General features: G+C 31.6%; 1 long non-coding RNA gene across 1 annotated transcript; it reads left to right on the top strand.

Moving 5' to 3' along the window:
* Positions 1–30,250: 30,250 nt before the first annotated feature.
* On the top strand, positions 30,251–47,570 carry LOC111633720. Its single transcript, XR_002758098.1, has 3 exons — positions 30,251–31,083; positions 45,702–46,008; positions 47,527–47,570. It is a non-coding gene; the product is annotated as an uncharacterized LOC111633720 (long non-coding RNA).
* The last annotated feature ends 24,519 nt before the right edge of the window (positions 47,571–72,089 follow it).

Raw genomic sequence — 72,089 nt, 5'->3', positions numbered from 1 at the left:
TGTCCATCTGTTCAAGAATGCCATTAAGCAGTTATTCCCATTTCCACCACACTTTCCTACCTGGTATGGAACCATTAAAAAACATTTCTTGGTAGGCAGGAAAATTGTTACCAAGTTACCAAGCCAGTTCAGTTTCCAACTTGAACCTGATTTTATGGTCTCATAAAGGAATGCTTAAGAGAACAATCAGTATGGTGAGTAAACAAACAACTTATAGTAATGGAAAAATACATTTTCTACTGCTGTACAGTACATAGTATTCGGTGGCTACGTCCATCCCTATCCACTAGAATTAAGTTGCTCAGCATTTGCACCACCATCTTATACTGTTAATAAGTTGGATTTGGGAGGGATAAGTAAAAGTACCTTTTTCAAATGAGTTTAATTGTTTACAATAAAGAAGTTTTGCCGAAAGTTTAAAGAAGAAGCTGCTTTTATGATAGTATAAATATTGATATAAGGATTTTTAAATAAAATTTTTCACAGATAAATGGCAGAAGTAGATGATATTTGCAAACTATTCGGAGAACGATTTCGAATCTTGAAAATTTCACTTTGTCATTTGTTAGACCAGGGGTCGGCAGTTTGTCAAGTGAGAAGAGCCAAATTGCCATGGAAACAGTATAACAAAAGTACCAGAGAGCCGCATATATAACGTGCACCAGAGAGATGCGCGTTACAGGCATTCCGTGACAATAATAAATTCCTATTACAAATATACTGAATTATTTATATTGTTATTGGCTATTGGCCAAATAAATAATAATAATTTATACTGTTAATTTAAATGTGCAAAATACGACACACGACAGGGGCGCCTCTAGTGGCCGATTTTGGCATAACGTTACACGGACGGACACGCGTTCAATGGGTAATGTATATATAGATATGCTTCAAATGCTGCCATTCGCATGCGACTGATATTGATCAACGCGAGTGTGGTCATGTGCGGACGGGTTAAAGCGTGATAGAGAGTATGCCATACGAGTCGAAGTTTGTTCGGCGGCTCTATCTCATAAATTCATAAGTTATAAGGCTGCGGTGAAATGAGGTGAGGTGAAATTGGAGTTTATGTTCGAAGAGCCGCAAACGTCTATGCAAAGAGCCGCATGCAGTTCGCGAGCCGCTAATTCCGACTCCTGTGTTAGACCAAGAAGTGACACATGCTGTTTGTGATAGCAACGATATATATGATAGCTATATTCTTAGATTCAAATTGGCATTTGTAAAACAAAACAAAGATAGAAAATACTGGTACGAATTAATGTCCGGTGATTCCCCGCATTCACTAGTGTATAGCAATTTTTATTTAAAATTTAGTTTTCTTGGTACTTTTCCCTTATAGCGCTTGTAACAACGAAAAAGGATGTATAGTCTTATGTAGACCGATTTTACCTCGAATAGATAAGTTCCACACGGTGTCAAGTGAATAATTATTTAGTTTATTCAACACTTGAATACAGCACACACGCACATAACAACGAACTAGATAATACCGGCCAGGAACTAAAGTGAACTAAAGAACTAAAAAAGTGAGCAGTTTTGAACTATTTCACTCCGGTCACTCGAGAGATCGATTTTTCGAACTAGTTCGTTCACGAATTATCCAAGCCCACTTGCTTGGTAGCTGCTTCCTACAACGTGTGACTAAATATCCAGATGGCACAACGTGCTGTCAGATGACCAATTAGCACAATTGGTCATCTGAATGACGTCAACTTGTNTTGGCCAAATGAATAATAATAATTTATACTGTTAATTTAAATGTGCAAAATACGACACACGACAGGGGCGCCTCTAGTGGCCGATTTTGGCATAACGTTACACGGACGGACACGCGTTCAATGGGTAATGTATATATAGATATGCTTCAAATGCTGCCATTCGCATGCGACTGATATTGATCAACGCGAGTGTGGTCATGTGCGGACGGGTTAAAGCGTGATAGAGAGTATGCCATACGAGTCGAAGTTTGTTCGGCGGCTCTATCTCATAAATTCATAAGTTATAAGGCTGCGGTGAAATGAGGTGAGGTGAAATTGGAGTTTATGTTCGAAGAGCCGCAAACGTCTATGCAAAGAGCCGCATGCAGTTCGCGAGCCGCTAATTCCGACTCCTGTGTTAGACCAAGAAGTGACACATGCTGTTTGTGATAGCAACGATATATATGATAGCTATATTCTTAGATTCAAATTGGCATTTGTAAAACAAAACAAAGATAGAAAATACTGGTACGAATTAATGTCCGGTGATTCCCCGCATTCACTAGTGTATAGCAATTTTTATTTAAAATTTAGTTTTCTTGGTACTTTTCCCTTATAGCGCTTGTAACAACGAAAAAGGATGTATAGTCTTATGTAGACCGATTTTACCTCGAATAGATAAGTTCCACACGGTGTCAAGTGAATAATTATTTAGTTTATTCAACACTTGAATACAGCACACACGCACATAACAACGAACTAGATAATACCGGCCAGGAACTAAAGTGAACTAAAGAACTAAAAAAGTGAGCAGTTTTGAACTATTTCACTCCGGTCACTCGAGAGATCGATTTTTCGAACTAGTTCGTTCACGAATTATCCAAGCCCACTTGCTTGGTAGCTGCTTCCTACAACGTGTGACTAAATATCCAGATGGCACAACGTGCTGTCAGATGACCAATTAGCACAATTGGTCATCTGAATGACGTCAACTTGTTGTCAGAACGAATCGTGACGAAATATATTATTTTTTTTAGTTGTCTTAATATGGAGTGAGTATAAAGTGAAAATGCAGTATAAAGTTTAGCTTGCATGTTTTTTTTAAATTTATAGGAATACTGTAATTTTAAAATGGTTTACAGTAGACCCCCTATAACACTGTTGATAATTCTGTGTTATATGAATTCCGTGTTATATGAATTCCATGTTGTACGAGTCACTTAGATTTTACAAATACAGTCGACTCCCTATAACGCGGGTTCATTTAATGCGAATTCGTATATCGCGGCGAAAACATTGCGACCGTATTCGTATAAAGACGCTAAAAGAGACTCGAAAAATGCGGTGAAACGTTATCGCCGACTCGTGTCGCGACAGGATTGGTCGAATCTGGACCAATAGTGGACGAGCAGCCGAACTACTTACACGCTACGGAGAGTTTAGGTGGGTATGTTGAGTTTACTATCGTCTGTACAGTATATAAATTAGGTACTGTAAGTCTAATACAGTACTGTAATTTTATACATTTTTTGTGAAAAAAAAAACATTTCTTATTCAACTGCCATAAAAATTACAGTGGTACCTCAGTATACGTCTGCTTTAGAGTACGTCCTGTTTGGACGAAATAAATTTTGCTCGGTTTACGACTTAATTATACGCGCCATTTACGAACAAGTAGCACTATCGGTGTACTACACTAGACTAGACGTTCGCGGTGCAACGGTTTATAACTTGGTTAAATTTCTTCTGGTTTTAATTTGTATGTAAAATTTTATTATTTTTATGAGTCATGAATCGCAAAAAGACAAATGAAAAGCGACATAAAACTAAAAAAATAACTAGAATCACAACGGAACTGAAAAAAGAGATTGTTGTGAAATATGAAGGTGGCACGCGTGTTCGAGATTTTAACTGTTGCATACCGTATTCCGAGAACGACGATATCGACAATCGTGAAAAATAAAGACATTATTAAATCTGCTAACGTTGCGAAAGGGGTTAAATCAATTTCTAAACAGAGATCGAAGACGTTAGATCGTGTCGAGAAATTACTTTTGCTTTAGATAACTGAAAAACGTGTGCTGCCGACATCGTATCAGAAGCAATTATTTGCGAGAAAGCTAAAAAGATACATGCTGATCGCGTGAAAAATCAAGCAGAAACTAGCCAGGAAAGCGAGGTGTTTAAAGTCATCCATTTTTTACGTGAGAACGGATTAATCATTTTTACATTATTATTACTTCTTATGGGAAAGGTTGGTTCGGTATACGTCCAATTCGGTACAAGTCCAAACATCAGGAACGGATTAAGGTCGTATACCGCGACGAAAACAAGCTTAAGCAATGGCGTGGTCGAACGGTGCACAGTCGGTAAGTAATCCTACAATTTTTATTTGTAGCATAGTTTATACGGATTATTCCCAAAAAATTATACGTGTTTTGGAAATGTTGAGTCAAATTAGTCTAGAATCGATTAATTTTATGGAAGAAAACCTTTCAAACAGCCGTAGTCCGTAAACTGCACACGTGCCGGGCTTTGATTGGCTCACGTATTTAAGGATTCCTACAACGCGAAATTCATATAAAGTGGAACGTATCTATCGCGTTATAGGGGGGTCGACTGTACGTATGCCGGGCTGTGAACGGCTCACGTATTTGTAAAATCTAGTGACTCGTACAACATGGAATTCATATAACAGGAATTATCAACAGTGTTATAGGGGTCTACTATACTTTTACTTAATAAATTACTAAGATTATTTATTTTTTTGAACGAATTTCAACTTCATACTTGATTTTTATGCACCTCTAAACCAAATCATACACAATAGATAATTTTAATAGTGCGATTAATGTTTTAAATTTACGTTCACAGATAATAAATAACAGAAAATTTATATTTTGTTACAGATATTATTCGTAAAAAGTTCAAGAAAGGATGAAATTTATAATTAAGACAAGTCAGAATATTTTTTGAATTTGTCATATGCATTTAATATACAGTAGTTAGATGAAACAATAAAATTAACTAAGTTTTGTATACCTCTGAAAGAGAAATTTTCACAAATCTTGCTTAACAAATTATAAAGTTTAAATGTAAAAGTTATTGAACAATTTTCAATAATGAATATTCTCCATAGATTACTCTTATCAGAATTTTTTTTAATGCTTTAGTTAGAATTGACAGTTATTTCTGTCAATAGACATTTTGTGCTCTTGAATGTCAGTTCAAAATCTGTGTTAAGAAACAAACTTTTCAAATTTACAGAAATTTCATATATTCACTTCCATCATGGATATATCTATAAATATGTTTAATCAAATTTGTATGACCATTTTTCAAATTAAAAGTATAGAATTCTTGTATAAATTACTTAACAATCAATAATACTGTAAGTATTTAAATTCCTTTGAATATAATAGTTAAATATGTTTTAAATAGGAATTTCCATACATTTCATCATGGAAATTGTTTATCAATATGTGTCAGGAAAAATTTTTTACTGTAATGTTTTCATAATAAGCTATTTTTTTAACGCTTTTTATTTTTTATTAAAATAATATTACCAGACTAATGAATAACTATTTCTAGATGCCTTATATGTGCTGTATACCTGGTTGCATAGGAAAATATATATCCAGTGTCTATATTTAAGTTTTCATAGTACAGTATTTGATTTGAAAAACAAGCCAATGGATTAGAGAATTTGTAGAAAAAACTAACTTATTATTTAAAATGTTTTAACAATTATGCATTAAAAAGTATGAATTGTGTTTAGGTGAAAATATATATTAAATTGTTAACTAATCTGCATTTCCACTTAGCATATTCCAGGGGTGGGCAAGCAAGAGTTCAGTGGGAGCCGAAATGTAGGTTTTGCAAAATGCATGGGAACCGCAGTTCTGTACTTTTTTTATTCTGTACTGCAGTTCTCTACCGCGATGTTATTATATAATATAAATATATTTATAATATAAAACAAATATTGAATTTTTTTAATAAACTTATTTTCACAAAATTGTGGAAATAAAACTGTAAAAATAATAATAATAAGCAGAAATTAACACTTTCAGCAAGAGCCAAATGTATCTCAAAAAGAGCCGCACATGCGCATGTCTGGCATATTCTGTTGTAACTTTNGCGTTGAATTTTCGTCGATGTTAAGCCTGACGAAGACTATTGTATCGTTAAAAATTAGTTTTTTATTTTGTACAAATAAAATAAATATATTGAAAAATATAAAAACAATAAAAAATTATACTTCAGAAGTTAATTTAGTATCAAAAACGTAAAATATTTGAGTAGCCCAAGACATAACCAAAGATTGCAGCCTCACAGCACTGGCAAAAATTTAAATTTGCCGACTTGAATTCTTTCGGATAATTGACTTTCGGATAATCGACGCTCTACTGTATTTTATTATTATCGTAAATGTACAAAAATGCTTTGTTGAAATGAAAAACAGATATTGAAATGAAAAAGTCACTTCTTGATGTTTAAAAATGTCTCAACATTAAAATTTTTGATATCACATAATTTAGTTTAATGTTAAAATTATTGCAAACTTTTAATGTTAATACACAATAATAATAATAATAATAGAGGAAGAGGAAGGGCTGTCTGCTTTTACAAACTTAGCCCACTACGAAGAGAAAGGAGTGAAGAAAGGAGGAAGGGTTCTGAAGGGAGAAGTATAAAGGAAAAGGGGAAAAGTAACGCTGAAAAAGTTATTAGGACCTCAGAGCGCTGTATTGGAAATTATTAATAACCAAAATTACAAAAGTTGACAAGACCGTTATACAGTAGTAACAATTACGAGAAATGGTCCGGTTACAGTAAAATGCAAAACCCATTACATATGGGTAGGTATAAACTAACCTTGAACACTGCAATGTTACAATGACATTAAAAACTGGTTACAATTTTAACACGCAGAGAGAATGTAAATATCATCTTACTATGATATAATAATACAGATTACATGGTATGTGAGAACCAGATACATATAAATGGGAATTTTTTTTTTCTAGAATCTAAAACTAAGCTAATACTAGACAACTAAACTATGTACAGAAGAATTCTACACGGCCGATCAATCAATCGCTGGTAACATCACTTTTCCGATTTTTCACTGTCTTCCTGTTCATCTTGTCTGTTCTTGTTTTCATTCTCAATAACTTTTTCTTTCCTGTAGAAGTCTGGCAGAAGAGCCCTGGTGCTTTCAATAAACCTTTCAAAACACTTCCACAGATTTTTCTTATCAAAAATGTTTTGTTAGTGTCGGTGGCCAATTATGACCTTCTTGAAGGCATTCCCTATAGAATGGAATGCGTTGATCCTCATATCGTTCACAGTGGAATATAAAATGAATGGCATCTCCTATACTATTATTGTCACACTGGCATTTATTAGTGTTTCTCTTCTTAAAGCGGTAGAGGTAGGCCTTAAAATTGCCGTGCCCCGTTAAACATTGGGTGGTTTCGGATCTAGGTTTGTAGTAATTAGCCTTGATGCGATTAGTAATAGAGGGANTTTCTCTTCTTAAAGCGGTAGAGGTAGGCCATAAAATTGCCGTGCCCCGTTAAACATTGGGTGGTTTCGGATCTAGGTTTGTAGTAATTAGCCTTGATGCGATTAGTAATAGAGGGAATAAACTGGTGGCAAAGTCTCCCCGTTGTAGAATTATTCCAAATTTCCTGCCATTGAAGTAGTGCCCATTCGTTTAATGAATTTTTCAGTGTTGATTTTGGTAACCTGGTATATGTATCCTGCGTCTTGAGAGTACCAGCCATTTTGGCCAAAGAATCGGCCAGTTCGTTTCTTTTATGACCTTTATGAGCTGGTATCCAACTGAATTGAATATTGCGGTGAGATATTGTGCTACTTTAATAACTTCTTTGCCTAGTAGCGTGATGTTTTCAGTTTTTGCCAAGACATGAAGAACCACCTTACTGTCAATAAGGAATTTTATGTTAAATACAAAGGTAACATAATAAATGTCAATACACACAAGAGCTAGTTGAAATTATAAATAAGCAGTGGCGTAGCGTAGTGGGGGCGGCAAAATTTCACAATAAATAATAATAATATCTTGTAAAAATTTGAACCATTTCATTTCATATTTTTGTCGCGCCTGCGATTCGGACCGATTGAAATGAGCACGGAATTTTTCGTTACTTATTCTGTGACAAAACTGAATTTTAGTCTTTTAAATTGAGATATCTAAATAAGGGGGCGGCGAAATTTTCCTCTGCTCCGGGCGGCTGACACCCACGCTACGCCACTGTAAATAAGTGCCTTTTATCAAGTTTTAGATGAAATGTCTATAACTATGATGTAATGTCTGCCCGCTCTCACAACAACAACAACAACAACCAATACAAAGTTTAGGCTAATCGATCAACATTTCCGATTTTAGTAGGTTGACGTCATTCAGCTGACCAATCAGCGCGTTGTGCCATCTGAATATTTAGTCGCACGTTTCCTGCAAGCGTGTGTAGAAGCATCATCTGGTGGTCTTTGCACGTAAACGCGGTTACTTCGGATACGCACATTTGCTTGAACCAGTTTGTTCGTTCCGCTTGGAAGCGCGTTCATGCTTGCGGTTGCTGGACGCTGCTATGTAGGACGTACCCTAAGGATTGATTCCACTTGCAAGGTTTCAGTAGTAACAACGAGCAATAGCCGGAGAGCAGCTAGAAAGGTATCTTGTAAAATTATGTCCACCGTAACAGCTGCCATCGTGAAATTTTGACGTTTCGAATATTTTTCGCTGCAAGTAAGACTTTACCGCTTTTGATAGCTAATGAAGTTATAATAAGTATCTGATCTCAACACAATGATAAAGATATATAATCTTATGCTAGAAAGTGCGACAGTGCTACTAATGACTGATGTATTAGCGTTTCTAATTGGTTCCGTTGCATAGCCATAAACGCTACCTCTTTTAAAGTTCTACATGTTTCCGCTGAGCATTCGCTTGCCACTTCCACTAAAATATTTCAAGTGGAACCAAGATTTAAATCGCCTCGGCCACCCGGCCGAGTCGATCGGTATCGAGGTTCTAAAAATCCGGAACTGATTTTCTGAGATAGTTCCGAATTTTTCTCGCATTGCCATCTAGCGACAAGAGGACTTCATTCCGAAGAATGTTCCTACAATGAAGTATCTTTCTTTTTTCCCACATTTTAAATGCATTTCTGTCACTGGCAGAGTAAAAATACACATTTGTTGCATGTTTTGGAACTGAAGTGTCCCAGTATCTTTCGAGTACTCATTTTGCCCCGGATTTTATCTCCTTGGCGATCCTACACCAAGATAAATTCAAACCATCGGCACGTCGTTTATCGATGAGAGAGCCTTCTACTTTGTACTCGATCATAAACTTACAACAGAAAAACGAGTGTGACAAAAATTTCGATCTTGAAAACTTGTTTAAATAATTAAATAATAACGTTTTCTTTTCCTCCGAAAACATTGTAAATGAACACCATCTATCCCCCCATCGTATAGTCTTTGTAGCGACTTCCGCGAAGCCCATTTTCACGATAGCGATTGAATATTTTTTAATCGATGCAATTAATGAAAGTTTATTTTATCTACTAACGAATATTTAAATACTAAATTTAAGAATAATTTAAAAATTATTTAATATAGAGGGTACCCGTAAATGTTTTTCTTATTTTGATATGTGATTTATGAAACACATACCCAGTCATGGAACATTTCAAAAACTTATGTGTACAGTACGCTCATAAAGTATTATATAATTAGTCTTGTTACAGAGATGGCGAATCTTTTTAAGCCAGCGTGCCATATAGTAAGCATACTTAGTTTTAAAAATGTTTATGCGTGCCAAAGGTTTAGACTTCGAATAACGATATTTTAAAAAAGTAAACGAATATGTTTTAATTAGAATAAATGTAAAAAAAGTAATTGAAAAAAGGATGATCAGGTGATAAGCCGAAAGTATGATTAATGGAAAGGCAGATGATTAATGGAAATCACATGATACATTATGTGTCAGATAATTTCTCCTAAGGTGCCACAGCTTCGCATCTAACTAGAACAGGGGTGGCCCTGTTCTAGTTAGATGTGAAAGCACGAGTAGCTCGAACGATATCTTACCTGAATGATATCGTGCTTCGAATGATATTNAAAGTCCTGCTACCGAGAATGCCCTTTCCGATTCAATTGATGTGGGTGGAATCGTGTTTAATGCATTTAAGCGAATACAGGTGTTATGTGTTTTTCACGTGTAGCCTGGAAGATTTCTAGTTCGTTTTCGAGATTGTAGTACCTATTTTGCTCTCTAGTATTCTTGATCTGTCTACCTCGGATGCTTTAATAGAAACACTAAGCTTATAGCCTGATAATTCAGCAGTTCGTTTGGCTTTAACAATCAGGTTTATTAATAAATACAAATGTATTCCGACAGTTTATGAGTTAATTATACTTTCTGTTTGCAAAATTTCCTCAATCTTAACACAAAATAAGAAAAAAGTGGCATTTTAAGAAATTTGCAGGATTATACTTTTAAAGAAAATTATAATTAAATATAGCTTTGTAAAGAAACGTACATAAAAATAATATAAAATATTCTTTACTTTTTAAATCTTAAAACAATGCACTTAGTCAAATAGCTCCCTACGAGTAGCTTATGGATGGAATCGAAGACGGTTGCAGAGCGTGCATACACGCGGACTGCCAAATCCCCAGGGTGTCGATACCGGTCAATGTCAAATACCTCTTTTGTCGCATCACTAGTATATCTCAAAGGACGCGACAGTGTTCTTGTAAATCTTAAACGTTTCTCACCATAGCTGTAAAAATCTAAATATGTTAAACTTAATAGATTGTCCGTCGTTTGTTTTCTAACTAATTCGTTTTAGGACCAGGTGTCCTCAGAAATTTCCAAACTTTACAACTTTTCGATCACTCTCGTTGAACTGGAAAAATTTCTGTCTTTATTACATCTAATACTGTATTTCGAAGAAATCGGTCCCCTGTACTCTGCTAGAGGTTGGTTCGGTTAGGCTTTTGTTTAAGTAAAATTTCGGCTCTTTCATCAGGGTTTTGTTTATGTCCCCAATTCCCTAATCGCTTAATTATTTAACTACTTCTTAAGTAGAAATAAGTCGAAACCGGTTACTTTGTACTCGAATATTTGTAGTCTCGGGAAAAAAGTGGAAAGACAAATTTTTATGACAAACGGATACATAAATCGTAAATTTAAGGAAAATAAATTCTAGAGCTTTTTCTGTATCTCGTGCATCAAAGTAACAGTTAATTTTTTAACATTATACAAGAACTGTACACGATTTTTTCTACATCCCCTTAAAGATGGGACATACGAAATCGTAATATCACTGGTTTAACATTGAAATCCGTGAGTAATATAAAATCGGAGAACGGAAAAAAATATCAAATTTTTTTTTACGGATTTTCTAAAACTCCTGTCAACTATACAGAAAACTATCATAAAAACATACAGGTAAATTCTTATCGGTTAGGTTAAGTTATAAATCTACTCGTGATTCACGTAATCGGGCGAGGGCGGCCAAATATCTAGCAGGCGGTCCTGGATAGAATTGGATGCGTCATACGTGTAGCAGGCACCCAAGGTCGTAGTCTTCCACCGGCTAAACCGGATGAGGTTGGTGCTCTGTAAAGCGCATGCGCGAATCTGGCTTTTTGGATGCTGACAATACAGCGTTTCCACTCCGCTACTCCGCCACTAATATTCGAATATACAATAGCAATCTTATCTTTTTTTCACGTGTAGTATAGAAATTTTTAATAAGATACATAATGCGGTTATAATAAAATATTGCGCGATTATTTTCATATAATTAAAATTAATATGTATTTATTTTTTAGAAAATACAAGGGAAGCAACGCATCCACCGCTTCCAATGACGGCACGCTACTGGTTCGATGAGAGATCTGGCGTGGCTGGCCAGGGAAGGATGTGAATTCTGTTTAGGTTGGCGAGAGTTCGCCGTGCGACGTGCAGTCACTAGCGTAGCGAGAGGGGAGCAAGGGATCTATCATGCCCCGGGCGCCACTCGCAGAGGGGCGCCAAATGGTCTCCATGGCAAACAAAATTTCTTTCTGGAGGGGAGGGGTGCCAATAAAGTGTCGTGCCCTGGACGCCACTTATGTTCGCTACGCCACTGCGTGCTGTCAGACATTAGAGAGGTTGAGGCGCACGTTTTAAACGTGTAAACGTGTACGTGTGACGTTCGGCGCCGCNTCAATAAATAGATCAGTATCGAAATGATCGTTCTCCATTTCAGCACATATATCTCAAAGCGCTCGGCTAACGCCCGCAAAACGCGCGATCGCATGTACGGTAACATGGCAGCACATATATCTCAAAGCGCCCGTAAAGCGCTCGCAAAACGCGCGTTTTAACAAAAATCTATAAGCGCTCGCAAAACGCGCTTAACGCGCGCTTGGCTTTTGAGTGTGTACGGCTACATAGAACTCTTGGTTCTTTTAAACGCGCGTTGAAAAACGCCTAGTGTGTACAGGGCCTAAAAGTTTGACGATGGTGTTTGGAATGTCGAGCGTGATTCCACCGACTATCCAAACACCATTGTCAAACTTTTAGGCTTACGGGAAAGCGGCGCCGAACGTCACACGTACACGTTTACACGTTTAAAACGTGCGCCTCAACCTCTCTATTGTCTTGCTGAGACACTGTATAGGATGTGACTTGCACCAGTGGCCGAAACACAGGCCCCAGGACCAGAGCCGGCCCTACCATAGGGCGAACGGAGCAGCCGCTCCAGGCGCTAAGTCCTACGGGGCGCCTCAGTGGTAAAGAAAATTAAAAGGTTTAAATTAGGGACAACTAGGGAAGCGCCATAATAGGATCTCGCTCCATCCTAAAACTTGCCTCGGGCCTGCACTGCCCAGGACTGTTCGCCGATCGAACACGATGCTTCCCCAAACCATGACACCCGGTGTAGAGGGTGCCGGTGTGACCCTCGGTGAAAAGTGCTGGCACGTAGCTTTCCCCGGGAGACCGTACACCCATCCACGGCTGTCATTTCTCCACAGATAGAAGCGATATTCATCCGTAAATAGTAGACTATGCAATTCAGTAGTCTAGTTGCAATGATGACGACACCACTGCAGGCGTGTAGCTCGCGTCGAGAAGTTAATGGCACCCCCATTTGCTGGTTGCCGTGCGTGCAGCTGACTTCGTGCAACCTATTGTGAATAGTTTGGGTGGACACAGATGCACTCGCAACAATACGGCTTCAAATGTCACGTGCCGTACCGAACGAGTCGGTGAATCTGCCAATGTGCTCTATCGTGTGCTGATGCTATCTACTCTCTCTTCGGTGTATTTCACAGATTTCCTGCATCCATCATGTCACACATCGCTGGATGGTATTCAAGTCATGACCAACACGCAAACCAACTGCGTGTATCGACAAACCAAAGTCGCGCAACTCAAGGATACAGTCTGATTCCCCAGCCATTAACTGCTGGTAATCAGCTCACTGTCATATCCGATGCATTTTCTACACTTCTTCGAAAATTCAGCTGCCGCAAACCGTCGCTGATATTTGCGACCCAAGCCGGTTTCTGGTCTTTTTATCCCGAAACTGGGTCTGCATGATCCGATGCGTACGCAAACTTATTAATCATTTGCATATCTTTGTCACCTCTACCGGACTTGCAATTTGCGTGTGGCTACGCGCATTTCTTCGTGCTGTTGCGGTTTCACTTTTGAGGAGTGCATATTTATAGAAAGCGACGCTATGCGGTGGTACACTATGGCCCATTGTTTTCTCATTTCGTTTTGTGAAAGATTGTCCATTAGTTGTATATTTTTGTTTTTGTTCTTTTACTTTTTCCGTCTTTTTGTGAGCACTAAAAGGGCCATCAAGTTCATTGTGGATTCGGCAAAGCCCACAATAGACGGCTGGGTAGTGTGGAATGCGGATCGATATACCTAAGGTTGCCAACTTTCAAATTCCGAACATAATAGCAATAAAGACCAACTTGAAAAAGTGTTGACCAAAAGAAAAACTACTAACAAGCTTGAAAATAATTTTTCACTCCGTTAATGATTACGATGATGAGACGATAAACATGGCTGTTAAGGCATCAACCTACCGATCCTCAGATCCAGTAGAATCGAGGTGGGTAACCCCAGGAATTTTTCATGGGCCTCTGTTTTGGACATATCGGATCCCGTTCCTCTCCATTCTATTGCTCCCCATTGAGGAACTGACTGAACTCAAGATGGGTATGATTAAAACAAGTCTTCATAATGCGTATATTATGACTACGTTAAGATACGAGATATGAATGAAATGTCGAAGGCAGTGGCGTAGCGTATCAGCCGCCCGAGGCGGAGGAAAATTTCGCCTCCCTTATTTAGGTATCTCAATTTAAAACACTAAAATTCAGTTTCGTCACAAAATAAGTAATGAAAAATTCCATGCTAGTGTTGCAACCTTATTAAAATCGCTGACCTGGACAGCAGGTGAGGTTTGTTTGAACAGAAGTTCCTGACGCATGCGTATGTCATTTTGCAATGCGAAAAATAATGTGCTGTGCATGCTGGTTCTAAATCAGTTACAGTTAGCGACTAGGGAGACTTGGATAGGAGTAACGCGAGTGACCTAGCTCTATTGGATATTGGAGGTGTATATATATACGAATAAATCGTACAAGCAACAAAAAAAAAAGGTCAATAGGTTGCTTCCCGGATTATCCAGATGGAAGGTAACACTGTGAAGTTTCGTTTGAGGGCAATATATTATTGCAGACAGGAAACATATAAAACGAGTAAAAATACAAAATTTTTTTATTCATCAAACACAGGTTCTTTAAAATGATTCCAACTTACAGACTATTGGGTTCGTATACATACAATAATCGTCTACACAAACAAGCCTCTATTGTGGCAACCGACACACGACTTATAGCTAAACTTAACCTACTTACAAACTAAGGAAGGAGAAATAAAATATAGATAGGGATAGTAGTAGAATAAAGGAGAAAATACCCGGGAGTTTTCTGCCACGTGGTCTCGGATGATTCACCGTCTTGAAATTCTTAATGACTGCAGACCTTATTTTCTTTCCTCTTATGAACGTCTACGTTTTCTGAAGTTGTCTTGTGGTCTTCCCGCTTGCCGTTACTTGAACATGGGGGAACTCGATTTCTTTAGCAATTGCCCTACGTTCCTCTATAATTCAGCCGTCTTACAAGGTTCCGATACCTCTGATCTCTCACTATGCGATCAGGGTATGATCCTCCTTCGGTTTTCTATCGCAAGGTTTCTTACTTCTTGCTCGACCCCTCGGTCAGGACCACGCTCGTTTTCGTCCTCTCTCGACGAAATCGCAGCCGCTTCTCTCTTCTTTCACCTCGCCTCCTCTCCAGGGGGTTATTGCTCCTTTTTGTCTTCTTGACATTGTTTCACAGAATCGGTGATGTCACCCGAGGGAATAGGGATTAAGTGAGAAAGTTCCAGAACTGTTAAGACAAAAGAACAGAGGAGATACTAAGCCTAACTAAAATTAACAAAAATATATATAAAACTATGGCCGACGGCCACAACACTATTCCTTGCTCATTTCAATCGGTCCGAGTCGTAGGTGGACGAAAATATAAAATAAAATGGTTCAAATTCTTACAAGATATTATTATTCTTATTTATTGTGAAATTTTGCCGCTCCCTAAAAAGTGCCGCCCGGGGCGGGCCGCCCCTGCCGCCCCCACTACGCTACGCTACTGGTCGAAGGTTCATATCATAAAACTTAAAGAACGGCACAGCTATAGTTTCTTTGACGTCATTGTTTACTAGCGTTTGTAACGAAGAAGTTGTTTCGAATGCACAGAAGTACAAAGTAAACTGGTAAGTTGGCTATTCCATTAAATCGATAGTACTCTCACTATTTTAAGATAACGCCATCCAATTACAAGAGGTTTGTAAGTTTCTTATGGTAAATTCAATATGCATATCGCGTTTTTCATGAACTATAGAGGGCGCTGCATTTTTACAAAATGGCTACTTTATCTGGGTCGCATGTAACTAGTAATGTAAATTAATTATATATTACTGTCCAATATAATGATATATGCTGCCTGTAGCTGTTTATCGAGAAATTTTATAGAAGGAGAACAATTATTGTTAGCGGGACACGTCATTATGTGGTATCGAAACAAATGAGTGAGATCTTTCTATACATATTTGTGCCCTTTGTGTTAAAAAACATCAAGTTTGACATTGTCCCATCAGGGCCGTATTTACAAGTAAAAAGCCTCGACTTTCGAGGGACCTCAAACATTTGTACAAAAAAGAAAATTGAAGTCAGATTTTGTAATAAGCATTTTTTTTACAAACCAACAAAATATACTTCACTGTTTATTTTGTGTAGTATTTCATTATTTTTTTTCTAAGAATTAACATAAGATCTTTTAAAAAAAAAATTGATCAAACCAATTTAAAAAAAAGATTTTTAATGGAATGGGTATTGTGGCCGTCGGCCATAGTTTTATATATATTTTTGTTAATTTTAGTCAGGCTTAGTATCTCCTCTGTTCTTTTGTCTTAACTGTTCTAGAACTTTCTCCCTTAATCCCTATTCCCTCGGGTGACATCACCGATTCTGTGAAACAATGTCAAGAAGACAAAAGGAGCAATAACCCCCTGGAGAGGAGGCGAGGTGAAAGAAAGGAGAAGCGGCTGCGATTTCGTCGAGAGAGGACGAAAACGAACGTCGTCCTGACCGAGGGGTCGAGCAAGAAGTAAGAAACCTTGCGATAGAAAACCGAAGGAGGATCATACCCTGATCGCATAGTGAGAGATCAGAGGTATCGGAACCTTGTAGACGGCTGAATTATAGAGGAACGTAGGGCAGTTGCTAAAGAAATCGAGTTTCCCATGTTCAAGTAACGGCAAGCGGGAAGACCACAAGACAACTTCAGAAAACGTAGACGTTCATAAGAGGAAAGAAAATAAGGCCTGCAGTCATTAAGAATTTCAAGACGGTGAATCATCCGAGACCACGTGGCAGAAAACTCCCGGGTATTTTCTCCTTTATTCTACTACTATTCCTATCTATATTTTATTTCTCCTTCCTTAGTTTGTAAGTAGGTTAAGTTTAGCTATAAGTCGTGTGTCGGTTGCCACAATAGAGGCTTGTTTGTGTACACGATTATTGTATGTATACGAACCCAATAGTCTGTAAGTTGGAATAATTTTAAAGAACCTGTGTTTGATGAATAAAAAAAATTTTGTATTTTTACTCGTTTTATATGTTTCCTGTCTGCAATAATATATTGCCCTCAAACCAAACTTCACAGTATAAAAATTTACTTAAACTTAGTTATAAAACAGAAGACTAGTAAAACCTCACGTCTTTTTCTTTCAATATCCGTATTAAATCAGAGTCATAGTCTGATTTAATTCTTTTTTTTTATGATTGACTTCTAAAATTGTGAAGAGTTGGTAAGAGGCCTTACAGAGTTCAGCTTAGGGCTTCGAAATGCTTAAATCCGACCTTGTGTCCTACACAAAATTACTGGCATTTTAAACTTTAACAAAATGTTTTAAAATTGGCAGCATAACTTGTTCGTGAAAGCTGGACAATCGGGAAACGGCCAATTCTTAACAGTCTAATCCACTCTTTCAGAATTCAGAGCTCATAAATATAACCGATCAATTTCCGAATAATCATCTGTTTTTCCCGTTTTTCGTGTGGGAATAGACGAAAACTTATATCAGGCTCTCGTAAGGCTGTGTACACACTAGGCGTTTTTCAACGCGCGTTAAACGCGCGTTTTAAAGATCCAAGAGTTCTATGTAGGCGTACACACTCAAACGCCAAGCGCACGTTTATAGATTTTTGTTAAAACGCGCGTTTTGCGAGCGCGTTACGGGCGCTTTGAGGTATATGTGCTGCCATGTTACCGTACATGCGATCGCGCGTTTTGCGCGCATCAGCAGAGCGCTTTGAGATATATGTGCTGAAATGGAGAACGATCATTTCGATACTGATCTATTTATTGATGAAATCTAAAAGAGACCAACCATTGTCAAAGGATTTTATAGATATTTTAAAAGAATTAAAAAACTTGAATTTATTTTGTCTTAGTTTTGGATACAACGTCGCAAACATTTCATGCGTCAGTCTATCTCGTAATATTGGGTGCACCCAAAATTCTCTTTGCCTCTGCCGTCGTCTTTTATAGCGACGATAGAGGAGCCACACACAAGCAATCACTTCCACATCCATTTCCAAACCGAGCCAGTGCGCACGCTCCGCTAAACGCTCGTCAAACGCCGAGCTAACGCGCGTTAGCTCGGCGTTCGACGAGCGTTAGTTCGGCGTTTAGCACTGGCTCAGTTTGGAAATGGACGAGAAAGTAATTGATTGTGTGTGCTCCTCCATCGTCGCTATAAGGCAGCACATATATCTCAAAGCGCCCGTAAAGTGCCCGCAAAACGCGCTTTTTAACAAAAATCTATAAACGCGCGTTAAACGCGCGCTTGGCGTTTGAGTGTGTACGCCTACATAGAACTCTTGGTTCTTTAAAACGCGCGTTGAAAAACGTCTAGTGTGTACAGGCTCTAAGCGTTGCTTTTTCTATCGCTTTTCATCTTAAGGCCCTGTACACAGTAGGCGTTTTTCAACGCGCGCTTTTAAACGCGCGTTTTAAAGAACCAAGAGTTCTATGTAGCCGTACACACTCAAACGCCAAGCGCGCGTTAAACGCGCGTTTATAGATTTTTGTTAAAACGCGCGTTTTGCGGGCACTTTACGGGCGCTTTGAGATATATGTGCTGCCTTATAGCGACGATGGAGGAGCACACACAATCAATTACTTTCTCGTCCATTTCCAAACTGAGCCAGTGCTAAACGCCGAACTAACGCTCGTCGAACGCCGAGCTAACGCGCGTTAGCTCGGCGTTAAACGCGCGTTGAAAAACGCCTAGTGTGTACAGGGCCTTACTGCTGATAATACACAAGAATGAATCAAACGACCCAGATAGAATAGTTTTGTTTTTAAACACCAGAGGGCGAGCATCCGGTGAAAATGCGAATAGTCACGCCACAAAAATTTACGAATATAGAGGTAGAAATAGTAATGGATTACAGAAATAAAATCCAAGTTTAAATATTTGAATTGGGAGTAAATATCCAAATACAAAATCATTTAAATTTACTTTGTAACAATTAAAATCATTATCATTCACTATAGCCTATATGTAAGTACCGTACTGTACTGTACACTACATGTGGCTATGCTCATTCCTTTCTGGTGTTGAGATTTCACTTTTGAGAATTGTAGTTATTGCATGTTATTTTAAACACGCGCAAATTATAAGATCATAGTAGTTCGGATGTTCAACTTTCGCGAAAATTCAAGTTTGAGATCGATATATCGAATCGAGCGCAAACTCGAATTATAACGAAATTCGAATGTCTTATTCGAAAATTCTTATTACCATAAGTATTGAAAGCCGACCGCCCACTTATTCTCACGTAACGACTGCAGTTTTTCGAATTTTTTCATCGTCCATAAATTCCGCAACTCTATTTTTGTCGTTTTTAAGTATCATCTCATCGCCTGTGTAATCTCAGTAACACTGTCTCATATACCAACCTACAAAATTACGTAACGCATATTATAAATCAAACCTCTTAATTGTATTAAGCAATAAGACATAACAGGGAGTACCGAACTTTACATTATTTTATAAATTACATGTATAACATACAAAGCAGTGACATAAATAGTACGATTTGCAGCGAACAGAATAACTAATCAATTGTGAAGTAAACGTAATACTAACAAAATGGATAATAGTAAATTGGTAATAATGTTTTCATGTTGCATGTTTTTATTAAAAAGAAAAGAAAGAAAAGAGAGAGAGAGAGAGAGAGAGAGAAACGGAGCATTGTTTATTTCAGTCAAAACCTTTTTTCGGTATAGATAACGTATGAAATCTTCGTTGCTGTAGTCTTGGATTTTCTCTCCATCTTTACATCAACAGGTCTACCGTTCTGGTTAGTGGGAATATTTTTCGCTAGCGAAAGAGCTCAAGACGTTGGACTATCAATGCGATTTGCTAAACAAAAAACACTCTTCTCTTATGTCTTCACTAATATCGTAAAATTCGTTTTGCTTTTCGCGTTTCTCTATCGAATCAGTGTGAATTAACATTAAACCTCTTTGCTTAAGCACACCATCTGTTGGAAATTGCATGCACAACCAAAAAGGTTTCAATCAGTCCTATATGGCAATATGGATCTGAAGGGGTGCAAATTACTGTAGATGTAGTCAGTTGGCGCAAAGTCGGGTGTAACGTGGATGAGGCAGAATCTCCCATCCCAGATTAGCCAGTTTCTTTAACGTCATCTTTGCTGCATTTACTGGCGCGTTGTCGTGTCTGTATCGGACTTTGTCACTTTTACGACAAACTTCTTTAATATTGGTGTTCAAACGATCCAGCTGTACAGAGTAGAGTTCTATCGGTTACGGTAGAACTCTACTGTGAACAGCTGGATCGCTGGAACGTTTGTCGTAAAAGTGACTTAACTAACATCACTGTTGAGTGATGTTAGTTAGAAGCGTCTCCATCGTGATGACGCGAAACAAACGCAGATCAAAGCCTTCTGCACTATCGGTTCTTTTAACTTTTGCAACAGCTGGTTGATCTTCGTTCATCCACGAACGCTTTAACAAACGCTTTGCAGATGACATGGTAATCCTTGGTTGCGTTGTGGTCAGTCACTTTTGAAGCGATAAATCAATAGAACGCGAATGTGTTCTTTCGAAAGTTTTATATTTTCAGACTTGGCGAATGTGTCTATTTCTGATGAAATATGTGATGAAACGCCCTTTGGTTACTGTACTTATATATATAACGTTACAGAACAAGTTTTTAAATCGTTTCTAGAAAAAAAAAATCGAAATGTCTAAATTTTATCTTTACAACCCGAAACTATCATTTTAGGCTGCGTTAAACGGTCAGCAACAACTATTCGGCAAGTCGGAGTTTCCTTAGTGTTGCGACTAGCCGCCGAAGAAATGTCTCTTGGGATTGTTTCCATAGCAACAAGTGCAATCGAAACCGCAAACGTCGTCACTTTCGATGGTATCATGGAATAGAGTTCTATATCTTTGCTGCGGCGTTTGCCGATCACTTCCACCAATTGTCTATTTACATCTCACCAGTCGAAAGAGGATTGGTCAAATCTTCGATGCAGTGTCACAGTTTAACAATTTCCATGCGCCGTACCACGATACACCGCTAGCGACTCGACCCATTTTTTTTAATTAATTTTTTTAAATTTTATTAATACTTCATACAACGCGAGCAATCTACACTAAAATATCGCGTTAAATTAGGTGGTAAATATCTAGAAATGCATTGCGTAAAATAGGTTTATTTTCGAATGAAATTAGCTGTGATTTAATTGGGAAATAATAAATTAAGGAGGCGAAGGATGAAGTTTGAGAGCAAAAATAGTAACGCCAGATGTCGGTAGTTGTCCGAAGAAAGGGTTTTTCTGTCACTCGGCGCCGATGCGTTTTACAAACTAAAATCTGAAAAATTGGTTTAACGCTAAAAATCGCGTCACCGCGCGTTCGTCCGTTCTTTATAGGAAAACAAAAGCGATAGCTTCGGAGGTAGTGGGCGGGCGAAATATTTGGCAGGGTCAATTTCTGGTCCTTCGGTCAATTTTCTCCGGAAATCGGAGATGAGAAAGGTGGAAGGAAAATTCCTTCCTTTAGCAAGTGGCGTGTGACTAGCGGCCATTCTCGCGTCTTCTCGGTCCGTCTCGGGATCGTTCGTCGTAACAATGCGCGCGTGTTGTCCTTTGACGTCATTCGACGTAGGTCACGTGCCCCGGTGCGACTTTTGCTCCCTCTGACGGGTCAGTTTGAAAAGTCGGGGTTTTTTTTACGATGATGATGATGATAATGATGATCTTCGCTTCGAATCGGATATGTTAAAATGGATGTTGTTTACGTGACTATTTCTACCCGGGATGAACCGATATGTTGCGAAGGGATTAATCCTCGGATTCCTATTATAAACGTGTGTTTTTAAAGAGAAAAGATTATTCTACCAGTTTGGATATTTTAAAGGAATTTCATTTAATCGGATGATTGTCCTCATCTCGATTCCGCCATCTTGACTTATATCCATAGAAAATCGGATGTTTTAAATATAAAACATCGAAATACAGGAAGCGATTGGGGTTTAGATACGTCTGTATAGGGTAAGGATTAACTTATTATAAAGATGCCTATTTTCGGGAATCGAAATGGCCTCGGTGGCCACACAATAATTCCAATTAATTATTGCTATTAACGAAATATTCTTCCCTTCAACGATTTTGAAACGAATTAATCGAAACGTCTACGCTTTTATAAATATGAATGACTTTTTTGATTTTTTTAATTTTTCACGCTATTAGCATTAGTTTAAATGTCACCACCGACCAAATCTCCAATCGTTTTATTATTCTCTTTAAGAACTCTTAACCATTGCTATATAACACATGGCAGGATTTAGATAATTTCTTAAATATATCCAGGTGTGGCTAATCCAATATGGCTTCTAAAGACATGAATGCAATCAAGTATGGCTTATTTCTTTCGTATCGTTCAAAATACGTGTTATGTTTCAGATACGTTCCAAATCTTTCGTGTAAGTTTTGTCGCAAAATCCTCTTACCTTTCGACTAATTCTGTCCAAATTAACCTCCATGATTAACTCGTCGAAAATTTGACAAAATTTTATCGAATTCGGACTTAAAAAATTTTCCCATCAAATTTGTTCTCGTGTATATTTATAAACATTTATTATACTAAAGAACTTATATTTCTGACTTGTTTGTGACTTAATCGTTCTAAACCTAATGAATCAAAGAAAGAGTTTTTCTCTATGATGTTTGGTAGAGTTTGAATGAAGTCTTTGAGTTACCCATAGATTGGCTGTTTCTGTACCAAATATATTGTGTGTTTTCTAATTTCTCTCCTGTCTGTCTTTCTTGGAATTGGTTGTCTTGGAAAATTTGACTGAATGTATGGCACTACTGGTACCATCCATTCAGTCTACTACTGGTCTGGTCAATTTCCCTTCGCTTTGCTGTTCTTTGGAAAGACGGCGAGACTGTTGTCGATATTACACGCAATAAAACCTTAAATCGCCGGTAAATGACTTTAATATACTTAATTTCTGGCTAAATGTTTTCAATCTTATACTAAGACGGGACAAAGCTGTTGTTGTCATCCTGTCTTGAGATATATTGGGACAATACAATTGTGTGGTTTGTTCGTTCCACAAAATTTTTAGGATTACTTTCTATCTCATTTTTCCAGTTTAGTATTTCCATGATGAAACTTTTTCTGATCAAATTTACTAATTTCTTTTGTTACATTTCATGATTTGTTAAGATTGTATGTTGTGAATTGTTGCTTTTCAATTATACCAAGAAAAGGGTCAAATTTAAATCAGTGTGGGAATATAAAATTAATTTAATCAATGTTTGACTGAAATAAATTTGAAATTGAATGATATAAATGAATTTGACATATTTAATTCTGTGATGGGTATAACGATAATTCATTTATGAGTAGATTAAAAGCAACGTACATTTCATTTGATCATATTAACATAATGAAATGATAAAAGTTGTTTATCATTTAAAAAACATTGTTAACTTGTTTTGTCTTCTCATAAAATTTATAACATACCACAGTTTTACTTACAAGAAATTAATTGTTTTGGTATGCACACCACTTTTTCCATCTATTCAAAGACATTATCAATATACTAGTTTAAATAGAATAATAGAAGTAGTTTACAGTTTGTTTATTTAGACACTAGAAATTATGTTAAGATGCCTATTTTGTTGTTATTTTGCTACATATTAAAGTAAAGATTCTGAAAACGTTTATTGAAAATATTTTGTTTTATAGTATAATGCATAATATCAAAAATGTATTACATTTTATATTTCTGAAACTATGCATATATAATAATTTATTTTTTAATATAAACTAAAAGTGTTTGTCAAATACAGTATATATAAATGAATAATAGCAATTAAATTACAATTACAATTTTTGTTTGACTTTTTATTCTTTTGTTAGAAAACATATTAAAATGTACAGTATTAACATTTGTGTTTTTAAAGAGAGACAAAATTTCTCAAAAATACTTTAGATTTAATATTATGTTGTATGTTTTATATATGAAATAACAGACCAAAAAAAAAAATACACTGACAAAAGATATTGATAGCATTATTTAATAAATTTGATTTGAAAATGATAAATTTTAATTTTTAAATGTATTGTATTATTAACAATCAGTCATTTTTTTCCAGGATTGATTTCAAAGCATTATCTACCACAATGAATTACTTTAATAAGAATGCTTTTATTTATTAGTAATTCATTTGGTTAATGCAATTATTTGAAGTAAAAGAAGAAAAGCAAAAGAAACTATAATATGATGATAGTTTGATAGAAAATTTATATAAAATATAATGTTTAGAATGTAAACTGAATATAATTTTAAAAACATATTTATGAAGTGACTGGAATATAATTTAGTTGATTTTTTTTGTATGTTTATAGGAAGGTTGAGAATTTTATTACTTAATGGCCTAAGAGATTTCCAAGCTTGAGTGTTTTTATCTGAAAAAAACAAATATGGATGTATAGAGCAATATGGTAGACTGCATTCATTAATAATTAGTAATAAAAGTGTACCTAAGTTCCAAATAAGTGACTTACAAAAACAGCATTTAACATGCGGTTTGTTTATCTTGACAATGTGGATAGTTAATTTAATAATTAAAAAATTTCAAAAAATCTGGCAAAATTTGGTTAAATTTTATAATCATTAAATTACTTAATTGGACTAATTAAATAATTTAATGATTATAAAAACTGAATAAAATTTATTAGAATAGTTGTTGCTGTTATTGCTATAAATTAGTGAAGTTTCCAAAAGTTGTCAATATGCTTATGTTGCAATCTTTTGAAATTGATAATTTGTAAATTGTAATTAAATATAAATTTGTGTTGCCTGAATAGGATTTAAAACTACAGTAATAATCTAATATTTGAGATAATATAGTATAACTTTTGCTTATTGTCAGTGATGTCATTCTCATTCCAGAAGTTTCCAATTAGAATATGAATTTGAAGATATGGCCAGTTATGTGCTATTTGGAAGGGTGCTGACACCAAACTTTTTCAGTTGGCATGACAATTGCTATAATTATATTCTATTCAAAATTAATAGTATATCTGAGCAAACTTTACTTAAATTCCATATGGGATAACTGCCATTGCATTTTCATTTGGCAAGGAATGGTAAATTTGAATTCTATTTTGAATGGATTTTTTTAGACATCAAAATATTATTAAATTAATGTAAATTTACAAATATAAAGTTTTCTGATGAGATTTATTCTACAAATATACGTATTGCTATTATTAAATCTTTTAATTACTTTAATCATAATCTAGTATTTTGATCATTTTTGCTAATTAAATTAGGTTTATTGACAAAATCTAAAACAGAATTGTCTGTCATTGACAATTGACTAATATAAACTGAGAATTGCATCTCTACAAAATTAAAATTGTTCAGCTTATTTAAAATTAGTCTGAATGATGTTTGTCGTTCACTTGCCAAATCAATTAACTCCATAAAACAAAAAAATGGAAAAAAGTGACGAAATAATATACATTCTTTTTTAAAATTCCTTTTAAAATACAAATTCAAATAAACATTGTAGAATGTATTATTGTAGATTTAACAACATATAAAATGTATAAGATAGGCCATAATCGCATAGATATGCCATAATTGTTATTATTAATACAGTTTTGATATGATTGAGGGAGTTAATAGATTTGGCAAGTAAAAAAAGTAATAACATCAAACTTAGTCTTCACTTAGTCTTCATTATTGTACATTTTTTATTAGAGATTTTTTACAAAAATGAATAATAACTATTCTGTGTTTATTAAAAATGGTGGTTTAGTAAAAATGGTGGTTATTAATTTGTTGAAATTGATTATTCAGCAACATAAATGATGTCTTCTTTGTCCCATCATGTTGAATTGTTCTTAAATTTTTATAAGAATCATGTTTAATAGGAGGAGTGAAACATTTTTAGTTTCATCCATCTTGATGTAATGGTATAAGTTTTCTTTTTTCTAAAAACAATTGCCACCAAATTTTAAATTGTTCAATAATCCACTAATATACTTACTTCTGCAGCAGTTGGACTGTAACTAACTAATTTCTTTTACTTACTTTTTGTGATGAGATAACTAAATAATTTACCGTTATCTACAAGGCACTGGTCAGTGCACACTGCAATTGCAATGCTGCAGTGTGCACTGGTGGATTTACATTATAGTGTGGAGTTAATTAGATTGGCTTCTGAAATAAATAAAATTTGTTTTGATGTCCAATAAAATTTTGTCATTAAGTGGCATTGATCCTTATTATTAGGGAAACTTATTATGAATATAAAAAGTTATGAGTGTATCAAGTGCTTTGACACTAAAGTTTAAAAATCTTCGAAATGTAGAGTTAATCGATTTGGCTTGTGAATGGCTCATATATTATTCAAAAAGTAACAGCAATAAAAGTAATCATGTATTTAGATTTTAAACATATTAAAATACTTTATTAAAAATAATATAGCATTTTAGAAACTATTGCATATGTACTTTAAGATACTATAAATTATATTACATGCTGCAAATAAATTTTACTTGTTAGTTTAAGACTAAATACATTTCTTTTGAAGCTAGAAGAGTTTTAGGAATATGCTTGATTCATTTATATAAAAGTGTTATCTTAAGTCATGTTTTTTTTTGTAATTTATAAATAGGCTATTTGTCATCTAGATTTCAAACATTTGTATACTAACTGTTACAACTTTTAAAGCTATACACCAACCAATGCCAAATTATATCCGGCTAGAAACAGCTATAATATCAATATTACAGCTGTTTCTAGCCCAATAATATTTGGTATTGGTTGGTGTATAGGTTTAAAATATATCAGGTTTAGTGATGATGATTGTTTAGTTACAACTTTTTCTTTAAATGTATTTATTTCATACCTTTGTTTTTGTAAACAATGTTATATGAAATATAATTGGCCAAAGAACTCTCTTCACACTCTCTTAAAAGTTATTTTTCTGTATGTAATTGATATACTACTAGATAAAAGATTTTCCATTTGTATGTTTTTGTTTTTATATAAATATTTTAAAATTGTAAAAAGCTCTTATTATTAATTTTACATCATAATTTTTTAATAACTATTAACAAATAGTTTAATCTCCAATATCAAAAAGTAACATTTGTGTAGTGCTCATTTACAGCTGCTGCTATTATACTGATCTAATGTACTAATAAACACAAATATACACCTATAATCTGCATAAAAACAGATAAATTTTAATGAAAACAAATGTTTTCCTCTGCTTTAAACAGACATGATCACATTAGATGGAATGAAAATAAAATCAAAAGTAACATTTTTAATCCAGTTTTTTGTTATTTATGCCAAAAATTTATATTTTTAGAGACCACATTTACTATTTATTTGGAAATATGCAATCTGCATTAAAATAAACTGTTTTTTTTTTTTTTTAATGTTTACTGTAGTGCTTGGGAATTAAGTTCTAGGGTTATAAATTTAAAGAAATTACATAGTACAATGATGGAACTTTGCAGTACTGTCAAAAGTAATCTTGAGAAGATGCAATTTTTTTGCATTTGCTTAGTGTTGGAAACATCCTTTTAACTTTATTTGAATTTACAGTTCCTTTTCACATTATATTTAATATCCTTTAATCCTAAAATTGTCTTCTTTTTATTATAAATTTTATAGTTGAGAACANCGACGATGGAGGAGCACACACAATCAATTACTTTCTCGTCCATTTCCAAACTGAGCCAGTGCTAAACGTCGAACTAACGCTCGTCGAACGCCGAGCTAACGCGCGTTAGCTCGGCGTTAAACGCGCGTTGAAAAACGCCTAGTGTGTACAGGGCCTTACTGCTGATAATACACAAGAATGAATAAAACGACCCAGATAGAATAGTTTTGTTTTTAAACACCAGAGGGCGAGCATCCGGTGAAAATGCGAATAGTCACGCCACAAAAATTTACGAATATAGAGGTAGAAATAGTAATGGATTACAGAAATAAAATCCAAGTTTAAATATTTGAATTGGGAGTAAATATCCAAATACAAAATCATTTAAATTTACTTTGTAACAATTAAAATCATTATCATTCACTATAGCCTATATGTAAGTACCGTACTGTACTGTACACTACATGTGGCTATGCTCATTCCTTTCTGGTGTTGAGATTTCACTTTTGAGAATTGTAGTTATTGCATGTTATTTTAAACACGCGCAAATTATAAGATCATAGTAGTTCGGATGTTCAACTTTCGCGAAAATTCAAGTTTGAGATCGATATATCGAATCGAGCGCAAACTCGAATTATAACGAAATTCGAATGTCTTATTCGAAAATTCTTATTACCATAAGTATTGAAAGCCGACCGCCCACTTATTCTCACGTAACGACTGCAGTTTTTCGAATTTTTTCATCGTCCATAAATTCCGCAACTCTATTTTTGTCGTTTTTAAGTATCATCTCATCGCCTGTGTAATCTCAGTAACACTGTCTCATATACCAACCTACAAAATTACGTAACGCATATTATAAATCAAACCTCTTAATTGTATTAAGCAATAAGACATAACAGGGAGTACCGAACTTTACATTATTTTATAAATTACATGTATAACATACAAAGCAGTGACATAAATAGTACGATTTGCAGCGAACAGAATAACTAATCAATTGTGAAGTAAACGTAATACTAACAAAATGGATAATAGTAAATTGGTAATAATGTTTTCATGTTGCATGTTTTTATTAAAAAGAAAAGAAAGAAAAGAGAGAGAGAGAGAGAGAGAGAGAAACGGAGCATTGTTTATTTCAGTCAAAACCTTTTTTCGGTATAGATAACGTATGAAATCTTCGTTGCTGTAGTCTTGGATTTTCTCTCCATCTTTACATCAACAGGTCTACCGTTCTGGTTAGTGGGAATATTTTTCGCTAGCGAAAGAGCTCAAGACGTTGGACTATCAATGCGATTTGCTAAACAAAAAACACTCTTCTCTTATGTCTTCACTAATATCGTAAAATTCGTTTTGCTTTTCGCGTTTCTCTATCGAATCAGTGTGAATTAACATTAAACCTCTTTGCTTAAGCACACCATCTGTTGGAAATTGCATGCACAACCAAAAAGGTTTCAATCAGTCCTATATGGCAATATGGATCTGAAGGGGTGCAAATTACTGTAGATGTAGTCAGTTGGCGCAAAGTCGGGTGTAACGTGGATGAGGCAGAATCTCCCATCCCAGATTAGCCAGTTTCTTTAACGTCATCTTTGCTGCATTTACTGGCGCGTTGTCGTGTCTGTATCGGACTTTGTCACTTTTACGACAAACTTCTTTAATATTGGTGTTCAAACGATCCAGCTGTACAGAGTAGAGTTCTATCGGTTACGGTAGAACTCTACTGTGAACAGCTGGATCGCTGGAACGTTTGTCGTAAAAGTGACTTAACTAACATCACTGTTGAGTGATGTTAGTTAGAAGCGTCTCCATCGTGATGACGCGAAACAAACGCAGATCAAAGCCTTCTGCACTATCGGTTCTTTTAACTTTTGCAACAGCTGGTTGATCTTCGTTCATCCACGAACGCTTTAACAAACGCTTTGCAGATGACATGGTAATCCTTGGTTGCGTTGTGGTCAGTCACTTTTGAAGCGATAAATCAATAGAACGCGAATGTGTTCTTTCGAAAGTTTTATATTTTCAGACTTGGCGAATGTGTCTATTTCTGATGAAATATGTGATGAAACGCCCTTTGGTTACTGTACTTATATATATAACGTTACAGAACAAGTTTTTAAATCGTTTCTAGAAAAAAAAAATCGAAATGTCTAAATTTTATCTTTACAACCCGAAACTATCATTTTAGGCTGCGTTAAACGGTCAGCAACAACTATTCGGCAAGTCGGAGTTTCCTTAGTGTTGCGACTAGCCGCCGAAGAAATGTCTCTTGGGATTGTTTCCATAGCAACAAGTGCAATCGAAACCGCAAACGTCGTCACTTTCGATGGTATCATGGAATAGAGTTCTATATCTTTGCTGCGGCGTTTGCCGATCACTTCCACCAATTGTCTATTTACATCTCACCAGTCGAAAGAGGATTGGTCAAATCTTCGATGCAGTGTCACAGTTTAACAATTTCCATGCGCCGTACCACGATACACCGCTAGCGACTCGACCCATTTTTTTTAATTAATTTTTTTAAATTTTATTAATACTTCATACAACGCGAGCAATCTACACTAAAATATCGCGTTAAATTAGGTGGTAAATATCTAGAAATGCATTGCGTAAAATAGGTTTATTTTCGAATGAAATTAGCTGTGATTTAATTGGGAAATAATAAATTAAGGAGGCGAAGGATGAAGTTTGAGAGCAAAAATAGTAACGCCAGATGTCGGTAGTTGTCCGAAGAAAGGGTTTTTCTGTCACTCGGCGCCGATGCGTTTTACAAACTAAAATCTGAAAAATTGGTTTAACGCTAAAAATCGCGTCACTGCGCGTTCGTCCGTTCTTTATAGGAAAACAAAAGCGATAGCTTCGGAGGTAGTGGGCGGGCGAAATATTTGGCAGGGTCAATTTCTGGTCCTTCGGTCAATTTTCTCCGGAAATCGGAGATGAGAAAGGTGGAAGGAAAATTCCTTCCTTTAGCAAGTGGCGTGTGACTAGCGGCCATTCTCGCGTCTTCTCGGTCCGTCTCGGGATCGTTCGTCGTAACAATGCGCGCGTGTTGTCCTTTGACGTCATTCGACGTAGGTCACGTGCCCCGGTGCGACTTTTGCTCCCTCTGACGGGTCAGTTTGAAAAGTCGGGGTTTTTTTTACGATGATGATGATGATAATGATGATCTTCGCTTCGAATCGGATATGTTAAAATGGATGTTGTTTACGTGACTATTTCTACCCGGGATGAACCGATATGTTGCGAAGGGATTAATCCTCGGATTCCTATTATAAACGTGTGTTTTTAAAGAGAAAAGATTATTCTACCAGTTTGGATATTTTAAAGGAATTTCATTTAATCGGATGATTGTCCTCATCTCGATTCCGCCATCTTGACTTATATCCATAGAAAATCGGATGTTTTAAATATAAAACATCGAAATACAGGAAGCGATTGGGGTTTAGATACGTCTGTATAGGGTAAGGATTAACTTATTATAAAGATGCCTATTTTCGGGAATCGAAATGGCCTCGGTGGCCACACAATAATTCCAATTAATTATTGCTATTAACGAAATATTCTTCCCTTCAACGATTTTGAAACGAATTAATCGAAACGTCTACGCTTTTATAAATATGAATGACTTTTTTGATTTTTTTAATTTTTCACGCTATTAGCATTAGTTTAAATGTCACCACCGACCAAATCTCCAATCGTTTTATTATTCTCTTTAAGAACTCTTAACCATTGCTATATAACACATGGCAGGATTTAGATAATTTCTTAAATATATCCAGGTGTGGCTAATCCAATATGGCTTCTAAAGACATGAATGCAATCAAGTATGGCTTATTTCTTTCGTATCGTTCAAAATACGTGTTATGTTTCAGATACGTTCCAAATCTTTCGTGTAAGTTTTGTCGCAAAATCCTCTTACCTTTCGACTAATTCTGTCCAAATTAACCTCCATGATTAACTCGTCGAAAATTTGACAAAATTTTATCGAATTCGGACTTAAAAAATTTTCCCATCAAATTTGTTCTCGTGTATATTTATAAACATTTATTATACTAAAGAACTTATATTTCTGACTTGTTTGTGACTTAATCGTTCTAAACTTAATGAATCAAAGAAAGTTTCTCTCTATGATGATTGGTAGAGTTTGAATGAAGTCTTTGAGTTACCCATAGATTGGCTGTTTCTGTACCAAATATATTGTGTGTTTTCTAATTTCTCTCCTGTCTGTCTTTCTTGGAATTGGTTGTCTTGGAAAATTTGACTGAATGGATGGCACTACTGGTACCATCCATTCAGTCTACTACTGGTCTGGTCAATTTCCCTTCGCTTTGCTGTTCTTTGGAAAGATGGCGAGACTGTTGTCGATATTACACGCAATAAAACCTTAAATCGCCGGTAAATGACTTTAATATACTTAATTTCTGGCTAAATGTTTTCGATCTTATACTAAGACGGGACAAAGCTGTTGTTGTCATCCTGTCTTGAGATATATTGGGACAATACAATTGTGTGGTTTGTTCATTCCACAAAATTTTTAGGATTACTTTCTATCTCATTTTTCCAGTTTAGTATTTCCATGATGAAACTTTTTCTGATCAAATTTACTAATTTCTTTTGTTACATTTCATGATTTGTTAAGATTGTATGTTGTGAATTGTTGCTTTTCAATTATACCATGAAAAGGGTCAAATTTAAACCAGTGTGGGAATTTAAAAATTAATTTAATCAATGTTTGACTGAAATAAATTTGAAATTGAATGATATAAATGAATTTGACATATTTAATTCTGTGATGGGTATAACGATAATTCATTTATGAGTAGATTAAAAGCAACGTACATTTCATTTGATCATATTAACATAATGAAATGATAAAAGTTGTTTATCATTTAAAAAACATTGTTAACTTGTTTTGTCTTCTCATAAAATTTATAACATACCACAGTTTTACTTACAAGAAATTAATTGTTTTGGTATGCACACCACTTTTTCCATCTATTCAAAGACATTATCAATATACTAGTTTAAATAGAATAATAGAAGTAGTTTACAGTTTGTTTATTTAGACACTAGAAATTATGTTAAGATGCCTATTTTGTTGTTATTTTGCTACATATTAAAGTAAAGATTCTGAAAAAGTTTATTGAAAATATTTTGTTTTATAGTATAATGCATAATATCAAAAATGTATTACATTTTATATTTCTGAAACTATGCATATATAATAATTTATTTTCTAATATAAACTAAAAGTGTTTGTCAAATACAGTATATATAAATGAATAATAGCAATTAAATTACAATTACAATTTTTGTTTGACTTTTTATTCTTTTGTTAGAAAACATATTAAAATGTACAGTATTAACATTTGTGTTTTTAAAGAGAGACAAAATTTCTCAAAAATACTTTAGATTTAATATTATGTTGTATGTTTTATATATGAAATAACAGACCAAAAAAAAAAATACACTGACAAAAGATATTGATAGCATTATTTAATAAATTTGATTTGAAAATGATAAATTTTAATTTTTAAATGTATTGTATTATTAACAATCAGTCATTTTTTTCCAGGATTGATTTCAAAGCATTATCTACCACAATGAATTACTTTAATAAGAATGCTTTTATTTATTAGTAATTCATTTGGTTAATGCAATTATTTGAAGTAAAAGAAGAAAAGCAAAAGAAACTATAATATGATGATAGTTTGATAGAAAATTTATATAAAATATAATGTTTAGAATGTAAACTGAATATAATTTTAAAAACATATTTATGAAGTGACTGGAATATAATTTAGTTGATTTTTTTTGTATGTTTATAGGAAGGTTGAGAATTTTATTACTTAATGGCCTAAGAGATTTCCAAGCTTGAGTGTTTTTATCTGAAAAAAACAAATATGGATGTATAGAGCAATATGGTAGACTGCATTCATTAATAATTAGTAATAAAAGTGTACCTAAGTTCCAAATAAGTGACTTACAAAAACAGCATTTAACATGCGGTTTGTTTATCTTGACAATGTGGATAGTTAATTTAATAATTAAAAAATTTCAAAAAATCTGGCAAAATTTGGTTAAATTTTATAATCATTAAATTACTTAATTGGACTAATTAAATAATTTAATGATTATAAAAACTGAATAAAATTTATTAGAATAGTTGTTGCTGTTATTGCTATAAATTAGTGAAGTTTCCAAAAGTTGTCAATATGCTTATGTTGCAATCTTTTGAAATTGATAATTTGTAAATTGTAATTAAATATAAATTTGTGTTGCCTGAATAGGATTTAAAACTACAGTAATAATCTAATATTTGAGATAATATAGTATAACTTTTGCTTATTGTCAGTGATGTCATTCTCATTCCAGAAGTTTCCAATTAGAATATGAATTTGAAGATATGGCCAGTTATGTGCTATTTGGAAGGGTGCTGACACCAAACTTTTTCAGTTGGCATGACAATTGCTATAATTATATTCTATTCAAAATTAATAGTATATCTGAGCAAACTTTACTTAAATTCCATATGGGATAACTGCCATTGCATTTTCATTTGGCAAGGAATGGTAAATTTGAATTCTATTTTGAATGGATTTTTTTAGACATCAAAATATTATTAAATTAATGTAAATTTACAAATATAAAGTTTTCTGATGAGATTTATTCTACAAATATACGTATTGCTATTATTAAATCTTTTAATTACTTTAATCATAATCTAGTATTTTGATCATTTTTGCTAATTAAATTAGGTTTATTGACAAAATCTAAAACAGAATTGTCTGTCATTGACAATTGACTAATATAAACTGAGAATTGCATCTCTACAAAATTAAAATTGTTCAGCTTATTTAAAATTAGTCTGAATGATGTTTGTCGTTCACTTGCCAAATCAATTAACTCCATAAAACAAAAAAATGGAAAAAAGTGACGAAATAATATACATTCTTTTTTAAAATTCCTTTTAAAATACAAATTCAAATAAACATTGTAGAATGTATTATTGTAGATTTAACAACATATAAAATGTATAAGATAGGCCATAATCGCATAGATATGCCATAATTGTTATTATTAATACAGTTTTGATATGATTGAGGGAGTTAATAGATTTGGCAAGTAAAAAAAGTAATAACATCAAACTTAGTCTTCACTTAGTCTTCATTATTGTACATTTTTTATTAGAGATTTTTTACAAAAATGAATAATAACTATTCTGTGTTTATTAAAAATGGTGGTTTAGTAAAAATGGTGGTTATTAATTTGTTGAAATTGATTATTCAGCAACATAAATGATGTCTTCTTTGTCCCATCATGTTGAATTGTTCTTAAATTTTTATAAGAATCATGTTTAATAGGAGGAGTGAAACATTTTTAGTTTCATCCATCTTGATGTAATGGTATAAGTTTTCTTTTTTCTAAAAACAATTGCCACCAAATTTTAAATTGTTCAATAATCCACTAATATACTTACTTCTGCAGCAGTTGGACTGTAACTAACTAATTTCTTTTACTTACTTTTTGTGATGAGATAACTAAATAATTTACCGTTATCTACAAGGCACTGGTCAGTGCACACTGCAATTGCAATGCTGCAGTGTGCACTGGTGGATTTACATTATAGTGTGGAGTTAATTAGATTGGCTTCTGAAATAAATAAAATTTGTTTTGATGTCCAATAAAATTTTGTCATTAAGTGGCATTGATCCTTATTATTAGGGAAACTTATTATGAATATAAAAAGTTATGAGTGTATCAAGTGCTTTGACACTAAAGTTTAAAAATCTTCGAAATGTAGAGTTAATCGATTTGGCTTGTGAATGGCTCATATATTATTCAAAAAGTAACAGCAATAAAAGTAATCATGTATTTAGATTTTAAACATATTAAAATACTTTATTAAAAATAATATAGCATTTTAGAAACTATTGCATATGTACTTTAAGATACTATAAATTATATTACATGCTGCAAATAAATTTTACTTGTTAGTTTAAGACTAAATACATTTCTTTTGAAGCTAGAAGAGTTTTAGGAATATGCTTGATTCATTTATATAAAAGTGTTATCTTAATTCATGTTTTTTTTTGTAATTTATAAATAGGCTATTTGTCATCTAGATTTCAAACATTTGTATACTAACTGTTACAACTTTTAAAGCTATACACCAACCAATGCCAAATTATATCCGGCTAGAAACAGCTATAATATCAATATTACAGCTGTTTCTAGCCCAATAATATTTGGTATTGGTTGGTGTATAGGTTTAAAATATATCAGGTTTAGTGATGATGATTGTTTAGTTACAACTTTTTCTTTAAATGTATTTATTTCATACCTTTGTTTTTGTAAACAATGTTATATGAAATATAATTGGCCAAAGAACTCTCTTCACACTCTCTTAAAAGTTATTTTTCTGTATGTAATTGATATACTACTAGATAAAAGATTTTCCATTTGTATGTTTTTGTTTTTATATAAATATTTTAAAATTGTAAAAAGCTCTTATTATTAATTTTACATCATAATTTTTTAATAACTATTAACAAATAGTTTAATCTCCAATATCAAAAAGTAACATTTGTGTAGTGCTCATTTACAGCTGCTGCTATTATACTGATCTAATGTACTAATAAACACAAATATACACCTATAATCTGCATAAAAACAGATAAATTTTAATGAAAACAAATGTTTTCCTCTGCTTTAAACAGACATGATCACATTAGATGGAATGAAAATAAAATCAAAAGTAACATTTTTAATCCAGTTTTTTGTTATTTATGCCAAAAATTTATATTTTTAGAGACCACATTTACTATTTATTTGGAAATATGCAATCTGCATTAAAATAAACTGTTTTTTTTTTTTTTTAATGTTTACTGTAGTGCTTGGGAATTAAGTTCTAGGGTTATAAATTTAAAGAAATTACATAGTACAATGATGGAACTTTGCAGTACTGTCAAAAGTAATCTTGAGAAGATGCAATTTTTTTGCATTTGCTTAGTGTTGGAAACATCCTTTTAACTTTATTTGAATTTACAGTTCCTTTTCACATTATATTTAATATCCTTTAATCCTAAAATTGTCTTCTTTTTATTATAAATTTTATAGTTGAGAACAAGAATTAATATTAAAATTATACTCTCAATTATAGAAATATTAAAAATCCTTCAATAAAGGAGGAATCTTTGAAAAAAAACAAAAGTTTTCCTAATTAAAATTACTCATTTAATTCATTTTAATAATAGATTTTTAATAAATAAACTCAAGTATGATTGAAAGTGTAATTTTAATTATAATTAAAAAAAATCACTGGAACAAAAATTAAAAGGAATATGTTGGAAATAAATTGGGAAATTAATGGTTTAGTTTACTTCTACATTCCTGTACTTTATAAAATATCTCTTATCGTTATGGAAAGAAACCATACACTATTATTGAACAGAACTAACTGTCATCTGTTCTAAAGTTTAGGATTAATTTCGTAACTTCTTGTTTTTATTTATTTTTTTATACATTTCAACTCTCATCTAACTTACAAGAAAATCTAATGTTTATTTTTGTTTCATCATTACAAATAACCAGAATAATGATTAAACAAGATCTCTAATATGGGCATCTTCTTGCATAAGATAATTGCTATTCAAATATATATAGAGAGAAGAAATTAAATTGATTATCATAGCCAGTTTAACTTTTCCTCTTTACAAGTATCTTGGCTCTTTCAAATGACCGAAATGGCTTTTATGGTTTTCATGTGGTTAATATTCACATAAACTATAATAATATATTGTACGTGAAGTCAATTATCATTACTTCTCAGGTTCAGATTACATATACAGTGTATATATAGTAAACTGTTAACTTGACTAATTGGGGAAAGGTTTACTATTCCCAAAATGGATTTTTGGGAATGATGAACTTTAAATCTAATGTGTTATAAAAATATATATTAATAACAAACTTAATATGTGCAAGATATGTTAAAATTTTTGTGAAAAAATTTTTAAAAAAGAACTAAAAATGTAACAAGACAATATCACTGCAGAATATTGGCTCTGGTAAAAGAAAAAGTCTTGGTTCTATTTCTTCAAGAATGAAGTTTGACTCTAGAAGGAGTCTTATGAAAAATAGAAAAATTAGATACAAAATAATGAATGATGTGCTTGATAAGGCTAATAACAGATATAAAAATAAAACCATTTTATTGCACATTATAGTATACATAGAACACATAAAACTCAAGAAAATGATAGAAAGAAAATATGAATTGATCACTTTCATCAGTTTTGTAGTTTACAAACAGAAAACATTGTACGTGCAAACACAATTGTTCTATATTCTTCATGGTCAGCTACAAATGGTGCAAGGAAAGTAAATCTTTGAACTGCAAAAACAATCTCTCCACATGTGTGAGAGAAGCATATTTGGTGTTCAACTAAAAATTCTAGGTTTTCTGACTGCAAATACTCAGGATTTGTGTTTTGATTATGAAACTGGAATACCCTCTGTGTCTACTAAGAATATCTGGAATATACTCCAGATTTTCTCAGTAGACAGACTGCTTTCCTTTTCTCTTCTTAGAAACTAAACTATACAGGAATTTGTGTGAATGAACAGTGTAGAGTTACTTTAACATGGTTTCTTGACTTTTTGAATTTTGTTGTTGTTGCTGAAGACTTTATTCAATTTATGAATGAATGCTCCTATAGATGAGAAATTTTCAGCATAAAAACAAGCCACTTAAATTCATGTGCCCTATTTGGTTATTACAGGATGTTTTGGGAGTGGCAAACTAGTTCTCTTTATATAGATGTACTTTCTCTAAACCTTTTAATCAGTTTTTTTTATTTCTGAAATGAAATCATTGGCCCAAAGTAATTCTGTCTTAATTGTTTCACATAAGCCTATCCTGTTAAGGCAATGAGCAATGAAGTTGATGTATCTGAATCTGAGGCAATGTCTTAGATTCAGATACATCAACTTCATATTTAAGTATGCACTTAGTGTGTACAGTACACCTGGTCTGTTACAATTAAGGTTGCCAGACACTTATTTAATTCCTTTATTAAAATGAAAAAGGATACAATTTGTCTTTCATTTTCATTTTTCAATGCCTGTATTGTGTAATGGCAGTAGTAGATTTTTGAACAGGTATATTACTATCCTTAAATATCAGTCCATATCCTTACTTATAGAAAGCTATGGTTTATCACTAAATGTTTTATATTCTAAATTAAACTAAAATTGCAAATATTTATAGTCAATATGAAAATTATAATTTTTAAATTAAGATGTAAAATTACAGACAAAATGTTTAGGAATTAACTAAAATATCATTCACTTGTACTTTTTTGGGATGGGATGGACAGACTAAAAGTTGGAAAATGGTAGTATTATTCATTCCTTTAATTCATATGTAGAAACCTGTAACCCTAGTTATAAGTAACCGACTTTTTCAAACTGAATGACAGCACTTTGGCACATGCATCATTGAAGACATGCATAACAGTTGTGGAATTTGTCTTTTCTAATTTGTGAAGTCTTAACAACATGGATTGTAATAGCTTCCCTGTTAACAGTCTGACAAGATTGTTCAGCAGGTATCTGTTGGATGTATCTGCTGAACATTATTTTTTTTTACTATTTCTTGTATTTTTTTGAAAGTTGCTTCATATGCAGTCTGCACATAGTTTTTTGTTAGCATGTTTTGGTTAGGGATTGAATGCTTTGTACTTTTTCTAGAAAGTTTTTATACTGGATGATTTACCTTGTTAAATGCAATCCCCGAGTGTATTAAAACTGTAGCCAGTTCACATTAAAATTCATTCTTCTTGCTGCATTGTCCTGTGCAGAATTTAATGATGCCAAAATAAAATGCTGTCTCATCTTTTTGTTGTTGTTTCTTGTTGGAAATATTCAAAATATATTTAATGTGCTGCTTAACCTGTAAAGAAAGATGCTTTTCATCCAAATTTATGGTAACATCACACAGTTCATATCTCAAAAACTATTGTTGGTCATATTTTTTTTGTCTTTAAAACTATTTACTCTAACTCCTTTAGTTTTGATTTCAGTAAGTTGTCATATTACCATTATACCTTTGTGAACAATAGAATTGTTCATATCATTTTGCACCAAAGAAAGTATTTAAATATCAAAAAACATTATTTAAAAATTTATTTTCAATTTTATAAATACAAATAGAAAAATACCCAATTTAAGGGCAAAAGGGGGAAACTATCAAAAAAAGTGTTCAGAGGTAAAATAAAGGGAAATGGCTAATATCTCATCCAAACAATTGTAAACTTAAAGAACCAACCTGTGATACTTTCAGTCTCTTGTGCAAATAATGAAAAGGGAGAACCTTTTCATTACTTGCACAGGGCAAAAAGGAGACTTCAGCTTTTCAACTTTGATTATAACATATATTGAGTAATTTATATTCATTGGCTCGTTCCAAAAAAAGGTTTTAAATTTTACATATAGGACAGATTTTTTGTTTATTATATTCAAAGTACATTTAAAACAGGGTCTGTTAAATCAAGGGTATAGTTAGTTGAGAAAGCCAGGCTGCACCGAAAGGCATAACCTGAGAAGGAAAGGAGGTGGACATGGAAGAGAGTGGGATAGAGGGAAGGAGGGAAAATGGAGAAGGATGAAGATCACATGTTAGCCATTGCCGGGTGCTAATTGCTAGACATAAAGACAATATATACAAAGGGTTCATGCATGGGAGAAGCATAATAAATGATGAAAGAGTACACATAAGATTGCGCATTAAATTTTACACAGAAGATAACGAACCACACAGCATTGTTTTACACAGCTAAAGGGGAAAAGAAAGGGGAGCCAATGAGTAGACCTGCTGGAGATGAGTCTTGCCACAAAGTTTGCAAAGGCTTTGTAATAGAGATTATTACTGATGAGGAGGCTCGAGCTGCAAGGCCAAGTGTCGTTATTTTTTAGGATGATGGATATGCCTGAAATCTATAAAATGCCAATAAAAGATTCAGTTGTGTACTTGATGCAATATTACTAGAGTATTCCATTTTGAAATCTACACTATAAACTTAACAATTACTTCAAATTCTTCTTGCTTTAAAAATGTTCATGTTTACTATAGTGTTTGTCAGTTAAGTTCTAGGATTAGTCATTGGCATCTTTCTTTAGCACAATGCAAAAATTTTTCATATCACAAATGATCTGAGACAAATTCAGAATTTTGATTTGAAATTTTGTTTTATTTTCAATATTTACCAGATATCTGATTAGTACTTTTTGCTATTATTTGCTAAAAAAAGACAAAAACCACATATATAACCAAATATTTTGAAATATGGAGAATGAAACTGAATAGTTTTTGTTTCTTGGAAATGAATTCTATTTGGAATTACTTTATGAACAAATACGTATAGTCTTCAACCTATATCTGGCGTGAAAATTCCAAACTAATATTGGCAAACGCTTTCGATGCCCCTCCTGGGCTCTTCTTCAGGCCAAATTTAATGTACTGGATTCTTAAATCGAATATTTTAAAATAAGAACATGCTCTGTTTCTAGAAGTTCAAATAAGGAAGGTAATCACGTGTTTTTCTGAATTATAATTTTTTTATAATTTATATTCGTGGAGATATGTTATGCGCATCTTATAATAATCATGCGTATTTTATAATCACGTGCCGTTTCTAAAAATAATTAACTAGTGGATATACGATGTGTGCATCCCATAATAATCTGGTGTATCGTATAATAAATTACGATTCATCCACCAATAAATACTGCCACGCTGTTGAGAGATTCATTTCTTCTTTAAGATTGATGCAGGTTGGTTTGCAATCTGCTTTGTAAATTTCCATCGCTTCCAAAGTTCTTAGATGTTCATGTTGACGAGTGGTGCGGATGACCCGTGCCTCATTAAAAATCGGGGTTATGTCCGGGTTTGTTGAAATCCTTGATTAATTACTTTATGAACTTGTATCTCATTGGGAAACATTTGTTATGATATTTAATTTTTGAAATAAATTTGTATTTATGTTTTATGTTTGTTTTATTTTTATATTTATAAACATGCAAATTTTTTGTGATTGATACATTTTTATGCATTTGTAGTGAATTCTGTACTTGGATTAAAACCTTTGCCAAAATTTAGGTTTATAAACTGACAGAAATGGAAATTGTTAGACTATGAAATACTATGAATTACTATGTAATTTGTTGGATTTATAAAGAACAACTGATTAAAGTTTAGAATTAATTCTAAAGCAGGGGTGTCCAATCCATGGCCCGCAGGCTGCATGCAGCCCAAGGCAAGTTCCAATGCAGCCCAATAAATGTGTAAACAAAACTGACAAATTTTTTTATTATTTATTTATTTCAACGGCATAAACCTCAAAAAAGAAGTTTCACAAAGCCGTAAACCTTTACACATTTTATTTTTTAATAGAAAGGAAATATTTTCAAATACTTGAAATCTGTGAATGAGGAAGAAATACTAAATAAAGCTGGAGTAGTGACTCAAAGAATTATGGCCCCAAATTTGGGGAAAGAAAAGAAAGGCCAAAAGATAAAAAGAAGTGAGAAAGGTTGAAAAATTAAGGATAAATATTTGCATAACAGAAGGTCTATTTAACCTTTTCACTTCTTTATTTTTTGACCTTTCTGTCCTTTCTCCGAATTTTGGCCTATAATCCTTTGAATACCAACTCTAGCTTTATTTAACATTCCTTTCAGCGTTGCAAGATTTGGAAACTTTGTGCCAAATTTGTCTATCTTTTTTTAGTTTGGCATAAAAAAATCATTTGGTGCATTAGGCTACATTTTGGGCTACATATTATTTATAAATATATTTGTTGAAAAAAAATGCACTTTAGAATGGTGTTTCGTTAGATATAACACGTTGAATTTTCACATTGATATTCGACTCTCTTTAACCTGAAGATGACAATTTAAAAATCATCAAAAATGTTTGTTTTTCATCAGTTTTAGTGATTATAATTTGTGCTGGATATTTCTATATTCATTAGACTTAATTAATCCAGTTTTATGTAGTATGTTTTTATTGCTGTTTATATAAGCTTGGTATTATCATATTAAAAATATCTTTTGGATTGTAGAGTTAAATGGTATAAACAGTGAATTTATCATTTTATATTCATTATATAAAGCCTATTGTAGCTGAAATAATAATCAAATTGGACAATTCTTTTCATATGTGATTTTCTCTCAAATTATGATTCCCGGTATTACAGATGTATGTGTCCTTTTATTAGTTAAACCAAGGTGAGCTCTTCAGCTCTTTGCAGGGCATATTAATTAACATAATTCAATTTCTGTCAGATAGAAATTGGACTCATCACTGAACGTTAGTCTATAATTCAGTAGTCCATACTAATCATAAACTAGATCATTCTACGTTGGCAAGGATATTGAGTTAAAGATAAATACTACATAGGAACTTGTGATCTTAGGTCAATCTCATGTAGTTTGTTTTAAATTATTTGTATTGACACCCTACTTACATACAGGAGAAATTGAATCATCATAAAATATATATTTTTTGTAAAAAAATCTTTGTTTCTGGACTTTAAAGATTGTTTTAAAGTGTTTGTAATTTTTGTGATGTACAGTACATGTTAAATATATTTCTCTTGATATACGTAGATGTACTGGAATAATAATTAACGACTTTACCTACATTACATGGTTAAATGTACTTTTAAAATTTATGCTGTTATGAAATCTTTGGACTATGATGTCTAGAAAAGGTAAAATACCATTATTTTCAATTTTTAGAGTCAAAAGTTATGATAATTACTACGTGGTACAGTTAAGGATTGTTTGAGGGTTGGTTAGAGTATTATCATAAATGATGAAATAATCATATACATACCTATTATATTCAAGTATTCCATGGAGGTTTCTAATAATTTGATCTATTTTTTATCATACCTAATTCAGCTAGTAATTGAATGGTATCTTCATGGGTTCAAGTACAGGTTTAGGGCCTGTACTTGAACCCATGAAGATACCATTCAATTGTCTAAAAATTTGGTATTAGAAATAAAATAATCATTATTTAAAACAAATTGAACCAGTTCAGTTACCCAATTATCATATTTTAAGTTAGTTAATGTATCAATTATAAATTTTTTATGTATAGATGGATACATATTTTTAACATCTAGACTCAACATTCTGCAGTTATTATTAATGTTAAATTTTTTATGGTTTTCAAGGAAAACTTTTGTGGTTTATAGTGAAGATTTATTATGTCAATGTAACCGTGTCCTTTGAACAAGGAGAATTGGTTTTTCTGTAGATTTGAATGATGTTGGATAGAGATAGGTGAATACTATTCATAAATAACCCAAATATTATATTGATGAAAGATAAATTTGAATTCTATCAATATCTCCTGTATTATGCCAAAGATACAGTGAAAGAATATATATACACTAAGATGGTCAACTCTGTCACAAAAGTGAAATCATAGCATAGCACTTTGAGCATGTTCCAGAACTATTAGTAAAAAAGTTGGTTGTATGCTAAATTTGTTATTTTAGCTTTTATAAAATACAGGTAGTTTCCATCTTTACAAGTTAATTGGTTCCTAGAAGTTATTTGTAAAGTGGAAACTAATTTTTCATACAAATAAATACATAATGCAAAATTACATTCTTGCATATGGATTTTAGATAGGAAAATGTTGAAAAACAACAAAAATATTTGACAACAAAATTTTTATTAGTATTATATTTGCATTATAATTAAAAAATAAAAATATTATATTTTTAACATGAATTAATTTATTTTCAAGGAAAAAATAAACAAAATCACTTCTTTAAATATTATTTTGTCCAAATGCTCAGTTTGTTCCATAGGCTGATTAGATGTTGTACTGGTGCATCTGTTGAGAAAATTCTCAGGATTTTTAATTTTTTTTTAAATATTTTTCTTTTGTTTCAAAATAGTACAATCAATAGAACTTATAGAATATTTGGTGCAAAGATCTTTAACAGTTTGCCCAGCTTTATAACTGCTTATAATTTTGTACTTGATTAATATGCTTTCTTACCACACCGGGTTGTATAACTTCACAACCAACAACTGCCTACCCTTAACCATTAACCGGTGCGAAATTCTTTAAAATCGGCGAACGTTTTCGATTCTCCTCCTGGGATCTTCTTCAGGCTTACTTCTTTATATCTTTCGTTATAACCGGATTCTTTAATTCGAATGTTTTTGAAAAAACGTAACGTGCTATTTTTCGAAAAAATTCCGAAAACGGAAGGAATCCACTTGTTATTTCAAATGTAATTTTCTACCAATGGGGAATCATTGTGTGCATTACGTCATAAAACTTGTCTTATAAACTATATTATGATTTATCGTCAATTAAAAATTGCCATGCTGCAGAGAGATTTATTTCTTCTTTGAAATTAATGCATGCGGATTTACGATCGGCTTTAAATATTTCCAGTGCCTCCAAAGTTCTTAGTTGTTCCGTGTGTTGGGTGGTGCGAATAACATGCGCTTCATCGAAGAAAGGNTGTTATTCGCACCACCCAACACACGGAACAACTAAGAACTTTGGAGGCACTGGAAATATTTAAAGCCGATCGTAAATCCGCATGCATTAATTTCAAAGAAGAAATAAATCTCTCTGCAGCATGGCAATTTTTAATTGACGATAAATCATAATATAGTTTATAAGACAAGTTTTATGACGTAATGCACACAATGATTCCCCATTGGTAGAAAATTACATTTGAAATAACAAGTGGATTCCTTCCGTTTTCGGAATTTTTTCGAAAAATAGCACGTTACGTTTTTTCAAAAACATTCGAATTAAAGAATCCGGTTATAACGAAAGATATAAAGAAGTAAGCCTGAAGAAGATCCCAGGAGGGGAATCGAAAACGTTCGCCGATTTTAAAGAATTTCGCACCGGTTAATGGTTAAGGGTAGGCAGTTGTTGGTTGTGAAATTTTGTACTTGTTTTGTCAAGTTATTGATTTATGTTGTTTTTTGTTGTTCGTAACAGTAACGGTATCATCTCTTCTTTTAGAAATGTTGAAAGAATACATGAAATTTTTGAAACCACCAAAATTAATAAAAATGAACTTATACACAGCTACAAACAAACAACAATACAGCATCTGCTCTTAATGATGATTTATTAAGAAAACAGTCATTCACTAAATCATGCATATGGCAATGTTTTATTAATATCATCTCTTCCAATGCAGTAATGAATTAGATTGTAAAATGGAAACTACCTATATGCTTAAAGTCTGCAAATGTATTGAAGTCTGTAACACAAGAAAAACTAAAAATGAGAAATCTCTGTTCCAATTTCCACAAGATAAAAAAAGGTAAATTTTATTCTTTATTCTCCTATTAGGCCTAAATATTTGTTATTGCATTAATTAAAGATGATTATTTAAGTGCACAAATTATATTTCATATATTATATATATATATTGATAATATATTTTGCATAATATATTACACACAAAATATGAATTTGGATAAATTGTTAATCTACGTATTTATGTCTCTTAACAATTTTGATATTAATTACAGATTAATTAAACAAAAAAGCCAGTATAATAAATAAGTATTTTGTTTATCAATTCTGGATATTCAGTTATATTAATAATACAGTGTTATTTACTTAACATTAGATAATCATATTGTATACTAATATCAAGCTCTTCCCGCCAATTTATCGTAACCAACAATTTTGCCAAAATTATGTTTTTTTTGTCTCAAACAAGTTACTATGCACTTCAAATCATGTCACAGAATTCTTGTAACATTACAGACCTTTAAAAAATTAGGAAGAAGAGAATTTTATTATAAGTTTTGTTTACATTTACTCTATATCATATGCGACATAAAAAACTAGGTAAATTTATCACAATTTCTCATAAACGTCACTTATAAAAAATATTTGCCAGATTGTGCTGCACATCTTAGTTCATTTATATTTTGATTTCCAACAGATAAATAACTTTTCTTGTTTTCAAAATTGAGTTTTTTGGTAATTAGATCACTTAAATCATAACATGTTTAAATTTAATGATAAATTATAAGTTATTAGCAAAGATCTTCTGTTAAACATGGATTTACCAAGAGCTGTTTCAAGTCAGATTACAACTGCCACACTTGTTGCATACAGTGATAGTGATTCAAACGACATCTCATATACTTTGATGGATCTTGATAATCAAATCATCATATGAGAAAATAAAACAGAAGATCCTAATTATGGGATTTCTGTTTTGGAACCAGGACTTTCCATTTTCAGCAATTTAATGCAAACTTACCGCAACCAGTACACGCAATGTTCAATGAAGATTATTTACAGACAAATACTGTTCATTCAGGAGATCAACTGACTCTTTTCCATATCAAACAGATGCCTTTCTTTGTAGTTCTGGTTATGCAGATTCTGAAGATTCTTGTCGTCTGCATTCTTTATGTACAGAATCAGCTGATTTAACACAAATTAAATTTCATCAAGTGCAAAGCATGTGCCACTTTAGTCTTTTTGGACCTGTAATAATGATAGCAAAAGTATTGTAACTGCCAAAACATGCCTTTATACTTTAAAAAAATAAGAAAAGTACTTTTATTAGATGAAATAGCCTAAAAATGTATTATATACAACAAATTTACTTCACAGCTAATGTGTAAGAGAAAATAATTTTAAAAAATCTTTTCCTGTAAATTTATTTTTTGTTGATTAAGATAAATTGGCGGGAAGGGCTCAATATATTGATTCTTTTGAATTAATTATATTGTTTTATTTTAATATATTAATTTTGTAATGTATTTTTATGAATAAAAATTGTTGTTTGTTTATTTATTTACTTTTTTCTTTGTAGATGAAAATCAATGGTAATGGTATCCAGGTTTGATTTGTTTCAAAACATATGACTAAAGAATTAAAACAAAGATTTTTTTCAGTCGTAAGAAGAAAAACTTATTAGACCTATTTATAGAAAATTTTAGAAAATATTTTTATATATTGTTTATTTAAACTGTATGTTTACATAAAAACAAAATAAAAAAGTATTTTTTCTAATCTGTGTTTTTAAATTTGTTTTAAATATTAAAAAATTGCTACTAAAATTTTAAATATATATTATATTAGATTAGTAATTTCATAAGAAGAAATGTCATCAATATAATTAATTATAAGACTTCAATATTTTAGAATGCATTATACAAAATTAACAAATATTAAAAATAATGTATGCAATTTTAGTTAGTTGTTAAAAGAATTATTCCTGGTAATTAGCTTTTTTGTAAAGCAATCAGTTGTCTTTTCATGCTCATATGAGTGCTGTAGTTGAAATTAATTTCAAGAGATTTCTATGAGAGTTGGCCATCTAAATGTATAAGAAGGAACCACTACTGTGACTACACAAAGCTGCATAGTCACAGTAGTGGTTCCAGAAGACTCAAATGGGACTAACTTAAAAATTTTATTAACACATGCACAATAATTTTATTGAAAATGGCATAATAAATCATGTTTGTTCTCATAAATGTTTTGAAGTTCAAATTGGTTGTCAATTTGTGTCAATCACCTTGAATCTGCCATTGCATACAGACCTCATCTCTTCAGCTTCTCTGATTTAATTTGTGACAAAAAAGAAGTACACTAAATCCTGAATTCTTATTTTCTTAAATAAAAATCTTTAGTAGGTGAAAATGAGAACAATTATTTATTAATTTATTGTAGTTGAGACAAGAGTACCTAAAAAAAGCTACTTTTAAAACAAAGTAAAAATTAAAGGTTTGAAATTTTATTTATTAAAATTTAGTAAATTACAGTAGGTGATCAGTTAATGAACATAATCTGTTCCAAGACTTTGTTTGTTATTCAAATTGTTCGTTAACTGATTATCGATTTACCATAGTTTTAATGGGAATTTGATTAATTCATTCCAGAGACTCCAAAAAATAAAAAATATATACTTTTTTACTATGTTTATTTATATGTAATAGTAAAAATACATATATATGCAGTCTTGCACTTTTATTAGTCATGTTTTTTCCGTTTTTGGGGTTAAAGAATCTGTCCAATGTCGAGTGCTTTTCTCTTTTCAGGATTTTTCAGAAGTAATTAATAGTATTGTAATTGTAGAGATCCCCAACCCCATTAACCTGATTCTGGTTTTGATGACACTTGGATGATTATTGTTCTGACATCCTCCCACTTCTTCAAAAGATCTTTAGTAACAGATGTTGACATTGGTCCTCTTTTTCAAAAGAAAACACATCTTGCTGAGTTTCTTGGTGTTCATTTGAGAGTTTTGGAGTTCTTCTGTCGTCAGATCAGTTTCAGGTTCCATTCCATCTGTAATGCTCTTTATTTCTCAGATGCAATTTTCATTACTCCATTAGCAGCTTGAGACTTCTTGATGTATCTTTCATAGCTAAGATTGTGTTTACTGTAGACCTGTTCAAGCCATACTGCCTAGCAACATCAGACATCTTGTGCCCACTTTCTACCTTTGCTATTCTCTTACTTGTTTCTAGGCCTTGATGAAATTTAAAATTTGGTATTAAAACGTTAACGAATATCTGAGAGGACAGTTAAACTTTCACTTTTTGTAAATAAGCCCTGACGCAAAACTTAACAAGTGTCCGTCTGACAGTCTCGCAAAGACTATAAAAAATTATTTGTCAGAAAGGTAAACAAAATGCTGGAATTACAAGGGAGGGTTTCAAAATTTGGAGGAATACTATCCAATCAGTATTGGATTGAGTGACGTCTCCCGTGCTCCAAAAGGTTTCAAATTGTTACCTGAAGACAAGGGAAAATCAATCAGTATTTGTTATTTTCTGTCACTTCTTTTTGTGTTTGTTCAGTGAAGTGTTTGTTGTCCGATCATAAAAAACTTTTGCAAAAGTGTTCGTTATTCGATTTTTTCGCTGTCCAAACTGTTTGTTAACCGATTGCCCACTGTATTTTTCTTTTTACTTTTTGTTTTATTTTATTAATTCATTATTATATTGAAATAAAGAAAACAGATTAAATAATAAATATTAAATAAATTATTAACCAAAGTTACATAAGTTAAGTTCACTAACAAGAAGACCCTATGGCTTTGGGGAAACAGATTTTGAAGATCTTTAGTGTGGAGGTAGTACATCATGTGAGTGTATTACCTATAAAATACTAAAGTGAACACTCAAATATAATCGAGAAAAACGAACTTAAAGTTTTCTTTAGCACTTTTTATATAAGTTACGCATACTCGTGCTTGAGCATGCTGTGGCATGAGTGGTAATGCTCCTGANTGCTACTAAAATTTTAAATATATATTATATTAGATTAGTAATTTCATAAGAAGAAATGTCATCAATATAATTAATTATAAGACTTCAATATTTTAGAATGCATTATACAAAATTAACAAATATTAAAAATAATGTATGCAATTTTAGTTAGTTGTTAAAAGAATTATTCCTGGTAATTAGCTTTTTTGTAAAGCAATCAGTTGTCTTTTCATGCTCATATGAGTGCTGTAGTTGAAATTAATTTCAAGAGATTTCTATGAGAGTTGGCCATCTAAATGTATAAGAAGGAACCACTACTGTGACTACACAAAGCTGCATAGTCACAGTAGTGGTTCCAGAAGACTCAAATGGGACTAACTTAAAAATTTTATTAACACATGCACAATAATTTTATTGAAAATGGCATAATAAATCATGTTTGTTCTCATAAATGTTTTGAAGTTCAAATTGGTTGTCAATTTGTGTCAATCACCTTGAATCTGCCATTGCATACAGACCTCATCTCTTCAGCTTCTCTGATTTAATTTGTGACAAAAAAGAAGTACACTAAATCCTGAATTCTTATTTTCTTAAATAAAAATCTNTATTAAATAAATTATTAACCAAAGTTACATAAGTTAAGTTCACTAACAAGAAGACCCTATGGCTTTGGGGAAACAGATTTTGAAGATCTTTAGTGTGGAGGTAGTACATCATGTGAGTGTATTACCTATAAAATACTAAAGTGAACACTCAAATATAATCGAGAAAAACGAACTTAAAGTTTTCTTTAGCACTTTTTATATAAGTTACGCATACTCGTGCTTGAGCATGCTGTGGCATGAGTGGTAATGCTCCTGATTCGTATGCTTGCATGCAATTCTCTTGTTGTGTATATTTTTTTTCCATTGTTTTTTAATTCATAAATACTTATAATGTATTTATTTATTTACTCATTCATTTATTTATTATTTATTGATTTTTTTTTGTTTTTTTGATAATTTTGTCTCATTTCAACAAAGTGGTTGTACGTCCAAGAATCAATCAAATGATATTTATCAAAAATAGTTCCACTACGTTCAACATCTTTTTCCCATAATTTTAAATTATCCATTTTTTTCAAATGATTACATCTGTTTTTTTGTAATGTTTGTAGTTTCCACCTAGGGTGGCTTTTGCTACTTTTAAAACTTTGATTTTATATTCCAGTGAAATATATTTCTTCATTCTATATTTTTTTCATCAGGTACATAGTCATCTGATGTGAGTCATCTTTAACTGCTTCAAAAGTTCCTTCTGTACACTTTTCTTGGGCATAAATCAATTTGTCATCAATTATAAAGTTTTTTCATTCAACACATCCAATGTATTATTGAATAATTCTGCCTATCAGCATAGCATCTTCAGATAGTGTATCAGATGTTGCAATTAAATTATTTTTGAAAAGTAAACTCTCATAATACGCATAATATTTGACTTTCCTGTTACACTATCATAGTTTTTATTATGTATTTTTCTTATTATTATTTGCATATTTATTTGTATTTTGTTAACATTGTATATTTTTAGATTTATTTTTATTTAATGTTAACCTTATGATAGCCTATAGGAGTGAGCTGAAAACATTAGTGAATAAAACTATTCTCTCAGCAAATGAATAGATGTGGTCAAAAATATAATTTGGTTAATGTTTAATTTGAGGAAAGTGATATTCACCCATCTCTAATATCTATATATATTATAATAATATAATAATATTTATTTGCATTTTGTTAACATTGTATATTTTTAGATTTATTTTTATTTAATGTTAACATTATATTTCATAAGTTATTTATTTAATTTGTTTCAATTTAAATTTGTATTTAGAATATTTCAAAGATTAAAATTTAAATGAAATGTTCTATTCATAAAACATTTTCTATAAATGGTTTTAAGAAATCTTATGATAGCCTATAGGAGTGAACTGAAAACATTAGTGAATAAAAATATTCTCATTTAATAAAAAATATAAATTTGACTTTACAAAGATAAATCTTTATATTGTAAAGTTGCATTGTAATCTTTGTAAAGTAGAATTTATATTTTTTATTAAATGAATAACACCGGCCATGTACTTGTATTAGTTTTTTACTAAAAATATTCTCTTAGCAAATGAATAGGTGTGGTCAAAAATTTGATTTGGTCAATGTTTGAATTTGAGGAAAGTGATATTCACCCATCTCTAATATCTGATAATAATGATATCATTAGTATTATAATCATTTAAATATATAAAATTACTTGTCCTGACTGACTGAGTCACTGATTGATTGATTCATCATCGCCCAGATCAAACCGCGGAACCTAAAGAGGTGAAATTTGGTACACAGTTAGGGTATGTCATGAAAACGCACACTAAGAAGGGATTTGTCAAAATTTTCCTCCAGGGGGGAGAGGGAGAGGATTAAGGCTTAACCGGAAGAATGGCTTCTACTGTACTATTTTAGATGCGATTTTCTGTTTTTATCTGCGTTTTAGATCTTGTGCCCACTTTCTACCTTTGCTATTCTCTTACTTGTTTCTAGGCCTTGATGAAATTTAAAATTTGGTATTAAAATGTTAACAAATATCCAATGGGACAGTTAAACTTTCACTTTTTGTAAATAAGCCCTGACGCAAAACTTAACAAGTGTCCGTCTGACAGTCTCGCAAAGACTATAAAAAATTATTTGTCAGAAAGGTAAACAAAATGCTGGAATTACAAGGGAGGGTTTNTTTTAGTAGGGTATGCCATGGCAATGCACACTAAGAAGGGATTTTTCGAAATTCTTCCTCGGGCGGGAGAGGGAGTGGTTTTAGTCTTCATCGAGTACTTAGGTGTATTAAATTAATAACATTTCTGACAATGTTATAAATATTTTTATGTATTTCAATTTTAAAAATTTTCGAACTGTTTTAAATTCGAATTTGTTATTGCATATTGGTTCGATTATAGAACGATTGTAAACGTTCCAGAAAATTGATCAAATTGAAAATAGTTCATTTTATTCTCGGCAATTTTCATTGTTCTCAGCGGTAGGTGTTATATATCAGTAATTGTTATATAACCAATTACTATGGTTGTTGAAATACTGAATATAAATGGGGTTTGCTTGCAAAAGCTGTTGGTAACAGCTAGTTATCCAATATAGTCAACTGTAAAAAAATTTTTTTTTATAAAAAGAAGATATTTAGTTTTCTTATAATGCTCAAAACTGCAGCATAAGAAATCAGTCATAATGGCTGGCCACATACCATCAAGTAATAATTTTCATTGCTTCATTTGATGGACAGAACTTTTCAAAAGAGCAAAAATGTGGCATTCTTAAAATGGAATTTCATTCTCGTATGTAAAGTAAATAAAATATTTCAATATATATCATTAAAAAGTAAACATATAATAATATGTGAAATTTGAAGTAATAAGTTGGAATTATAGTAATGATTGAACTGTTAATGATATTTTTGTATTTTTTCTTGCAATAAGAATCTTATACAGAAAAATATAAAATCACTAACTGATGAGCTTGGCATTGCTTGGGCAAAAAATAACAGCATCAAAGATTAAGATTATTAGATTATTTTGTACTTCTAACCCTTCTAGTATATTATATTATTAGTACTTGATTTATATTTATAAAGGTTATCTTACCTTTGTAAATATAAGAGTAAGAGTTTATCACACTGAGTACCCAATCAAACACATTTTAAAAATTCTTTAAATTGTGTACAGTAGAGGAATAAAGAATTTTTAAAATGTGTTAGATTGATCATTCAATGTGATAAACCCTTATGTAAGATAACCTTTATAGTTATATGGCTGATCTTACCTGTTTTCACAGGTGCAAGAATTGTGTTCCCCCTCTTATGAGGCTAATCAGAGAATTTTTAGATGGGTATAAAAATATATTCGATTTTCTGCAAAAACACAAAAAAACCACATCTAAAGTAGTACAGTAGAAGTGAGTTCTTTAGAGTAACCTTAACCCTCTCCCTCTCCCCACAGAGGGAGTTTCGAAAAATTCATTCTTATTGTGCATTATCGTGGCATACCCTAACTGTCTACCAAATTTCAGCTTTCAACTCCTAACCATTTGGGTTTTGTGTTTATCATCATCATCAATCCATCTTGATTATATTATAAAATTGAAAGTTAAATTTATTTATTCTTGAATTTGCTTATTGTGAAATTTCATTACTTCAAAGATGAAATGTTATAAGTTCTGAAATTAAATGTCTGATTTACTCAAAATTTAAATTAATATATATTGAGAAAAAATCAGCATTGATTATGATGAAATTTTGGAGTAATTAATTATATAATCATTAAATTTTGTATTATTTTGTAAGGTTATTTTACCATAGAGATAGAGATAGCTGTAGTAGGGATGTGTGATGATTTTTCTCAAGTTTAAGCTATAGCAACAGATAATTCTGTAAATTTTGAAGATGAGTAGTTAAACTTGAAAGCACTTGAATATTTAATTCTTTGTAGTTATTACTCAATTGAGAACAATATATTCTTCTTTATTGATCTTTGTTTTATATTTCATTGTTTATTTTGTTTTTATATTACAATTAAAATATGCTTTCTTTACTTTATTTTGATAAAACAAATATTTTATATGTCATACAGATAAACATTTATATTGAGCCATTAAGTATATCAATAGTATTTAGTTTTATAATGTCCCTGACTGTAGTGTATAATTTATTAATAGCATATCTAAAGAATTCAAAATTCTTTTAAGACTCCTTTTTATACAGCTCTTAAACTAGACACACTCCAACAACTTTAAAACACAACAAACATTTTTAATAACTATAACCTTTTCGATCATTTTTAATGATCTTCCACAAGTAGAATATACAACAGAATGCCAATGTTTTGGAACACACATGTTTTAAACATAGAGATAGGACCATTAACTAATAAAAAAGAATGCACAACTGAAAACTAATTTAAAAATAATTCAAAAAATAATAAGACAAATAATGTTTATGCTTCTAACACAATATAGTGCTATAAATTAAGACACTTGGCGGATTTTCTCATCTTTATTTAGTTGAAAACGTCCAGTCCCTACAGTAACCACCGGGCGGTGGACCGCAGGTTATTTAGTTGAAAACGTCCAGTCCCTACAGTAACCACCGGGCGGTGGTTACTGTAGGGACTGGACGTTTTCAACTAAATAAAGATGAGAAAATCCGCCAAGTGTCTTAATTTATAGCACTATATTGTGTTAAAAGCATAAACAAATAGCAAAGCACGGTTTCATATCATCAAAAAAAGACAAATAATAACAACAAATAAAGTAAAATCAATACTAAACATAAATATATACAACTACAATTAGGGTTTCTCTAACTGGATACTGGAATACCAGCTGTTTTTTAACCTGGGAAATTCTTTTCATTCTAGGAAATCCTGCAAATTTCTTAAAATGTCACTTTTTTCTTATTTTGTGTTAAGGTTGAGGAAATTTTGCAAATAGAAAGTATAATTAACTCATAACTGTCAGAATACATTTGTACTTATTAATTCTAAACCTATGTATTAGTTTTTAAAATTTTTGCTCATAATGGCATGTCAGAAATGGTCAATAATCAATATGTAGCTTATTTGTGGCAGGACTGAAAATTCTTTACTTGTCAGAGCCTGTAATATCTGGAATAATTGTGTGATGCTGTCTTAATTTTTAACCATGCCCAGTAGCTTCAATAACTGCATTATGCCAGGTTGTGCAAATTGGGCAAGGATACAAATGAGTATGAAGTTTTTCTTCATAAACCTGATTATTAAAGCCAAACGAACTGCCTAATTATCATGCTATAAGCTTGATGTTGCTATTAAAGCAGTTGAGGTAGACAAATCAAGAATACTAAACAGTAAAAGAAGTACTGCAACACATTTTGAAAATGAACTAGAAATCTTCCATACTACAGCTGAGAAAACACATAATGTCTGTCTTCTCTTAAATGCATTAAGACAATTTCAGCCACATCAATTGAATCTGAAAGGGCATTCTCTATAGCAGAACTTTTTATTAGTAAAATAAGAACCAGATCGAGTGATCGGAGTATTGACTATCTCTGCTTTTTAAAATCTTATTATAAAAATTTACAATAATATTTTGTATTATGTTTTATTTATAAAATGAAAATTGCCTTTTAAGTTAGAAGTTTGATCTAAATTCATTAATTTTTTTTTAATTTTCAACTCCATTCAAAGGCAGTTTTTTGTAAACAGTTTCCAACAAACTTTAATAAATTTTTTCTATTTGTGAAAATTTCAACATAATTCAAAGTTAATTTTTAATATATATTTTACACAGCATTATTATTATTATTTTGGGGGTTGCAGGACGTATTAAATTGTTTAAAAAAATTAAAAATAATTATATCATTCGATTTCAAGATTTATATTATATCTTAAAAATAATTAATTATATCTTGGGATTTTCTGGTATACCGGAAACAGATCACTTTTTTCTCAGCATCCCGGGACAAACAAATGACCGGGAAATGAGAAACCCTAACTATAATATACAGTAGACTCCCCCTATAACATGGTAGATAAATTCTGTGTTTTATGAAATTTATGTTGTATGAGTCCTTAAATACATGAGCCAATCACAGCCTGGCAGTTTACGGACTACAGCTGTTTGAAAGGTTTTCTTCCATAAAATTAATCAATTCTAAACTAATTTGACTCAACATTTCCAAAACACATATAATTTTCTGGGAATAATCCATATAAACTATGCTATAAACAAAAAATTGTAGGATTACTTACTGAGTGTGTGCTGTTTGACGACATCATTGCTTAAGCTTGTTTTTGCCGTAGAGTGGCGCATTGAACGGCAGGCATGTGTTTTCTGATAAATTATTTTTCTGCGAAAAATTCACTGAACTTTGGAGCCATCATTAATATAAATATAATTTTTATGGCCATTAAATAATAAATGGTTTTTAGTAGGTCCGCTGCTCGTTTAAACTCAATGGTTTGTGCAATATCTGCTATTGGTCCAGATTCGACCAATCCTGTTGCGACACGAGTCGGCGATGATGTGTTACCGCATTTTACGAGTTTCTTTTAGCGTCTTTATACGAATACGGTCGCAATTTTTTCGCCGCGAAATGTTATAAGTTCTGAAATTAAATGTCTGATTTACTCAAAATTTAAATTAATATATATTGAGAAAAAATCAGCATTGATTATGATGAAATTTTGGNCTGTCGTTGCATGAGTCGGCGATGATGTTTTACCGTATCATACGAATCTTTTTTAGAGTGTTTATATGAATACGATTGCAAATTTTTCGCTGTTATATACAAATATGTATTATATGAACCCGTTTTATAGGGGGTCTACTGTATATACAAATAGAGAAAATAAAAAATAAAGTAAAAACTAAATGGTCCACACACATTCTACATGGGGTTACAAGTCACTTGCTTATTGAGTATTCAAAAAATTTCCATGCTGCGAAAGAGTTGATATCCTTATCAACTTCGGGGATGTCAACTGTCAATTATTTTAAAATTAGTTTGCAGCTGTGTGTTTTTTTTTATGATTGGTTAATTGTCCTATCACTATGTTTAAAAACTTTGTGTTCTAGAACATTGGGTTTCTGTTCTATATTCTATTTGAGGAAGATTGTTAAAAATATTAAAAATGTTATAGTTATTAAAAATTTTTGCAATGTCTTAAATTAAGCTTGTTTGAGTGTATTTACTTTACTAAGCAGCTGTGAATTAGTTTAAACTATTGGGTTGTTTGGAAAGTAATTTCATTTTTTTTTACCACTAGATGGATTTGTCATATTTTTTTTGACATTTTCATTCTAAACTGTATTATCATTATATATTTTGATTTAATTAAGGCTTATTTGTAAAAAATTTTGTTTGATTTTGTGCAATTGTTTATTTTTTGTGTTTCATCAAATATGGAAGATCAAAAGCAGCATTTTCGGCATATTTTGCTCTTTTATTACCAAAAGGTAAGAATGCTGTTCAAGCAAGAAAAAAATTGTGTGACATGCATGGAGAAGATGTATTGACAGAACAACAGTGCCAAAACTGGTTTACAAAATTTCGTTTTGGCAATTTTTATATTGAAGATGCACCATGTTCTGGATGGCCAGTTGAAGCCAATGAAAACAAAATAAAGGTACTGATTGAAGTAAACTGCCAAATAACAATACGTGAAATCACTAAGAGATTAAATTTGTCAAATTGAACTGTTTATGATTACTTGAAACAAATTGGTTTCGTTTCAAAGCTTGATATATGGGTTCCACATGTTCTTAAAGAGAGATGCTCTCTTTGGTGGGATTTTAAGGAAATTTTTTTTTGGAGCTTTTACCAGACAATTTAACAATTGATTCGAAAGTGTACTGCCATCGAGTAAACAAATTGAGTAATATCATCAAACAGAAAAGGCGGCCAGAATTGATCAACAAAACAGGTGTAGTGTTTTACCACGATAATGTCAAATTTCACACAAGTTTGGTAACTCGTCAGAAACTGTTATAACTTAGATGGGACGTGCTATCACACCAACCATATTCGCCAGATCGAGCACACTCAGATTATTACTTGTTCCGGTCTATACAAATTTTTTTTAACTGTAAGACATTTACTTGAAATGACAATGTCAAAAATCACTTGGATCAGTTTTTTGTAAGCAACGATCAAAACTTTTATGAATGTGAAATCATGCTACTACCAGAAACGATGACCACAGGTATTTGACCAAAATGGTCTATATATAATTCAATAAAATATTTATTTATTATAAAATTATTGTGTTTTTTCCACAGAAAAAAAAATGAAATTACTTTCCGAACAACCCAATAGATGTTACATGTTTTGACATTATTGCTTTCTTTAGATTAATACATATAATTTTATCTTAATTTCATACAATAATACAAATTCATCTTAATATTCATTGCCTATAAGCTTAAGAGTATACAATCATAATTAGTATAATTTGCTTCTTGTTTGGTTTAATTAATTTAATAATCTTGATGTACCTTCAGCTATTGGAGTGCTTTTTCCCAAATCTATTATGATGATCAAAAATAACTTAAAGCAATTGAAAAAACAGCCACTTTAAGTCATTTTGTGGTTGTTGTTATAAGTTTGGGAAAAGGCACTCCAATAACTAAAAGTACAGTACATCAATACAATCATATTTTTAATTAAATGCAATTATCTGTAAGCATTTTTATTCACTTTCATAATTTTCATCAATCAAAAATTATTTTTTGGGTATTTCTGTTAAAATGTAGATTATTCTGAGATGATACAGTTATCAAGACAACTGGTACTTGTATTATCTGTACTCCATTCTTATATATTATAAATGAATACATACACAAGCCACCTCAAATGAAAACAAATGTTAAACTATCATCTTAAACCATTGTATATGGATCATGCTATGTCAGAATCATCTATACTTTGACAGCAAGATCCAAAAAAGTAATGTGATTTGATGAGAATTGTGATTTTGAGTAAAAGACTTACAATTAATTGTATCTCATTAGAAATATGTTTATAGTTTCTTAAGCTTATAGGTAATAAATATAGTTATTACATATGTCTTAGCCAAAAAGGCAATAATGTCAAAACATACCACTTCCAGTTTAATAACTGAATAAAAAGGAGTCTTAAAAGTTGTGAATTCTTTGGATATAATATCAGTGAATTATATACTATGAAGTTGTGGAAAGTACAAAATTAAATAATATACATTTATTATAAAGTTTTTAAGAATGAAGCACACCAAATTGACAGTAAAAATGATGCATTTCAAAATGGAATATTTTTCTGCTATTAACTGCAAAAGAATATAATGTATTACTTTGCACAATATGACCTTGACCACCTTTTTTACTTTGAAAATGTTTTTCTTGCACTATTGTGAAGATCATCTTGCTTGAATCGTATTGCAAAGTTTAAAAGTTTGGAATATTTAAATTTTGAGAATGTTATAGGCCTGCTGCACCTAACAACATTCCATTTTACATTTGTTAGCCTGGTGACGACAATTATGCATTGTTGAAAGTACTTGCACTATAAAAAAGATTTAACATCATCTGACAGTGTATACATCTAGTGCAGGGGTCGGCAACCTTTTGAGTTGGAAGAGCCAAAAATTACAATTTACAAAATTTCAAAGTTTTTAAAGAGCCACAAAATTTTTACATAACTTTGAGAAGATAATTCGCTTCTAACTCTTTTACTCGAAACAACAAACTATACGTCATAGCCAAAGCACTGGTGAAGACGCCAAATTGTCTTGCGTCGAAAGCGAATTAAACCTCATAGAAACATCCGACGACGGCGTCATTCAAAAGCTTCCGACAGACTGACGACAGTGACGACGCGTGTCACGGGGGATGAGGTGCGGTGAAAAGTGAGTACAAGTGGCTGAGAGATAGAATCGGTGCCTAATCCTTGTTAATCGATTCAGAACGTTTTTTAAATGTTTTTGTTTTTGATAAAATAAATAATAATTGCTTATGGAACTAAAGAACCGCAGCTTCACATCCAAAGAGCCGCATGTGGCTCGCGAGTCGCAGGTTGCCGACCCCTGATCTAGTGTAATAAGAGTATCTCAAAAAAAATTAGTTATGTATTGAAAATAAAGACCTAAGTGAAAAATTGATGAAAAAACTTTGTTTGTGTTGAGATTATCTTCACAATGATGGAATAAAAACATTTTCAAGGTAAACTTTTATTTCAAGGTCAGCTTGGTGACCTTGAAATAAAAGTTCATTTTGTTTCTTTAAGATGTGTGATCAATTGCAATAATAAAGCTTAATGTACTAACAATTTGGAAATTTGACCCTGAACCTAGGTTGATGGTCATGAAAGTTTTAAAATGCATTTAAATTTTATTAGTTAAGCAAATTACTGATGAGTGGTTGCTTTTCAGTTTTAGATCTTCCTAAGACATGTACAAGACCTCACTAATAAAAAGAACCCTCATGTTTTCAAGATTATAGAAAAATCTATTCAACAGGAAAAATATGCCTTCATTAAAGAAAAAATTATCAAAATTGGTTCAGTAGAATCAAAATATTCGAGATAATATTTAACAAAATTGACAGTTTTGTCTGCATAACTAATTACTCAAAACTTTTTTGCATTCAATGTTTTCTATCAGCTGGAAAAATATTGGAGAGATCTTGTATATATATAATAGTTCTCTTTTCCTAAAAAATTTACTCCCAGTACCTATATATTATGACTAAAAATAAAGTTCTGTTTTAAGAAAAAATATAACGATAGTTGAAAACAGTGTTTAATTCCACTAATTACTTTTTCTCTGAAAATGTACACATCTATATTGTAACATTTATAGTATTTTCTAGTTTTTGTATGTCTCTTTGTACACTTTCTTTTTTATTTCTTGTTTTGAATTTAATGTTAGTTGCAGTTGCTAAATGGTACTATTTTAGTACCAAGTTTTTACCTTTCCTCTTCAAAATATTATTAGTGCTTTTCTATACCTTATTTCTTGACAAGAATGTAGTGGGGATAGAAAATTACTAGATTTTTACATATATGCATTGAGTTTGTAGATGTTGGTTTATGTACTGAATTATTTTCTGTTCATTGAATAATAGCAAGACAGGTTCTTACCCATTTGCTGTTTATGTTGGCTGTATTCAGTCCATGGCATTTTTTGTGACCAGTAAAGTGTTGCAGTTCATTTTGTTCATTTCTATCATGCCAGTTACCAGACTCTTCTTGCCTGAACATTTAATTTTTTTTTCTTGAGCAACTGTTGGTAAATAGTACCAGCTATAGTTACTTTTTATGTTATCTGACATTATGGCTTACCAATGTGTTTCAGCTAAAAATTAACCATATATAGGGCTATTTTTATATGTATAGTACATGATATGTACAAAAGCATAGTTTAACATAATTAAATCTTTGCTTATGTAGCGTTTACTATAATATTTGGGTTTGACAGTTTTATCTGTGTATCAGTAATGATATGCAGAATTTATTGATAGTAAGATAATTCTGTTTTTTATCATCACAGTTTTGCATTTTTTTATTATTATTCTGAAGTCACTGTATATCTATACATGCACAGACCTGTAAAATACATACAGTATTATCTTATGCAAATTGCTTTTTATTGTGAACATGCATTTCTATAGTAATTGTAATAAAATTCAAATTTTCTTAGAACAATCCATTAAATTTTATCAGTTAAGTGATTAACTATTAAATTTGTAATAATAATTTTAATTTATTTACATCTAAGAAAACACTAATGCTATGGCACTTTTGATGAGTTATTGCTTGTAATTATATTTTATGCATAATGACAAACCTACCAAGACCAAATCTTATCAGCATACCAAAGGAAAAAATTATATAGGTGTTCACTTTAACATTTATCCAGGTACAAAAGAGTTCTTTTCAGCATTATATGAGTGTATGCATAGCGTAAAGTTAGTGTTGCCACCTTTTCAAAATCGCTGACCAAGACAGCAGGTGAAGTTTGTTCGAACAGAAGTTCCTGACACATGTGCAGTGTCATTTTGCAATGTGAAGAATAACGTGCAGTGCATGCCTGTTCTAAATCAGATACAGTTAGAGACTAGGGAGACTTGGGTAGAAGTTACGTAAGTAACTAAATACAGATGACTTAACTCTAGTGGATATTGGAGATGTGTACAAAGACGAATCGTACAAGCAAAAAAAAAGAAAGAAAGAAAAAAGAAAGGTTGATAGGTTGTGCACAAAATTCCTGGACAAAATTAATTGTTCACACGAACAGTGGGAGTCGATTCCCGAACTGTCCGGGTGAAAACCAGACAGGTGGTAACACTACCTAGAGTGCATTAGTTACACTGAATGCGTACAATAAGATAAAGCCACGCCAACTGTTGTATAATATTTTGAGCTATTTTTCGATGATTATAATTTTAATTACTGATTAATTTGCCCTCTAAGTCAAATTAATTAGTAATTATACAGCAATTGGTGAGGCTTTATAGCAATGTATTGGGTTTTGAAAGATGTTTATATATACAATATGATAAATAATTTATTAAAAAGAAAGGACAGGTTTACATCACAGGGAAGTTCTGTGGCAATATATAAATTTTTCCCATCTCTCCCAAGTGCAAAGATAGTGGAAGGAAATCATCTTAAGAGTGTACAGTAGAACCCCTATAATGCGGTAGATACATTCCACTTTATAAGAATGTTGCGTTGTAGGAATCCTTATATACATGAGCCAATCACAGCCTGGCACGTGTGCAGTTTACAGACTATGGCTATTTGAAAGATTTTCTTCCATAAAATTAATCAATTCTAGACTAATTTGACTCAACATTTCCAAAACATGTATAATTTTTTGGGAATAATCCTTATAAACTATGCTATAAACAAAAAATTGTAGGATTAGAGTGTGCACCGTTCGACGACGCCATTGCTTAAGCTCGTTTTCGTCGTGGAGCTGGGCACCAAACGGCAGACTCATTTTCTGATGTTATTTTTCTGCGAAAAATTCGTTGAACTTTGGAGACATCATTAATAGAAATAATTTTTATGACCATTGAATAAGAAATGTTTTTTTCACAAGAAATGTATAAAATTACAGTACTGTATTAAACTTACAGTACCTAATTTATATACTGTACAGATGATAGTAAAACTCAACTTACCCGCCTAAACTCTTCATAGTGTGTAAGTAGTTCAGCTGCTCGTCTACTATTAGTCTAGATTCGACCAATCCTGTTGCAACATGAGGCAGCAATGACGTCTTACTGCATTTTACGAGTCTCTTTTAGCCTCTTTATACGAATACGGTCGCAATTTTTTCGCCGCGATATATGAATCTGCATTATATGAACCCGCGTTATAGGGGGGGTTTACTGTATAATGTTTAAAAAAATCATTTTTTTTTGGTAAGGGATCTAAACCAATATTGTGTAAATTAACCAGGGCTGTGGAGTTGGAGTCATGGAGTTTTGGTGTTTTAGTTGGAGTCGGAGTCATCAAAAAATCCGCCGACTCTGACTCCTTTTTACTTCCCAACTTGTTATATATATAAAACAGAAAAGTATTGGAATCATGTCAAATTTGACCCTCCAAGTTTTTTTTGCAAGTCTATGCATTTGGAGACTCTTGAATCTCCCAAAAGAGGCAATAAAAGGGGAAAAATTCACGCACGTGCATGTGTTAGCATCTAATTTGTTTAATTTCTTTATTTTCTGTTCTGGGATATTAAACAATATCTCAGAATGGGTAAAGTTTAAGAAACAAAATGTGGCACTGTAACTTGTGTATAAAGGGGCATTAATGCTGTTAAATTTTGGTTCTTAATTAAAGTTTGACAGGGTGAAAATATAAAAGGGGTCACGTGTCTTATCTCTTAATGAATATTTTACTCATTATTAGCATTAAAATTTAAAAGGGAATAGGGAAGCTGTGCCGGCCCTGGATAGAATCATTGGAAGCATTATACGATATTTTGATGTGTAGCATCCATGAGCTAAACCGCATGAGGTTGGTGCTCTGTAAAGTGCATGTGCAAATGCGTATAATCTGTCTAATTTACATCATTCAAATATTTTGGCTGTGGAAGCTGTCCCGTATTTGACAATACAGTGCTTCCATTGGGAATATGCGTATGGATTTATATTAGAATATACAATAGCAATCTTATCATTTTTTTCACATATATAGAAATTTGTAATAAAATATATAGTGCGGTTATAATAAAATATTAATTTTAATTAATTCAAAGTATGTTAAAATATGAAAATAATTGCACAATATGAAAATACAAGGGAAGCAGTGCTTCTACAGCTTCCATGGACGGCATGCCACTGATAGTGATATTGGCATTGTGTACTGTCATGATTTGTGAAGATTGCATTTTTAATTTACATTTTTAATTTTTTAAATTTATGAATTGCCACAGAACTTTGGTATGATGTAAACATGTTCCGTTTCTGAACAAATTAATTTATTTTATTGTAAACATTGCATTGAAACTAATGCAATGTTTACAATAAAATTTGCACATTGCACAAGTATGCATATACTTGTGCAATGCTGAAAAGATTGTTTTTGCACCTGGAAATAATGTTAAAGTGAACATTTTGTATATTTTTTTCTTTGATAGGAAACTAAGATGGTAAGATGCTGCCTTTGTAGGAATTTGTCTGATAAGATTTTGTCTGGTAGCATTGTACAATGACCCCATTTAATGACTATAATAGAAGAGATTTTCAAAACTGATTTATAGTTTTTTGAAAAGTTACTATATAAATTCTAACATGATCTGGCTAATGTAGCATGTTCTATCTTGTCAAACTGCAGAACATTCAAAAGATATATACATAGGGCACATGCATTAATATCTGTTTTAGAATTTTCCTGTGAATTGGTTTAGGTTGAAATGAAGTTATTCCAGTTCTAAAAATTCCAAAATGCTTTTTATATGGGGAAACCTTAAATATTTTAGATATGATTTATGTAATCATTTTACTTTCGATCTCTCACAACATTGGCTTTCACTTTACTATGTAGTTAAGTAGTCAGGATATATTTATTAAACTTCTTTTTAGCATTCTTTCTTTATTTTTAATATCTCTGTATTACTTTAAATGGTTTAATTAAATTTTCAGTTTTATTTTAAGTGTAAGAAATAAATTCTGAACTTTCTATTTGAATTTAACATATTCTTTTATTAAATTGTTCCTGAAGATGATAATGTTAAGTTTTTGACAATACTTACCATATATTTCCGCAGATAAGATGAGGTATAAATTTTCGTCAGTTTTATAGTTTTAGCATATAAATGTCCTCTAAGACGACCCTGAAGTATCAACAGCCTATGAACTTAGTTTAGACCAGCAATCATCTGAATAATAATACTGTATAGCATATATGGAATTATTTTATTCATAATTTTTTAAATGAACAAATTTTATTTTTTTGCATCTGACAGCACTGCCTTGTGATTGTTGCAAACATTCACACTGATTTGGGCATTTGGGTAATGACCTTCACTATTCACAAAAATGTCGTATGGGCTATTTTATTTTGTAGACATACCCTACTCTCTACTAGTAAATAATTACGATTTGTCTGTTTTTTAAATAATAGTTTTAATTTATATAAATTTAAAATTATTTTTTTTTTGTATCTGTCCTATAAGATGATCCCGGATTTTGGGGACCTTTTTTTTATGATTCAACTACCATCTTATCTGCGGAAATATATGGTATATATGTTGAAAAATATGTTTTATTATTTTAATTAAAACTTTTAATTATCAAAAAACCATATTTCTTACATATTTTGATAAAGTACTTGATTATGTTGGAAGTTTGCATAATAATTCTTATTGCACAGTATTAAATGTAATTTAATATTACAAATTTTATACTAATAATTGAGCTTTATAATAGAATCATAAGAAAAAATAGCTTTCAAATAAGATACAGACATCTCCTACTTATCATTCTTCCAGTAGAATGTTTTTGATTTTTAATACCCAAACTCCACAGAATGTACTGTACAGTACATATCTCTTGATCCAATGTTTTCTCCTAACTAAACAAACTGGATAAAATTTAAAATCACAAATAAATACACATTATACTTCTGGAAAAATTTTTTGTTTACTGCAAGTATTTTTGACCTTATTTGAAATGTCTTTCTTAGATTACATATAATACAATTGTTAAAAGAACATAAGATCAATAGATTCAAATTCCTTGTATATAAAATGAGTAACAAACTTACGAAACTTAATAAGTAACACCGATCTCGATGGAGGTTGAAAACATTTGTGAAGTTTGTTATGGAGACAACACTGTTATAAAAAGGTTTTTGTGGATTGTTATTACTCAATGCAGTGTTAGGTTATTAGAAGTCATTTTGTGTTATAAAATAAGTTTATTTTAAGTTAATGTTCTGTGTTTTTTAATTGTTATAACAGTTGTAGTATATGTTTAATGTAGTCTGAGTAAGACCTTTCAATAACATCAAAAACATTTATTAGTAAACATAAAATTTTGCTGGATATATGATGTGTTTATTTGTAATTTAAAATTTTTCTTCTAATATATATATTGTCATGGATATATGTATTAAATTTATATACATATAAATTATATATATAAGTATATAATTAAAATTATGAAATCACTTCATCATAAGGCTATTTTTCATCATTTAGCAAATAAACAAAATAAGCAATTAAGACAAAAAACTTTTTAATAATAATTAAACTTTTTGACTACTCTAAGTATGGCTTGAAAAATTGAGATAACCACATATAAATTAAACATACAAATTTTTAAAATTTTTCATATAGAAAACAATTTGGATCAGTCAACACAAATAATTTAATTAATACTTCATTGATCCAACCTTAGCTTTTATGACAGACTGAATTCTTTCAGGCATGGATTTCACTAATAAAAAACAAGGTTTGCTATTGATAGTTTTCCAGNTCTGGCAGCACTGCCTTGTGATTGTTGCAAACATTCACACTGATTTGGGCATTTGGGTAATGACCTTCACTATTCACAAAAATGTCGTATGGGCTATTTTATTTTGTAGACATACCCTACTCTCTACTAGTAAATAATTACGATTTGTCTGTTTTTTAAATAATAGTTTTAATTTATATAAATTTAAAATTATTTTTTTTTTGTATCTGTCCTATAAGATGACCCCGGATTTTGGGGACCTTTTTTTTATGATTCAACTACCATCTTATCTGCGGAAATATATGGTATATATGTTGAAAAATATGTTTTATTATTTTAATTAAAACTTTTAATTATCAAAAAACCATATTTCTTACATATTTTGATAAAGTACTTGATTATGTTGGAAGTTTGCATAATAATTCTTATTGCACAGTATTAAATGTAATTTAATATTACAAATTTTATACTAATAATTGAGCTTTATAATAGAATCATAAGAAAAAATAGCTTTCAAATAAGATACAGACATCTCCTACTTATCATTCTTCCAGTAGAATGTTTTTGATTTTTAATACCCAAACTCCACAGAATGTACTGTACAGTACATATCTCTTGATCCAATGTTTTCTCCTAACTAAACAAACTGGATAAAATTTAAAATCACAAATAAATACACATTATACTTCTGGAAAAATTTTTTGTTTACTGCAAGTATTTTTGACCTTATTTGAAATGTCTTTCTTAGATTACATATAATACAATTGTTAAAAGAACATAAGATCAATAGATTCAAATTCCTTGTATATAAAATGAGTAACAAACTTACGAAACTTAATAAGTAACACCGATCTCGATGGAGGTTGAAAACATTTGTGAAGTTTGTTATGGAGACAACACTGTTATAAAAAGGTTTTTGTGGATTGTTATTACTCAATGCAGTGTTAGGTTATTAGAAGTCATTTTGTGTTATAAAATAAGTTTATTTTAAGTTAATGTTCTGTGTTTTTTAATTGTTATAACAGTTGTAGTATATGTTTAATGTAGTCTGAGTAAGACCTTTCAATAACATCAAAAACATTTATTAGTAAACATAAAATTTTGCTGGATATATGATGTGTTTATTTGTAATTTAAAATTTTTCTTCTAATATATATATTGTCATGGATATATGTATTAAATTTATATACATATAAATTATATATATAAGTATATAATTAAAATTATGAAATCACTTCATCATAAGGCTATTTTTCATCATTTAGCAAATAAACAAAATAAGCAATTAAGACAAAAAACTTTTTAATAATAATTAAACTTTTTGACTACTCTAAGTATGGCTTGAAAAATTGAGATAACCACATATAAATTAAACATACAAATTTTTAAAATTTTTCATATAGAAAACAATTTGGATCAGTCAACACAAATAATTTAATTAATACTTCATTGATCCAACCTTAGCTTTTATGACAGACTGAATTCTTTCAGGCATGGATTTCACTAATAAAAAACAAGGTTTGCTATTGATAGTTTTCCAGCTTTCCTGAATAAAAGTCAAGACATTGATTTAGTGTGAAGCTGTGTTATGGACCAATTTCTTTAATTTCCACCACATATTTTTTCATTAAATTTGATAATTATAAATAACAATATAAATTTTTCAAAATTCATATTAAGGTCTATCCTGATGTGTTTTTAGAACCCTTTTTTAAAATTTGAAGACTTTCCATTGTTTTTGATGTAAGAAAATTTTTATCATGAAATATTAAAGCCAAATGATTGCCAGATTATATTGGACTATATTACTACTACTACTACTATTACTACTACTACTAATAATAATAATAATTAAATGCTTAGTAATATAGCCCAATATAATCTAGCAGTTGCTTGGCTTTAATGTATAACTATTGGAGTTTTAGATGATGATATTTATCAAGAAATATTTATTTCAAAACTAGGAGGATTTATCCTCTTGCTTACTTCACTCATTTATCCCATGGACTTTACTTACTTCAAAAATGTATAGATTTATTATTGGCAAGTTGGTGGATTTGTGAATAATAATAATAGAATTGTAGTTTAGTCGTTCAACTTCACTTGTTTCACTCAACCCCACTCACTTATCCCAAGAGCTTCACCCGTTTGTTCTTAATAGTAGACTATTAATAACAAAAAACTTGTGCTGATTTGTTGATTTTTTTATTAAGCTTTTGTATTTTAATTTAATGCTTCTTTCTATATTATTATTTAGAAAGATACTTTTTCTCAAAAAATTGTAGTGTATAGTAATATAGTACTTTGCCAATGCTGTACCTACAAGTTTTGCTAATATTATTATATAATGTTGGGCTGTCAATTACAATTTTGAACACTTTTTGTCCATTGTTTTGTGAGTTTGAAAATGTGAATTTGAACATTAAAGTGTTTTGTTCATTATATGCTGGAATTTGCATATAGATGTCAAGTTGTTTGTTTAGTATACAGTTCCAGTTTGTGAGTCAGTTTTTATAAATTTGAATTTTTTGTATGGATAGGATATGTATAATTTATTTTGTTAGGTGTATTAAATACTTAGATTGGATGTCACGCCAACAGTTGTATTAAATGCTCATGTCATTATTGTTTAAATTTAAAAGTTCCGTTCAAGTTCTCTTTCCTGTTCAAACTGCCTGAGGATGACATGCATAATTATGTCGAAAGCGCTTGCAGAAATATTTCTTTTAATTCTCTTTAATGCCTCCTTATCTGAAGTTTTTAATTGTTTTAATAATTTATTTGCTTTTATAAAATATTGAACAGTAGTATTTTTTAACATTTACGAAAATTAAATATTTTAATGAAAAAGAAAAGTGGAACACATTTTGATTTAAACAAGTTTGCTGGAATTATACAGCGTTAATATACAGGCTGTCTGAGAAAGATCTACATTATTATAAATTCCATTTGAAAACAAGATGGTTTACTGAAATGCTGTTTGCAGTAAAAGAGAGATTAATTAAAATAAATAATGAACTTACTGGATAATGTAACTAAAAACACAACACCTTATTAATCCAGCAATATTTAATAAGATAATAATAACGTTTTCGACTGTTTTAAACAGCCTTCATCAGTTAAACTATTTCAAACTAAAAGAATGCTAAAAATAGAATACAAGCTTTTAAAAACTCAAATTCCAATGTAAAATGCATAATAAAATCGTACAAAAAATTGCGCATACGATTCTTATCGGAATAAAAATAAAATAAAAATACACATAATCGAATTTTTTTTCTGCAATAATGCCTATTATAAGATTACCATTATGCGCTATGGTAAAATGATTTCCATGCGGTGGATAAACAATCTGCATCCCTGTGGTTAATACAGCCCGTGTTAATGTGGGCTTTGTATATTTCCAACTTCTCAAGATACTTCAGCGCCTGCTTGTTATTCGTGGCCCTGATGATAGAGGCCTTGTCCCAATGTACGTCGACTTCCTGTTGTTTAGCGAAAGCCGCGAGTACAGTGCTATCCAAGCTCTTAGTGATGGAGTATTTATGTTCTTTAATTCTCTGCATTAAATGTCGTATAGTTGCACCAACGTATAAAAGATCCAAGTTAAATTGGCGATCCTTTAAAGGTATAGCATACACACCCGTTTAAAGGTATAGCACACACTTTAAAGGTATAGCATACATAGTATTCTGGTTTTCTTTTTTCTTGTCGTTTCTTAATAATCTATATATCGTAGGATTACGCCGATATAGCATTCTTATGTTTTTGTTGTTGGCCACTTTCTTCATCAATGTGTGCAAGAAAGGAAAATAATTAAGGACTACTTTTCTTCTTTCATTCATAGTCAGAAGTTGTCGTTTTGTTGGTTTCTGAAACTTATTAATAAGCTCTTCAATTTCTCTTGTTCGATAACCATGCTGCAAAGCTGTTGTACGAATGTAATTTAATTCTTTATATGTATCATAAACACTGGTACAATGTGTGTATGCACGCTTAATCCATGCACGAAATGCCACATGTTTAAAATTTCTAGGATCGAAAGAATTTTTCGGAATAATAATAGGCTGATAACTCGGTTTTTTATAAATGTCTGTCCATATTTCACCCTCTTTGCATGTGATTGAAAGATCAAGAAAATTTACATTATAAGCACTTTCTTGGTCCAATGATAATGTCAGACCATANAATAATAGGCTGATAACTCGGTTTTTTATAAATGTCTGTCCATATTTCACCCTCTTTGCATGTGATTGAAAGATCAAGAAAATTTACATTATAAGCACTTTCTTGGTCCAATGATAATGTCAGACCATACGGGTTTTCGTTGATCTTATTAAAAAATTCCTGACTGCAACCATCTTTCCTCCAGAGTATGAAAACATCATCTACATATCTTGCGTACAAAATGATGTCATTTTGAAATAAGGAAAAAACTTTGTTTTCCAAACGACGCAAAACCAATTCACATAAAATAGCGGACATAGGGCTGCCCATTGGGACCCCTCTTCCTTGCAAATATGTCACTCCTTCAAAGACAAAAAACGATGTGTAACATATCAAATTTGCGAGCTCCAAAATGTGTGCATGGTATCTCGTCGGATTTTCTATATTTATTAAGTTTCAGTTCTTCTGCCTAT

Source organism: Centruroides sculpturatus, unplaced genomic scaffold (assembly GCF_000671375.1).
Source record: "Centruroides sculpturatus isolate CEXI.00-Female unplaced genomic scaffold, Cexi_2.0 scaffold850, whole genome shotgun sequence".
Classification (NCBI taxonomy): domain Eukaryota; kingdom Metazoa; phylum Arthropoda; class Arachnida; order Scorpiones; family Buthidae; genus Centruroides; species Centruroides sculpturatus.
This window is presented reverse-complemented; position numbering and strand designations above follow the sequence as displayed.